Source organism: Oratosquilla oratoria, chromosome 25, assembly GCF_046742065.1.
Source record: "Oratosquilla oratoria isolate Oo_2021 chromosome 25, ASM4674206v1, whole genome shotgun sequence".
Lineage (NCBI taxonomy): Eukaryota > Metazoa > Arthropoda > Malacostraca > Stomatopoda > Squillidae > Oratosquilla > Oratosquilla oratoria.
In genome coordinates, this window is record NC_134801.1 from 19,241,151 (window position 1) to 19,313,239 (window position 72,089).

Here is a 72,089-nt window from a genome sequence, read left to right on the forward strand (position 1 = left end):
TAGCCTAATGTCCACTGTGGAAATGCATTTCCTATCCTCACTAAACAATTTTCCTATACAATAATGTTTGCATACTTATCATATTGCCAAGGTACTGGGAGAAAAAAAAATACACATTATTAACCGAAGAAAGAAATTCCATATGTATAATAACAACCTATTATCCACTGCGGAAATACATCTCCTTAGCTCACTCAACAAATATTCTTACACAAGTTTGTTTGTCTACTTATATTTTATCATTTTGCCAAGGCATTTAACCAGCTGGGGAGCTGAAATAATCTTTCAGTGTTTCTCTCACGCCAAAAGCATCCTTTGTAGCATTTCCCCCTCTTCCTCTCATTGGACGTACTGTGTTTGATGGAGGCATGACAACAGTATCTGGTAATGCAACAGCATTTGGGTGTATCAGATTGTGAAGTATGCATGTTGTTGTAATGATTGCATTAGCGTTAGAAGGCATAGCTTTAAGTTTCCTTAAATATATTCTGAAGGTTTGCACTAGAATACCAAATGTGCACTCAACTATCCTCCTGGCTCTAGATAATCTATAATTAAAAATCCTCTTCTCTACCTTATGTTCAGTCTGTGAACCTGGGTAGGGCCTCATCAAATTTCTCTTCAGCGGGAAAGCCTCATCTCCCACTATAACGTATGGTGCAAGCACATCAGTGTCAGGAAGTGCAGCATCTTCTTGTACATTTCAGGTCATCCTCAATTTTGGATAGTATTTTCTCAAATGTTCCTTTGTTCATTCTGAAATAGCTGTGGAATTTACTCTCATCATCAATAAGACGAGGATACAGAGTATGAAATTCTCCTTCAGTCTTCCTATCTTGCAACATAGGATGAACCCACAATTTCTTTCTTTTTCTATATTGTTTTCCTTCTTCTTCTTCATCAAGTGTAATAGCAATTATTGCCAACTCGGCGTCAGAAAAGTCATACATCCTTCGTAACTGATGGTAAGACTTCTACTGGTGTCGAGGGAGGGGGGATGACGGGGAACGAGAGGGGACCGATAGTGTGAATACCTCAGAACCGAGAGCGGAGCGCGACCGGACCGATAGTGTGAATCAACCCTGAATACCTCAGAACCGGAGCGGAACGAGAGCGGAGCGCGACCGAACCGATAGTGTGAATCAACCCTTATCCTTCTCCTATCCCACAACCACACCCTTCTACAACTGTTCCCGGCACCCCCCAATATCCTCCCCACCCCACGCCCCCGCTCGACCATGCAATGCAACAATTCTCACCCAACCTTATGTCTCCACAGCTCCATAATCAACCGACCTCCCATCACCAGGCCTCCGACCTCGACAACACCACCCTGCACTCGAGCCCCCCTCCATCAAGGCCCTCCTCGCCAGACATGCACCCTGACGGCATGACCACTCGTTCGGGGCGATTGATCCGAAGGCCAGACCGGTTCAAGTACGTCGCGCGCATCGCTCCCTATCCTCCTCGACGCCCGCTTTCGAGGAGCGGGGGGAGTGGTGTAGTGACGTGATGCATCCTACGACCCGTCACACACTGATCAAAGAAATCTTCGGAACTAGCCTTTCCAAGTTCCTGTAGTTGGCAAGCGTAGTTCGCAAGAGTGTCCCTGCCAGCCAGCGGTCAGCCAATCAGGAACTTGGAAAGCTCCTCACGTTCCCGCCAGCCTCCCTTAAAAGGTCGGCGTTTCGCCGAGATGGGCAGAACAGCACCTGACCAACGCACAAACTACATCTCCTCGTCCAGTCTTCTAGCCGTCCCATCGAGCCTCGCCGTCATCATCTGCTACCGCCTCGCTGACGTTAGGCTCCACGTCCAGCTACAACCATAAGCTCCACTAAGCTGTGGCCTTAGTCCGAGCTTCACCTATATTTCTCATGTGACACTTCTAGTGTCGCACCTTGTGGCTAATTACCAAAAGAAAGAGATTAGATATTTTGTGTTGATTTTCATTTGTCCTGCCGTTGTTCCGAACTAAAACTACTACAAACACATTAAGTTTGTGACGCCTGATCGTCCTTGTCTAAATCCAAGTTGCCTTGGATTTAGTACTTTGTTTTTTCCAGATGCCTTACCCATCTAGTTTTGATGATTCTTTCACAAATTTTAACTATTGTACTTGTAAGAGAGACCGGTCTATAGTTAGTGGGGTCTTCCTTGTTTCCCCCCTTATATATTGGTACTATATTTGTTCTTTTCCAATCTTCTGGAACTTTTCCTTCTTTCAATGAACTACTTATTAGACTATGTATTTTGTCTGTTAGTTCATTCCTGCATTCTCTCAAAATCCAGTTTTTCCATTTCATCTGGTCCATGCAATTTTCTGACATCGAGATTACTCAAGTGATTCATTATTCCATTCCTTGTCACTTCTATCTCTTTCATAGGGTGGGGGGGCTTTCTCCTCCCACTCGATATCTTTGGGTTGTATGTTCTCCCTCGTAAAGACCGATTTAAAATGCTTGTTCATAATTTCTGCCATTTCTATTTCCTCTGTGTATTCAACTCTTCCTTGCCGTAGGTTATCTAATTCTTGTTTGTTTTTCAGTTTGTTGTTTACAAATCTGTAAAATAGTTTTTGTTGATCTTTACAATTTTCTATGACGTCTTTTTCATACTTTCTCTTTTCTGCTCTGCACATTTGTACATATTCATTTCTATAACTAGTATATATTTTCCATTTTTCAGGTCATTTGTCTTTTTCTCCATTTTATCCAAGCTTTATCCCTTTTGTCTTTTAACTCCCTACATCTTTTGTTGTACCAACACTTTACATATCCTTTTTCTTGTTTTTGTCTTGGAACATACTTTTCCACTCCTTCTTTATAATTTTTTGTCAAAATATTCCATTTCTCTTCTACTGTTGTTTCCTCCTTGTGTATCCTTTCCCAGTCTGTTTTTTTAAAGAATTCTCTTATTTTATCAAAATTTGTTTTTCCATACATCAATCTTCCCTTTCTATATTGTTCGTTTTTTTTTTTTTTTTTTTTAATGTAATTTTCCTCAGTTCCAGTTCAACCAATATGTGGTCACTTTTACTTATTGGCGCCTTATATTCAATCTTGTCCACTATTTCGGGTTCTGATGTGATTATTAGGTCCAGTCTCGATGGTTCTTCCTCATTTGTATACCTAATATTCTCTTGTATCCATTGCGTCATTGTATGTTCTATAATCATATCAAGTAGTACATTTCCCCATAGGTTGTCTCCACCCTTCACTGTCATCTCTTCCCAGCAGATTTCTTTACAATTAAAGTCACCCATTATAACTATTCTTCCTCCATCTTCCATTATCTTATTTAGTGTTATCCTTGTGTCTTCTAACATATTTTTGTGTTTTTTCTCTTCCCATGAAGCAGTTTTAGGAGGCACATAATTTACTACAAACCTCCTGCTCTTCCCCTCCCTGTCCTCCACTTCCATCATAAACATCTCTACATACTCTATTCTTTCCATGTGAGACATTCCTCACATTTATATCTTTCTTAGTCAGGAAAATAACTCCGCCCCCTTGTTTTACCTCTCTGTTTCTAATCCAATAATTATATGCACCATGTCCTACACTGTTGGGTGGTATTGAACCTTTCAATTTTGTCTCTCTGTTTCTAATCCAATAATTATATGCACCATGTTCTACACTGTTGGGTGGTAGTGAACCTTTCAATTTTGTCTCTACAATTCCCATTATGTCCGGTTCTTTTTCCTCTCTATAATCATTCAGTTCGTTCAATCCTGTTATTAAGCCATCTATATTTGTGTAAGATACTTTCAATTTACTGCTACTTCCATTGTGTTTTCCGTTTCCCTTCTGTTTTCCACTGCTATGAACCCTTTCCTCACTTTCATATTCACTACTCTCCAATAGAATTCCTCTTTTTCTCTGTTCTTTCCATAACATCTAGTGTTCTTGTTTTCTCATCCTCTCTTTCCTCTTTATTCATTTCTCTTTTTATTCACACCTGTTTATATTGCTCACTGTCTGCTAGTTTCCCTGTTTTTGCTAAGATATTCTCTGCTGTCGTTTGTGACCTGAATTTAACCTTAATTGGTCTGGTCTTATCTGTATTGTATTTCCCTAGTCTATATATTTCTTCTATTTGTTTCCCTATTTCTTGTTCATCTTCTTGAACTACTTCTAATATCTTATTTACTTTTTCTTTTTCCTCCTTTATTCTTGTAGTCCTATTTAGATTATACTTCTCTTCCATCCCTAATATAATTTTACATTTCTTTTTAACTGCTAAGTCTCTTACTATATTCTCCTTCTCCCTCATCACTTTAATAACTGTGTCTTTAGTTTGTTCTTTCATCTGCTGTTCCATTATACCTCTAAATTCAATTTTATTGTTCGCTTGTACTTTTTTCCAACCACTTACCTCTTTTGCTATGGACTCTATATTTCCTCATTCTCTTCCTTTACTTCTCTTAACTGTCTTTTTAATTCTTCTATTTCTTTAGTTAGATTTTTATTCTCTTTCTTTAGTTCTTCCAGTTTATCAACTCTTTCGGTAACCTGTGATAATTGGTCAAACCTAACCTCCCATTCTTCGTTCATTTTTTTAGTTTCTCCTCTAGATTTACTAGTCAGGGAAGGTTGTCACCTCCTCCCTCATTAAATCCATTGAGCTGTTATTATCTATATTTCTGCTCTTGACACCTCTACTTCCTTGCTGTTCCTCATCTGTTTTCTGCCCACCCGATTGTTTACACCTCTCCTAAGATCCAGGGCCCGTTCATCCCCTTCCCCATTTCCTTCCATTTTCCTCAGTAATCCCTCTCTTTCTCCTTTTTCTTCACCTTCCTACTACACCATGGGCTTTCCCCCTTCCCTACCAATACAACAAGGTACTCCCTCATCGTTGAGATCCATGAAAGTTGCACTTCTTTTCCGGAGTTCCAATCTTCGCTGTGTATCTGACGTACATGTGTGCGTGTGTGTGCGCGAGAGAGAGATTCACCATGGTCTTGGATCACGTGTCGGACTCATGATCAACAGTTTTTACCCTCCTGGAAGAGGGCTCAGAGCTCATATATAACCAATCTATGGATAATGCTGTCACCTTACATGCACACACACCCAACTCCCCGTCTAGAGATATAGCCGAAGTTGGAACCATAAATAAATTAATTTTGAGCTAGGTATGATAATTAGACACTATACTTACTTGATGTGACAATTCGATGCTGAGCTCCGTCTTGCATGACGCTCTGCTTAGATGGCACAACACCCCCACAAGTGCTGCTCCTTTCCTGTATATCATAATTAAGAAAAGACATTACTATGAATGAATGGATAGAGAGATGAATGCACTCCAACTACAGGTAGTAAATACTCAGAATTTCAGAAAATCAAAGCAGAGCTAAGAGAGCACAATGACACCCACATTTTGTACAAAATCTTTTTCACCTTGAAATTAAAAAATCTGAAGTTCAAATTAAGACATCTGAACTTCTTAAAATGTAAATATAAAAAATCTTAACAAAGAATTAAGGTTCAAATTAAAACCACTGAAATGTGATTTATTGTATATATGAATGTAACTTTAAAAATTATTTTCATCATGATAGAATATAGAAAAAAGTGTGAAGTTTATATAAAGACAGCAGACTATTAGGTTAAAAAAGCCAAAGTTTGCTTTAAAACACTATAATTTATTTGAAGTAAACATATATCCAGATGCAGATATGAAATTCTTAACACATATTAACATAATGGTCAAAGACAAAATAAGTCAGTGCATCATTATTTTATGTATTAGCATACAATACAAGGAATGATGTGATTATGAAACTGTACATGATATATGAAATATATATACATATGTAGAGATTCAGATATGACATTGTTAACACATATTAACATAATGGTCACAGACAAAATAAGTCGGTGCTTTATTATTTCATGTATTAGCATACAGTACAACAAATGATGTGATAATGAAACTGTACATCATAGATGAAACATTTGTACATATGTAGAGATTCAGATACAACATTGTTAACACATTAACATAATGGTCAAAGACAAAAAAGGTCAGTGCTTTATTATTTTATGTATTAGCATACAGTACAAAAAATTATGTGATTTTGAAACTGTACATCATAGATGAAATATATATACATACATACATATACTAAAAGGCCCTTTCTCCCATACAAGACGATGGCCTAGTCAAGGCATACACCCACCCTTCATCCATCCAAACCCCATCTGTTGTCTCAACCATCTTAGCTGCTTGCGAATGAAGGGTCATCCCTATTCACTGCACATTGTTTAGGTCAAGAGACACTACATCTCCATAGCAAAGTGTAGTAGGTGTCCAAATCTAAAGTTCAAATTATCTACCCTCCTTCATTTTCTAGTGACACTTCCCCCTTATCTACTCAAGAATTTACGGAACAGAGAAGAAATTCATCTGGGCCTCACCAGTTTCTCATCTGTTCACAACTACTCTCATCTCACATTTGCATCTGTATATATATATAAATATATATATAAATATATATATATATATATATATATATATATATATATATATATATATATATATATATATATATATATATATATATATATATATATATATATATATATATATATATATATTTTGGTGAAGCATGGTAGGAGATTCTCTTAAAAATGATAGCATAAGAATTATTATCTTTTTCCATAAGCTATCAAGCTTGTGAAAAGTAGATTTCTGGTAGGGGTAAAAGGAGTAATTCAAATCTCCATAACTCATAGGAAACACAAAAGTTATAATATATATATATATATATATATATATATATATATATATATATATATATATAATATATATATATACTATATATATATATAATCATATATATATATATATGTATATATATATATATACATATTAACAACCACATCAATTTATCTTTCATTCACAACCACTTTCCACTCACACCTGTCTTTAGCCCTCTCCCTTTGCCAATCAATTGACACATCTTGTCCCCAAAGCCCCCATCCACCCCATCCACCATATTCTTGGTTTTCCCATCAAATCAACTCCATCCTCTTCAGCCTTCCACACTCTTTTTTACCAGTCTTTCTTCACTCATTGAATTCATACACCCAAGCCATCCTTTAATTGACCCTATCTTTTATGTAAAAAAAAGTTGTCAGGCAGAGCACCTCGAAGAGTGCTGACATGATTTGGTCATAGAGAAAGAATAAGTGAGAAGAGACAAGCAAAAGGAGTATAGTGGTATATGAATTTCAATTTAAAACAGATGAATGTATATTTATTATGACTGAATATAAAATATATATATGGAATTTATATAAAGATAACAGACTGTGAAGTTAAAAATCCAAAGTTTGCTTTTGAACATTATATTTCAAGTAAACAGATATCTAGATTCAAATATGACATTGTTAATGCATATTAACATAATGATCAAAGACAAAATAAGTCAATGTTTCAATATTTTATACATTAGTTTACAAAGAATGATGTGATTATGAAAATGTACATACATGAAATATATATACATATACCAAAAGGCCCTTTCCCCCACACAAGGGGATGGCCAATTCAAGGCATATAACTACTCTTCACTCATCCCACAGCTTTCCAAAACTCCCTTTTTTGTTCATCCATCTTAGCTGTTTGTGGATGATGGGTCATCCCTATTCCCTGTACATTTACCCTTCACCCCATCCATTCATCTTATTCTTGTTCTTCTCATCAAGCTGACTCCATCAACTTCTACCTTCCATACTCTTTCCTAGTCTTCCTTCACTCATTCTTTCCGTACACCCAAACCATCCCAGTATTCTTTAATTGACCCTATCTTTAATGAGCTGTTGAGTAGAGTTGCTCAAAGAGTACTGAGATCATTTGGTCATATAGAAAGAATAAGTGAGGAAAGACTAGCAAAAAAAAAAAGTAGAAGGTGGAAGTGGGTGAGGGTAACTTAGGTAGAGCAAGAATGAGGTGGACAGATGAGGTAAAGGGTGTGCTGGATGCAGAAGTTTTATCTGCGGATCAGGGTAGAGAGAATGCAAAAGATAGGAGTGAGTAGAGGAAGATTGTGAATGGATGATAGATATAGCTTGAAGGGATGTTCTCATGATGATGATGATATGGTTTAACGTCACAAACTCCCCCCTACTGGAAGGCTAGGACGGTGCCCCTCACAGAGAACTTTGTAATGTGAAATTTAATGAACCATGCCCTTGGTTCAACTTCGCCAGTGACAGGATTCAAACCGCCATCACCTCAACCTTCACCACAAGTAACGACGCCCTAACCCACTCAGCCAGCGAGCTTCCTAAAACATTCACCCGAACAGGGACTAATCTCTGTAAATTATGTTGAATGAATGAGGGAAATCACCATATACTGAAGTGGTGAGGGTAAACCAGCTCTGGCTTATGGGTCCTACGGTGGAAGCACTGCCTCACTGCATTGTGGCAGGGAACTGGGATGACCAAGGACTGTGAAGATAGATCCTTGATATGCTATGATCATATAGTGGGGGACTGGAATTTATTCTGAGTCACTGAATTTAGTCTGTGGCCTTCAAAATCTCTTAAACAAGGGTCCATTAAACTGAGTACTTTGACCTCTTTTATGCTGTAAAGCTGTACAAACTGGGATACTGTAGAAATGAAAGATAAAAAATAACTCATCTTAATACCCCCAGAAATTGCTCATTAAAATGACATTAGTATATACACAATGTAACAGCTGTTAGCAAAGTTCATGACCATTGACCATAAAGTGTATAGATGTACTATCTCATGGAGAGGGGGGCCAGAGGCTCACCAAATTGCATCACTATACTATGAGCACTATGAAATGACAATCAGAGTTCAATCGCACTCTTACTGCATGGCAGGTTATGGAGCAAAATCCAAAGCTCTTGTTATGGTCAAGTGGTTTGGCTTATTTCAGTATAAAATAATTACACTAGCAATTCAAGCCAATACCAATACATATGAAGTAATCAACAGATGTAAATAATATAGACTGAATCACAGGTAAGAATGTCTTAATATACAACTCAAAAAAGGCTTAATGAGGGGCTTAATTCCCTGTACAAGTGGCTGAAAAATTATAATAAAGTCCAAGACAAAACTATATTTGCAGTTATGACAACCCATCTTGTTCATAAGAAAGCAATTGCTAAGAAATATGGAGAAGAGCTTTAAAAGAGGTGGACAAGTGTGTTGTAAACTGATACAGAAGGTATGCAGGTGTGGGAGCGGAAGGAGACTGAGGTGTTACCCAAAGTACATAACACTATAAAACAACCCCCCTTATCTAATGATTTAAGGTCCTTTTGCATATGGTAATAAGGGTGAGTTGGTGATGTTGCCAGACAGTAAACCAAGATGATTAGGTCAATATCCTTGACACAAATTTGGTTTAGTGTTTTACTCATAAAACCAAATTGAAAGGAATAAGCTTTGTTTAAGACTTCTTACTGAGAACTTAAGGACAAGAGCTGAGGCACGGGTAAATCAATAACATGAAAGTTGGAGGTGGAGTTCAGACATGTCTAGCATAACATCCAACCTGAAATCCTCCAGCACCTTGAAGATGCTTTCCCCAAGAGGGTAAAGGTCTTCTTAAAGAAAGGCTTCCTTATGACAAAAGTGGCCAATTATGGACAATTGTTTAAGACAATTTTCAAGTTTCTCCATGAGGTAGGGAGTTTGTGTGTCAGTGTTATTTGTTATGATCTGCTGCTGGCAGTTGTAGATAAAACAATATGCAATGCCTGGTATGTTGGTTTGGTGAGTGGTGTGAGGCTCAATTCTTTACAGAAATAATCTTTCCTATCAGTTTGGACTTGGTATGGGGGAGAGATGAACCTAAGATCCTGGATGTTTTGGTGGTTTATTCAGAATTCATTAGTCATTCAATTTGGGCCTCTTCAGTCCTTTTGATATTCTTTTCAAATCTGGCTTCTTAACCTGAAAAACAAAGTGTTCATTTTGGTTGCAGCTAGTTTCAAAAAGGTGCATTCTGTAAATGCAAATAACTAGTTTCCATCCCATATTTTTCCATATATGTTGACATACATATACTCCACAAAAATTGCTTTAATAGAAATTTATTGATAACAGCCTATAGACCAATAATCTTAAATTATATAATTAAGGACAAAGAACGAGACATAAATTCCATGTCCAAACTTACCTTCTTACTGATGGTGGACAAATACGTCAGTTCAACCAAAGGAACAACTGCTGGTCTACCATGAGCACATTGGAAGGGTAACTGACACTGTTCTAATTCAGATATCAATTTTCTGCATTCCTCCAGGCTCATTGCATCTCCAAATTTGATTGCACCTAGCAAACAATTAAATAAATTTAAGATTTCTTCTTCTAATGACAAAGAATGTAAAATCTTTTTCCCATGTACAGCTTATATATATATGCAACTCAGATGATTGTAGTGGAGTACTATATTTATTGATTAAATAATATGATAAACTGACTGACAATGTCAGCTAATCAAAAAACTCAAATCAGGCATATTTTCCAAAGAGCATACTAACCTCTACATGCCTGTGAGTTTAGAACACTGGACAAAACTCTGGGCATTATTGGTGCTGTCCCTTTTGTTTGCTTCAATGTATAGCAAACTTCCCTTATAAGACTTTCTACAATGGCAGTCACTGTTTGACATCTTTTATGTCGTAGTTCACTTGCTTCTCGAGCTACAAGACAATTTGGCATTGCATTTATCAGGACCTTGGTTGGGCTTTTCTGTGTAAGAAGGGAGAAAGATGTAAGTATATATGTATGTATGTATATATATATATATATATATATATATATATATATATATATATATATATATATATATATATATATATATATATCCCTGTGGTGGGGGAAAAGAATGCTGCCACCAAGTCTTCCCACTTGAGTTGTACGAGGTGACAAAAATGGGACAGGGATAGGACTAGCAATCCTGCTACCTGTAGCCCCAAAGGGATTCCTAAAAAAAGTAAAAGCATAAGAGGGTCTAGGAGTTTTCCAACCAGTACCCTAAGGTTTGGGTCTTTTAATATGCGTGGATGTAGTACAGATGAGAGTAAAAGAGAAGAGATAGGGAGTATGTTTGTGAGGAGAAAGATGGATGCGTTGGCATTGAATGAAAATAAGTTGAAAGTGAGGGGCAAGTGTGAGTTTGGGAGTGTAGTTGAGAGGTTCTCAGGAGTGAAGAGAGGACGAGGGAGAAAAGGGGTGGCTATACTAGTAAGTGAAGAGATAGGTAAGTGTGTAGTGGAGTGGAAGGAGGTTTCTTCAAGGTTAAGGTAGATGAAGGTGAAGCTGGGAAGGGAGTTGTGGGTTTTTGTAAGTGCATAAGGGCCTGAAAGTGAGCAGAGTGTAGAGGAAAGGGAGGCTATTTGAATGGATTTAACCAAGTGCATAGGGGGATTAGAGAGAAATGTCAATGTAGTTGTAATGGGAGATCTTAATGCTAGGGTAGGAAATTAACCAATAGACGGAGTGATTGGGAAGTGTGGAGTTCCAGGAAAAAATCATAGTGGAGAGTTGATGGTGGAGATGTGTCTCAAAAGAGAGATGATGATAGCAAATACAGTGTCTCAGGAAAGTCAAGCATAAGTACACATGGGAGAGGGTGGTGGGTGGAATGGTGGTAGGTAGAGTGTTAATAGACTATATTGTGGTAACCAGGAGTATAGTAAGAAGAGTTAAGGATGTACATGTTCTAGGGGGAGAGAGTGGGGGAATATCAGATCATTTTCTGGTGGAAGGTAAGTTGAGAGTGGAGGATAGGTGGAGAAAGAGGAAAAGGGCAGAAGGTAGGGAGGTGCTTAGAGTGAACTGCTTAAATGAGAAAGAAATGGAGAAGGAATATAAGAAGCTGAGAGAGGAATGGTAGGGAGTGAAGGATAGAGTAGAACTAGGAGTGGAGGAGGAATGGGGATGGTTCAAGGAGGGAGTCATAAGGTGTGCAAAGATGGTGTGTGGAACAAGGAGGATGGGAGAAAATAAAAGGAAGGGTGGTGAGTGGTGGGATGAGGAAGCAAAGAAGGGTGTAGAAGAGAAGAACCAAGCTTTCATAGATTGGTTACAAATTAGGATGAGGGAATCATATGAGAGGTACAAAGAGAAGAGAAGAGAAGTAAAGCATAAGATAAAGGAGGCAAAGAGGAGAGCAGATGTGAAATGGGGTAAGAGTATGACAGAAAATTTTGAAAGTAATAAAAAATGTTTTGAAGAGAAATTAAGAGAGGAAGAGGAGGCAAATCAAGTAGAGAAGAAAAGGTAAAAGGTGCAAATGGAGAGATGACTATGGAAGAGAAGGCAATGAGAGGAAGGTTAGCAGAGTATTTTAGGGAATTGCTAAATGTGAAGGAGGAAAGGGAGGGAAAGGTAATTGCAGTGAGAATCACTAAGAAAAGACCATGACGAGTGAGGAAAATGGTGGAGAAATAATGAAAGATGAAGTGAAAGCAACTGTTAAGATGATGACAGCAGGTAAATCACCTGGGTTGGATGGATGCCATGCAAAATGTCTGAAGAAAGGAGGTACAGTTATGGTGGACTGGTTGGTGAAGTTATTTAATGTTTGTTTAAAAGAGGGTAGAGTGCCGGAGGACTGGAGGAGTGCCTGTATAGTTCCGCTTTACAAGGGAAAGGGGGACAAGTGTGAGTGTAGTAGTTTCAGAGGGATCAGCTTGTTAAGTGTAGTTGGGAAGGCTTATGGGAGGGTCTTGACTGAGAGGATTAGGAGAGGAACAGAGGGAGTAATTGGTGAGGAACAGTGTGGGTTTAGGACAGGTAGGGGTTCTGTAGATCAGATTTTTGTGGTAAGACAGATATGTGAGTAAACTATAGGAAAAGGTAAGGATGTTTTTTTGGGCTTTTATGGATTTGGAAAAGGCTTACGACAGGGTAGACAGGAGGGCATTGTGAGAGGCATTACAGATATATGGGATAGGAGGAAAGCTATTAAGAGCAGTCAAGAGTTTTTACGAGAGTAGTGGAGCTTGTGTTAGGATTAGAAATGGAGAGAGTGAATGGTTTGAGGTAAAGGTGGGACTTTGTCAGGGATGTGTTATGTCGCCCTGGCTGTTCAATCTATACATGGATGGGGTGATGCGAGAGGTGAATGCAAGGGTAGTGGGTCAGGGGTTGAAGATGGTTAAAGAAAATGGAGAAAAGTGAGAAATAAGCCAGTTGTTGTTTGCTGATGACACTGTGCTTATAGCAGGATCAGAGGAGGGATTGAGGAAGTTAGTGACAGAGTTTGAGGTGTGTGAAAGAAGGAACCTGAAGATAAATGGGCTTTTATGGATTTGGAAAAGGCTTACGACAGGGTAGACAGGAAGGCATTGTGAGAGGCATTGCAGATATATGGGACAGGAGGAAAGCTGTTAAGGGCAGCCGAGAGTTTTTATGAGAGTAGTGGAGCTTGTGTTAGGATTAGAAATGGAGAGAGTGAATGGTCTGAGGCAAAGGTGGGACTTTGTCAGGGATGTGTTATGTCGCCCTGGCTGTTCAATCTATATATGGGATGATGCGAGAGGTGAATGCAAGGGAAGTAGGTCAGGGGTTGGAGATGGTTAAAGAAAATGGATAAAAGTGGGAGATAAGCCAGTTGTTGTTTGCTGATGACGCTGCACTTGTAGCAGGCTCAGAGGAGGGATTGAGGAAGTTAGTGAGAGTTTGAGAAGGTGTGTGAAAGAAGGAAGCTGAAGATAAATTAGGGCAAAAGTAAGGTGATGAGATGTACAAGGGGAGAGAGTGACAGTAGGCTGGAAGTGAGCATCAAGGGAGACTGGAGGAAGTGGATAGTTTTAGATACTTGTGTGTGAATGTGGCAGGAAAGGGAGGAATGGGGGTGGAGGTAAAATGTAGATTGAGAGAAGTGAGTAAATGCCTTGGTGGATTAAAAAGTGTAATGAGAAATAGACATCTGGGAATGGATGCTAAGAGGAGGTTATATGAAGGAGTGATTGTGCTGACAGCAATGTATGGGGCAGAAACATGGAACATAAGAGAGGAAGAGAGAAGGAGTTTGAATGTGTTTGAGATGAAATGTCTGAGAATAATAATAGGAGTTACTAGGCTAGATAGAGTGAGAAATGAGGAGATGAGGATGAGGGGGTGGAAAGGGAGTTGGGAGATAGGGTTGATGAGAGAGTATTAGGATGGTTTGGACACAGAAAGAATGAGTGAAGAAAGATTAGTAAAAGAGGTGTGGAAGGCAGAGGTGGAAGGAGTGAATATGAGGGGGCATCCTAGGATGAGATGGATGGATGGGGTAAAAGGGGCATTACAAAAGAGAGGAATGTCTGTTGAGGAAGGATGGGAGAGGACAGAAGATAGGGGTGAATGGAGAAGGGTTGTGTATGGATGATGCTGTGATGCATGAGGGGGAGTGGGTGGGGGATGGGGGGTGAGGAAGTATGTATGAGAAATAATTTGACACAACCTGAAGGGATTTCTCCCCGTCTTCTCCTTTTCTGCATGAGGGGATGGAGAGGGGGGGGGGGTCGCCGAATTAATGAAGTGGCCTTGCTGTGGATGTGCTGTGTCTTGCGACACTGCTTCTGACCCAGGGCAGTGGACAGGATGCAGGGATGACCCATCATCCAGGAGGTGCCAAGATGAGAGGGAGGGAGGAGGGTGGAGGGGAGTGGAATATGTAGGGGATAGAATGGGTGGGAGTGGTTTTCTATGCCTTTTTCTTTTTGGCTACCCCCATGTAAGGGGGAAAAAGCCTTTGGTGTATGTATGTATGTATGTACAGCATGAAGATTAACACAAGGTCAGAGTAGAAAACTGGAAAAGTAAGACTTAGGAAATACACCTTTCCACACAGATGCACAGATTTTTTGAGTAAGTTGAAAATAAATGTAATCCAGGCAACCAAAAATTCATTTACGGCAAAATTTGATAAGTGAAAACAAAAAGACAGGACCCTATGAGCACAGCTCTAATCCTATATACAACTAGGTAAATACACAAAGTTCTGTATTGGCTCCAATAATGTTTGCCGTATACCGTATTTTCCGGCTTAAAATGCGCATCGGGTTATAATGCGCACCCATGCACTTCGTTATCTCAGTACACAGATAGCGCGCACCGACGTATAACACGCATGCCAGGAAAAGTCACTGGTGGCTAAAGCTCGTGAACTGCATGTATGCGACTCCTGCTTGCGTTGGTCCATTGTTTTGTGGGAAATTTGAGCCATGAAAAGTTTATTGAATACAAAATGTACATGAAAATTTTTGGATTTTTACAGAAAAATTGTAATTTACTATCCTGAGGGAATAATTCATCTTACAAGTTTTTATCACCGTGTACAAGTTTTTATCACCGTGTACAAGTTTTTATCGCCATGCAGCAACTATGTTTCGGTTCATAAGTGTCTTTACTGAAGTGACGTTTAGTTTAACAAACTCTCGCAATAGGGTGTTTAGTGTAGGCTAGATTGGCAATAGAACTGTCAATCTCGGCCCTGATCTCGCGTATTCCGGGTAAGCTAAAAAGCCAATGTTCATGATGTTGGTACCAGTGCTGTTTTACGGATCTCAAATATTTGCATAGACTACGATAATTAATGTTAGTAAAAATAAACCAATGAAATAACGGCAATTAATTACTTAGTATCATGTGAACGAGGTTACATGGAGAAGTATTTTTCATTGGCTAGAGCCACCGCTGGGAAATCTGTTGATTTGTCACTAAATTAAGTGTCAGTTTAGGCATCAATCAGCACACAACTAAGAAAAATTCGGAACTACATGTACCAGTATATGACTCATGTTGTGCGTTGGTCCCTTATTACTTTGTAGCTTAAATAGTTTGTAGGAAATATGATCTAAAAAAAGTTTATTGGAAGTAAAATATACAGAAAAATTTCGGGATTTTTACAGAAAAATTTCATGGTATATCTTGAGGAAATAATTCGTCTTTACCATTTTTTATTTAATACTGAAACAAACTACAGACTGTTTCGTTTTAGCTTTGAACCTACAATGACAGTGGTGAAATAGGAGTCTCTCATCGAGGTGACGTTTAGTTAATATAACTCCAGAAAGAGGGTGTTGTAGTCAGGTGTTTGACACGAGTTTATGAACGGCCACAACGGAATTTGTACCGTACCTAAAGTGAAGCAACAAAGCCAACATAAAAGTTCAAACTAGGATGCTGTGAACATGGGTAAATATCATGAATATTGATCATGTTTCATGGTGTTTAGGATTTAAACATGAAAAATAAGATTCGATAGATACCTACCTATACCAAATATTTATATAGCCCATGCTGGCATATTCTTTCATGTCACCATGGCTGTTCTTCTTGTTCTCACGGAACGTCACAGAAAAGTGTGCCGTCCTGACTTTGTGACGGCCAACATCGTCAAGTTGTTGTGAAAAAAATTACACACACAGCCGCAGAATTTTTATCGTAGGCCGTAGATAACGCGAACCACCGGATAACGCGCACCCCCCATTTTTAGGCCCTTCCAACGGAAAAAAGTCGCGCACTATACGCCGGAAAATACGGTACATAAATAACATGGATGAAGGTGTGGAATGTTATATGAACTTCTTTGCAGATGATGCAAAACTACTAAAGAAAGTAAGTACAGAGGAAGACTGTGAATCACTACAGAAATACCTGGATAAAGTCTGGGAATGAAGTCAAAAGTGGGAAGTGAACTTCAACATCAAGAATTGTAGTATAATGGAGTTTAGAAAAAGTAAAAATAGAATATCAGGCCAATATAAAACTGGTACAAAGGAAGTTAAAAAAGTTAGCTTGGAAAGGGACCTAGGAGTAATTATCAGCAAAGACATGTCACCAGACTAGTATATCAGCAAAATAGTCTGAGAAACCTTCAATTTACTAAGATCAATGAAAGTGACTTTTGACTACTTGGATGAGGAAAAGGTAAAGAAAATATTATTCACACTGACAAGACCAAGATTGGAGTATGCTGCAACACTATGGACACCCAGTACTAAAAGGAATATAAAGAATTTAGAAAGAATTCAAAGAGCATCAACAAAGATGGCACCAACACTCTCTAAATTGACATATGAACAAAGATTGTCCAAACTGGAACTACCAACCCTGGAACAAAGAAGAGAAAGAGGAGATCTACTGACCATTTACAGAATTATGAAAGGGATGGAAGTCCTTGATTTATTAAAGGTGGATAAAAGAAAAACAGGGGACATAAAAAGAAACTCAAAAAGGATAGTTATAGAAGAGATCTAAAAAAGAATAGTTTCCCACACAGTGGTGGATATTTGGAACAAATTGGATGAGGTAACGGTAAGTGCTAAAACTATACCAGAATTTAATAACAGACTTGATGCTGAAAGATATAAACATGGGTCGCTACGAGCATAGCTCTCTTCCCATATAATAAAACTAGGTAAATACAACTATGTAAATACACGGAAAGATATATTCAGAGAGAGACAGAGAGAGAGAGAGAGAGAGAGAGAGAGAGAGAGAGAGAGAGAGAGAGAGAGAGAGAGAGAGAGAGCACATGCACTGGGGAGAGGTATAGAACTTACTTTAGTTAGTTATGGGCATTATACAGTTACATATTTCCCTTCCTACAACACAAAAACAAAAGGTGTATTAATGCTTACCTCTTCAAAATGTATACCTATATCTTGAAAGACTGTTTGAAAGGCTGACATAATTTGCACTTCATCTTTCTGTATGGTCAGCTCTATAGCAGGTGAAGAAATAGCACTGCGAATAACACGTCTACCCGAAGGCAGAGTTGTATGATTTTCTTCTGTAATTTTCTCCAAACGAATTCTTTCATGTACAGCATGTTGGTCAAACACAATGATTACATCTTGTCCTTTTTCAATACTTTCTGTTCTCTTACCATCGTAATTTATCCTACAAACAATGAACTTCTTATCCAGCTGTCCGATTACCTATAAAAAGTTCAAAATAACCTTAATAAGATATTCATTTGACCCCTTCAATACTATGATGCATTTTTTTTTTTTGGGTTAATACCATCAGGGATGTATCATGCTGCTATGGCTGTTCAATATATACATGGATGGGGTGGTGCGGGAGGTAAAGACGAGGGTAATAGGCAAGGGACTGGAGATGGTTAAAGAAAATAGAGAGAAGTGGGAGGTGAGCCAGTTGTTGTTTGCTGACGACATTGTGCTTGTGGCAGGGTCAGAGGAGGTTTAGGGAGTTGGTGACAGATTTTGGGAAGGTATGCAATAGGAGAAAGCATAAACACGGCAAAGGAAACATGGACTGGAAGTGAAGCGTTTATTCCTGACGCTTTATCTATTGACTTTCTCAAAGGAATGAGCATACTGAGAAAGTCAATAGATGAAACGTCAGGAATAGATTCTTCTCTTGCAGTTCATGTTTCCTTTGCCGTGTTTATGCAATTGTTCACATGGATTTTCAATAGCAGAAAGTTGAAGGTAAATGTGGGTAAAAACAAGATGATGAGATGTACAAAGGGAGAGGATGGCAATAAGTTGGAAGTCTTAACCTCTTCCATACAATGACGCCTATGTAAGCATCATGAGGCACAAGTGGGTTAACAAGGATGGCAGTATCAGTGTCCTGATTATAATTATTAGTAGTTATAGCTAAGTGACCCCCAAATTCTGTGAACTGGTTTGATCATGTTTTCTGTGTTTATTATTATTCAGAGTGAAAGAGAATGAGTATTACAGCAATGACTTTATATTCTATAATGTAAGTACTGAAGTATGATGCATTGTACATTAGGCATCTGATGCTGCGTACGAGAATTTGACTCGTATTGAAGAGGTTAAAGGAGAGAGGCTGGAGTAGAAAAGAAGATGACATATAGGGCTGATGAAAGAGTACTGGGATGGTTTGGACACAAGAAAAGAATGAGTGAAGAAATATCAATAAATGAGGTGTGGAAGGCAGAGATAGAGGGAGTGAACTTGAGGGGACAACAGAGGATGAGATGGATGGATGGGGTGAAAGGGGCATTGAGAAAGAGGGGAATGTCTGTCAAGCAAGGGAGATGGGAGGAGATAGGGATGAAAGAAGTTGCTCTGTATAGATGATAGTGTTATGCAGAAAAGGGAGGGGTGCTTGTGTGTGAACGATATTTTGACGCAGCCCAAAGGGATTTCTCCCTGTCTTTTTCTGCATGAGGGGACAGAGAGGGGGGTTGCTAATTAAATGAAGTGGCCTTTCTGTGGATGTACTGTGTCTTGCTACATTGTTTCTAACCCAGGGCAGTGGGTGGGATACAGGGATGACCCTTCATCCATAAGGAGCTAAGATGAGAGGGAGGAAGGGCTGGTGGAGGAGAGTGGAATGGGTGGGAGTAGGTTTGTGCATTTGACTTGGCTACCTCCCTTGTAAGGGGGAAAAAAGCTCTTGGTATGTAGATAGTATAGATAGACCATTAGATTTTATTCAATTGAGGGAATAAGTAGCCAATAAAGACCTTGACCAACCGAGACCCCAGTTCAGTCCGGAGTTCGCTATTTGTGTTAATATAATCAGGTGGGGATAGCCTGAATAAACATATTTAAACTCAGTCACTGTATTGAGGGGGTTAATCACAGCATTTCAGTTACCTTAACATGAATTATATACAGTTCTGATATCTGTGCAATCTGCCCCAGGTCAGGTTAATACAAAGGTTTGGATGCTAGGAATGGAGTACGTTATGTGGCCAATAGTACATTCAAAGACCATTTTGCATTCATTATTTGATAATTGTAAAGTTATTCCAGCTGGTGTCACAAAAGAATCTATAGTTTTCACATCTCAATAACATCCAAACCTCTGTGTCAGCAGAGCTAGAGTTAACTATACAAGAAAATTCAATGAACAAACTTTTTACGCACCTCACATGAAGACAGCATTTCTTTTGTAAATTTGTATTGGTGCACTAAATTGTATACTTGCACAGAACTTCCATTTTTTTCATTTTCCAACATATTTGCTTCCATACCAAATATGCTTGGTTCCATTTCAAAATCAGGGTTTTCCCATAACTGACACAAATGGGATATTTGTGATGATTTCTTGGGGACAGCAAGACACTCCTTATCTCTCCACTTGGTGGCATGATCCTGCAAGTTTTCTTCAAAGAATGATGTTAAAGAATCCTGTGAATTGTCTTCAGTGATTGACTTCATGGTTTCTTGAATATTTGGAGCAATGCTCTTCTGCATTTGATTTTGTTTAGAAATACTGCTCACAGACACTTTTTCTAAAGTGTCACATACACTTGGGTCTCTCCTGCCCTCGGAGGTCATAAGTTGAAAAAAATTGTGACTCAGTATAAAGTGTTCTTGATCTTTAATGCTTCTCCATAGTTTACTAGAGGTTGGATTTTCCAACAGGGGAGCTTCAAATGGCTGATTGCTATTAGATGGAGAAGAGTCACCATGATAAGGAGGGTAGAAGGCTGAATTACCAGTCTGAGGATTTATATATACATTACGACCAGTGTCATCTTTTGCTTCTTGCCAAATTTGTAAAGATTCTGTATCACAATTTTCTGATTTTAAGCATTCCACTTCCATATTACTGGAATTTAATACAATACCATTCTGTGTAAATAAAGATTTAGAGCTTTCTTTTACCAAAGATGGACTGTAACAAGAATTTTCCCCTATTAATATAGAGTTGTCACAACTATCAAGCTGGTACTTCATCCTCTTCAAGAACATATGCAAAGATTTACATCCTGCAGACCAGCAATTGGCAATACTATCATCTCCAATATATCCAAAAGAATTTTTTTCATGTAATGTTCCATCAACATTTCTTCTTTTTCCTAAACAAAGTTGTTGATGGTTTGATGATGTCCATTTTCCTTTCCTAACAATAGATGTTTTAATATTTTTGGGAACTGTCTCAGCACAATTTTCATGCACACTGGGATCAAAACAGTAAGATATCAAATTCATATTATGGCTATTTTCTTTCAGTAAGCACCCTTCTGGGCTTTGATATATTATGCCTATGTTTGTCCTAATTTCTAGGCTTTTTTTGGTTAAAAACCTATGCAAATATACAAGACAATGAAAATCATTGATACTTGGATAGGATTTATAGAAGAAATCTATGGTCTTTTGATCTAAAAGTTTCAAAATATTTTCACTTTCCCTGATTTGTATGTCATTAATGACAGTGCTAGAATGCATATCTATCTGAAAATTACTCTTTTTCCTGTGCTGTTGATCCCTACTTTTACTGACTAGGTACTGTTTAATTTTATTAACTGAGAACATATTACCATTCAAATTCATTATGGTCTTGGGGATCACAAGATTACCTTGTATTCTGGTATTTGTACAATCATCAGCAATGGCATTTTCCTTTTTGGCATTTAACTCCGAGTCATCATTCAGTAAACTTGTGGATTCTCTCTGATCATCTCTTGATATACCCCTATGTATCCCACTCTGTTCTATAGACTGACTACAACTGCTATATGATATATGTGGGTCAATATCATTTTTCCTTTTATAGTCCACATTCACACCTGATATATTACTCTGTAATTTTCCTTTATTGTTTGAAAGATATTGTCTGTCTCCTTCAAAAATGTGCAAATAATCTGTGCTAGGGTACATGCTGCATCTGACCACACTATGGTTATCTGAACACGTCAATAGATCATCATGCAAATCTGATCCCGAGTCACTTTGGTCAATAGCACTTACACTGTTGTTTTTCTTAAAAGACTTGACAAACTTATTTTGGTCTGTAATTTCATTGATATTGAGTGAAGAATTATCTTTTACTGTGTAATCCTTCACTTTCTCAATGAATTGATTCTCCTCAATTTCGTTTTTACTATCTGGTATGTCAGCACATGCAACTGAACTAAATTCAGTCAATTTTGAGTCTTGTAACTTTGTCAGTTCAAACTTTTGTAGACCCTTGAGCCCCATTTTTAACTTTTTATATTTTTTAAAACTCTGACCAAGAGTACTGCTTATGGATTTACCAGGTCTCACATTTTTTGTATGAAATTGTACATCTGGTCTAGAGCTAACAATACCAGGAACTCTCGAAGGTGGAGATTTCTGTGAAGTAGCATTATCACATATTGGTGTTTCTGAGAAGGCACTGATTAAATGGTCCTTTTCTTCATGATAGAATTTTTTAAATTCACTTAATGAGCTACTAGGTTCTGTGACAACAGATGCATCCTCTTCCACTGGTGATGGAAGAGGTTTTGTAACAACAGATGCATCCTCTTCCACTGATGATATAAGAGGTTCTTCAGCAAAACATGGTAATGGATTACTATTCTTATTGTCATTCATTATAGAAACAACTTCCTTATCCACATTCTCAGCTCTGGCCTTGATAGTTCCTCTTTCATTGACAACTTCATCAGGATTTCCTTGGATAAGCACAGTTTCTATTTTTGTGCAGAACTGTAATACATCAAGTGAGCCTTCTGCCTCCTGTGTATTCTTGATGAGAGATGTCTTTTCTTCCATTGTATCACCTTCATTCTCCTTTTCATTTTCTTCATTATTCATCAAAGTTTCATCATCATAATTGTTACTATCTATTACATTTTCAATTTTCTCTTCATTTGTAGAATCACAAAACTGTAACCGTTTTATAGGAATGCTGTGAACTGATGCATGCAAACTTCTCGTACAAACTGACCTCCCATATTTCTTGTTAACATTATTTTGTTTTTCTAAATCATCTACTCTGAATGCTTCCCATGTATTTTCAACAGAAACTTCATCTGTAAGCAAATTCTTCACTTTGGCTTCATTATGCTCAGATTTTTGGAATCTTCCGTCTAAGGATATGACTACATTCTCTTCTTCAGCAAATCTTAAAACTAGTTCTTCAATACCTTGCAGAACCCTATCCCATAATCTGAACTCAATTAATGTTTTTGCAGGATCCAGGCATATATCATACTCTTTCCTTGGACACTCAATATTAATAATAAATATCCCATACAATGGAAGATTTTTAGGTGGACTGGAAGAAGCTTTGTTTGGCCCTTTGCACTTCATAATGCTTGCAGGATGAAGTCTATTACTTACAATGGAGCTTCGTGACAGCAGATAATTGAGAAACTTGTGAATTTTGGTTTTCAGAACCAGTCTTTTATTTACATATAGAAACTGAAGAGCTTTTGTTATGTGAGGCTGATTGCTTATGTATCCAGAGAATTCAAACTGATCTAAACTATGATGCACTTCTACAAGACCTTCAGCTACATCACTGCCATAAAGGTCAGCAAATCTTGATAACATAGATTGGTTTCTGTGAACTTGGATCATTTTAGATCCAGTTCTATCATTGCGTAAACTAAAAGAAATGCCTGAATGTATTAAGGCTATGGTCTCTATTTTGTTTCTAATGCTCTCAATATCAACAGATTCCCTTATCAGCTTTCTTCGTACAGGCATATTATATAAGAAATCTTGAATGGTAACAGTAGTTCCCACAGAGGATCTTCTTGTCTCATCTATCTTAATAGATTTGGGGTTACCATACAAGAAAAGCAATGAGTAAGAGGAGTCAGATGTAGCAGGCCAAGTATTAATATCAACAATGGCTGAAACCTCAATGATGCTTGCCATCCCTTCACCTCTGAAGCCATAGTGAGAAATATTTTCATTGAGATCTTCAATGTTGTAACATTTACTTGTTGCATGTCTGAAAAAAGAAAGATAATATAAGAAATGTTTCACAATAGTTTTTATCATTACAGCAGCCTCGGTAGAAAGTACACAACAAGGCTGAAGAACAAGAACAAGCTATACCAAAAGAACCCAAATTAGTCATATACACTTAGAAACAAAAATTCTTTCCCATAGAGCACTTAACAATGATTAAGACACAATCTTATGTAAGAACCTTTGAAGCCAGACTGATGGTGATATTACCACATTATGTTTGTACTATCAGGAAACACATTCCTTGAAATTGTAAGCATGTATACAGACCAAAGCTCCTAAACTCGGCACCCTCAGGACCAGAGCCGAGCTGAGCAATAGAATTTTTCGACTTTTAGAAAATTAGTTTGTCATTTCCACCAGTAGATGTTTCTTGATGTTTGGGAGGCATAATAGCAATAACAGGGCTATAGAGGTACTGTGAATACATGAAATAACAATGGACTCCACACCACAATACTATCACAACAAACCACAACACCTAAACTGGTGGCAGGAAACAATCATGACAGCATCAAACAGCCATACCAGGAACTATGATGCTGCATTTTGGGTGTTCTACCAGATCGCAAGACACAGCACATCCACAGCAAGGCCGCTTCATTAAATCGGCTACCCCCCCTCTCCGTCCCCCCCATGCATAAAGGAGGAGACAGGAAGAAATCCCTTCGGGCTGCGTCAAAAATTGCTCACACATACTACCTCACCCCCCATCCCCCCGCCCATTCCACCTCATGCATCACAACATCATCCATATACAACCATTCTCCAATAATACATTTTAATAACATATATTCATGCAAGGCATGCCTTAAAATTTATGAACAGGAGACTTTATTCACACAAGGGCATGGCAAAATAACCACAGGACTCTACTCACATCAAGGTTGTGACAACTTACCATACTTTCCATTATGTCATTTACATACATACATATACTGTACCAAGGCTTTTTCCCCCTTCCAAGGGAGGTAGCCAAAAAGGGAAAGGCATAAAAACACTCCCACCCATTTCATCCCTAAATACACTCCACACCCCTCCCACCCTCCCTCTCATCTGAGCACCTCCTGGATGACGGGTCATCCCTGCACCCTGCCCACCGCCCTGGGTCAGAAGCAGTGTCGCAAGACACAGCACATCCACAGCATGGCCGCTTCATTTAATCGGCGACCCCCTCTCTCCGTCCCCCCATTGCATAAAAGGAGAGGGCGGGAAGAAATCCCTTCGGGCTGCGTCAAAATTTACTCACACATACTACCCCACCCCCCACCCCCCGCCCATTCCTCCTCATGCAATCACAACATCATCCATATACAACCATTCTCCATTCACCTCTGTCTTCCGTCCTCTCCCTTCCTTCCTCAACAGACATTCCCCTCTTCCCCAAAGCCCCCTTCACCCCATCCATCCACCTCATTCTAGGACGTCCCCTCATGTTCACTCCCTCCACATCTGCCTTCCATACCTCTTTTACTAGTCTTTCTTCACTCATTCTTTCCATGTGTCCAAACCATCCTAATATTCTTTCATCAACCCTATCTCCCAAATCCTTTTTCACCCCTGTTCTCCTCCTCACCTCCTCATTTCTCACTCTATCCAGCCTAGTAACCCCCACCATACTTCTCAGACACCTCATCTCAAACACATTCAAACTCCTTCTCTCTTCTTCTCTTATGTTCCACGTTTCTGCCCCATATAGTGCTGTTGGCACAATCACTCCTTCATACAGTCTCCTCTTCGCATCCATTCCCAAATGTCTATTCCTCATTACACTCTTTAATCCACCAAGGCATTTACTCGCTTCCCTCAATCTACATTCTACCTCCACCTTCACTCCACCTTTTCCTGCTACACTTGCACCCAAGTATCTAAAACTATCCACTTCCTCCAGTCGCTCTCCCTTAATGTTCACTTCCAGTCTACTGCCCCTTTCACCCCTTGTACATCTCATCACCTTACTTTTACCCACATTTAGCTTTAGCTTTCTTCTATCACATACTCTCCCAAACTCTGCCACCAGCTTCCTCAATCCCTCCTCTGACCCTGCCACAAGCGCAGTGTCGTCCGCAAACAACAGCTGGCTCACCTCCCACTTTTCTCCATTTTCTTTAACCATCTCCTATCCCTGACCCACTACCCTTGCATTCACCTCTCGCACCACCCCATCCATGTATAAGTTGAACAGCCAGGGCGACATAACGCATCCTTGACGAAGTCCCACCTTTACTTCAAACCACTCACTCTCTCCATTTCTAATCCTGACACAAGCTCTACTACTCTCATAAAAACTCTTGACAGCTCCCAAAAGCTTTCCTCCTATCCCATAAATCTGCATAACCTCCCACAGTGCCTTTCTGTCTACCCTATCATAAGCCTTTTCCAGATCCATAAAAGCCCAAAAAACATCCTTCCCCTTTCCTATAGCTTTCTCACATATCTGTCTTACCACAAAGATCTGATCTACACAACCTCCCACTTACCTCCACTATCTCTAACCATTTCCAATCCCCTGCCCATCACCCTTGCATCTACCTTCTGCACCATCCCATCCATGTACACAATGAACTGCCATGGTGACATGAAACAGTCTTTATGTAGCCCCACTTTCACTTCAAACTACTACTCTTTCCATTCCCAATCCTAACACAAGCTATACTAATCATACTGATTGCCCTTAATAGCTTTCCTCTAATCCCATATGTCTGCAATACCTAGTGCTTTCCTGTTTACCCTATTACAAACTTTTTCTAAATCCAAAAATGCCCAAAAATCATCCTTACCTTTTGCCAAAAACTTCTTGCAAATCAGCCTTACCACAAAAATTTGATCCATGTATCCTCTACTTTTTCTAAACCCAAACTGCTTCTCATCAATTATTCCCTCTTCCTCTTTAAATCCTCTCAAAACCCTCCCATAAGCCTTTCCAACTACACTCGGGACTGCTTGGACAGACACTCTAGGGAACGACAACAACAACAACTACACTCAACAAATTAATCACTCTAAAACTACTATATTTACATTTTTACAATTTCCTTTGTAAAGTGGAACTATACAGGCACTCCTCTATTCCTCCAGCACATTTTCCTCCCTTAGACACACATTAAACAACCTTACTAGTCAATCCACTATAGCCTTTTAACTTAGTTTCAATTAACACTAACACATCCATCTTCCTATTCACAAATGTACTACCTATACCTTCCCTTTTACTCTCATCTATACCCTAGCTATCCCCATTTAATGACCCAAACTTTTAGGGTTCTGTAGGGTAAGTATAAAAAGAGCAGGATACCTAATCTTATCACTTCATTCTACTTTGTCACCTTTTACAACTCACAAAGAAATCAGAGGCAGAATTCTTTCCCCTTCCTACCACAAGGGACACACGGGAAAAGCTACGCACAAAGAAGTGTTGAATGACAGTTTCATGGACACAGCATAAAGGAGGAATAGTCATAGTACAAAAGTAGCGTCATTCCTGTAGTAATAGAGATTTTATTCTTACATAAACAAATGTGGCTCTAGTCCATACAGGTGTCCTTAGTCCTTAAAGCATTTCCTGTACTCTACTATACAACTGATATTGCATGATAACATGCAGTCAATACCCCAGTATGGTTTTACATTTATATATATATATATATATATATATGTATATTATATATATTTATATATGTATGTATACATATGTATATATATATCAGAGGCCTCTGTTAAAAAATACACGAACTGATGTCATAAAGCAAAATGTACTTTATTTAGAAGTTACAGATCTGGATCTCCTTTACAGTACTCTCCTTCCCAGCGCACGCACTTATCCCAACATTGTTTCCACTTGTTGAAACAGTCCTGGTATGCTTCTTTTGCAATGTCCTTCAGCTCTTTTGTTGTATTTGCCTTATTCCCAGGAATCGTCTCAAATCTTCTTCCTTTCAAGGGTCTTTTGAGTTTGGGGAACAAGAAAAAATTGCAAGGAGCAAGGTCAGGTGAGTGTGTATTTACCTAGTTGTATTTTATGGGAAGGGGAGCTATGCTCGTGGTGTCCCGTCTTCATATCTCATTTTATCTAAACTATTTTTAAATTCATGTATTGTTTTTGTACACACCACTTTCTCATCTAACTTGTTCCAACTGTCTATTACTCTGTGAGGAAAGCTGTTCTTTTTCAGATCTCTTCTATAGCTGTCTTTCTTGATTTTCTTTCCGTGTCCTCTTGTATTTCTATCATCCCATTTTATCAGATTCTCTCTATCAATAATTTCTATGCTTTTCATGATTCTGTAAATAGCTATCAAATCTCCTCTCTCTCTTCTTTGCTCTAGTGTCTGTAGTTCAAGATTTGCTAGTCTCTCTTCATATGATAGTTTTGAGAGTGTTGGTGCCAATTTTGTAATTGCTCTTTGTATTCTTTCAAGTTTTTTTATACATTTTTTGTACTTGGTGACCACATCGTTGCTGCATATTCCAATCTTGGTCTTATCAGAGTGATTAGAATTTTCTTCACCATTTCTTCATCCAGGTATGTAAATGCCACTTTGATTGTTCTTATTAAATTATAAGTTTCTCCAAAAATCTTATTTATATGTTTCTCAGGTGACATATTATTCATAACAATGACTCCCAGGTCCTTCTCATTTTCTACTTTTTTTATTCCTTCTTCTCCCAATTTATATGATCCTGTTATTCTGTTTTTGCTTTTTCCAAATTCCATTATACTACACTTTTTAGTGTTGAGCTCCATCTCCCACTTCCTACTCCATTCCCATACTTTATTTAGATCACTCTGTAGTGACTCACAATCTTCTTCCATGTTCACTTTTTTTAATAGTTTTGCATCATCTGCAAAGAAGCTCATATAACTTTCAATTTCTTCATCCATATCATTAATATATATAGCAAACATTATTGGGGCCAGAACTGTTCCTTGTGGAACACCGCTTATTACGTCATCCCATTTTGAGTGTTTGTCTCTTATCACTACTCTCATTTTCCTTTCTTGCAAAAAGTCTTCCATCCAATTAAGCAGTTTGCCCTGTATTCCTCCTTCAGTTTCTAATTTCTTAAGCAACTTCTTATGTGGTACTTTGTCAAAAGCTTTTTTTTAGGTCTAGAAATGCACAATCAGCCCATCCATCTTTTTCTTGTATTATATCTATTAGCCTTGAATAGAAACATATTAAATTAGTGACGCATGATCGTCCTTGTCTGAATCCAAATTGCCTTGGATTTAACACGCTGTTTTTTTCTAAATATTTTACCCATCTACTTTTGATAATTCTTTCACAAATTTTTGCTATTGTACTTGTTAGAGAGACCGGTCTATAGTTGTTAGGGTCTTCTTTATTTCCCCCTTTATATATAGGTACTATATTTGTTTTTTTCCAATCTTCTGGAATTTTCCTTCTTTCAAGGAACTATTTATTATGCTATGTATTTTGTCTGCCAGTTCATTCCTGCATTCTTTCAAAATCCAGTTTGCTATTTCATCTGGTCCATGCGATTTTCTGACATCAAGATTACTCAAGTGTTTCATTATTTCATTCTTTGTTACTTCTATTTCTTTCATAGAAGGGACTTTCTCTTTCCATTCAATCTCTTCTGGTTGTATGTTCTCCCTTGTAAACACTGATTTAAAATGTTTGATCATAATTTCCGCCATTTCTATTTCTTCTGTGTATTCAACTCCTCCTTGTCTTAATTTCTCCAAGTCTTGTTTGTTTTTCCGTTTGTTGTTTACAAATCTGTAATATAGTTTTGGTTGATCTTTACATTTTTCTATGACATCTTTTTCATATTTTCTCTTTTCGTCTCTGCACACTTGTACATATTCATTTCTATAACAAGTATATATTTTCCATTTTTCAGGTCTTTTGTCTTTCTTCCATTTGGTCCAAGCTTTGTCTCTTTTGTCTTTTAACTCCCTACAACTTTTGTTGTACCAGCACTTTACATATTCTTTTTCTTGTTTTTGTCTTGGGACATACTTTTCCACTCCTTTTTTATAAATTTTTGTCAAAATATTCCATTTCTCTTCTACTGTTGTATCTTCTTTGTGTATTCTTTCCCAGTTTTCATTTTGAAAGAATTCTCTTATTTTATCAAAATTTGTTTTTTCATACATCAATCTTCCTTTTCTATATTGTTCATTTCTTTTCATGTATTTTTTCTCATTTAGTTCTAGTTCTATCAATATATGGTCACTTTTACTTATTGGTGCCTGGTATTCTATCTTTTCCACTATTTCAGGTTCTGATGTGATTATTAGGTCTAGTCTCGATGGTTCTTCTTCATTTCTATACCTAGTGTTCTCCTGAATCCATTGTGTCATTGTGTGGTCAATAATCATCTCAAGTAGAACATTTCCCCATGAGTCTTCTCCACCCTTTACGGTCATCTCTTCCCAGCAGACTTCTTTGCAATTAAAGTCGCCCATCATAACTATTCTTCCTCCATCTTCCATTATCTTGTTTAATGTTATTCTTGTGTCTTCTAACATACTTTTATGTTCACTCTCTTCCCACGAGGCTGTTTTTGGGGGCACGTAGTTTATTACAAACTTTCTGCTCTTCTTATCTCTGTCTTCTACTTCTATCATAATCATCTCTATTCTTTCCATATGTGACACTCTTCACGTTTATATCCTTCTTAGCCAGGAACATAACTCCACCCCCTTGTTTTATCTCTCTGTTTCTAATCCAATAATTATATGCATTGTGTCCTATGCTGTTGGGTGGTAGTGGACCTTTTAATTTTGTCTCTACAATTCCCATTATGTCCGGTTCTTTTTCCTTCAGATACTCATTCAGTTCATTCAGTCCTGTTATTAATCCATCTATATTTGTGTAGGACACTCTTAACTTTCTGTTATTTCCATTGTATTTTCTGTTTCTTTTTTGTTTCTCTCTGTTATGGTCCATTTCCTCACTTTCATATTCACTACTCTCCAGTAGAATTCTTCTTTTTCTGACTCCGTTCTGTTCTTGTTTTTTTTCTTTAGCTTCTTGCCTTTTCATTTTTTCTTCCTCTCTTTCCTCTTTATTCATTTCTCTTTTTATCCATACCTTTTTATATTGTTCACTTGCTGCTAGCTTCCCTGTTTTTGCTAAGATATTCTCTGCTGTTGTTTGTGACCTGAATTTAATCTTGATTGGTCTGGTCTTATCTGTACTATATTTTCCGAGCCTAAACATCTCTTCAATTTGTTTCATGATTTCAGGTTCATCTTCCTGAACTAATTCTAGTAAACTGTTTACTTTTTCTTTTTCCTCTTTAATTCTTGTGGTTCTATTTTGGTTAAATTTCTCTTCCATTCCTAATATAATTATACATTTCTTTTTGTCTGCTAAGTCTCTTACTATATTCTCCTTCTGTCTCATCACTTTAATAACTGAGTCTTCAGTTTGTTCTTTCATTTGTTGTTTAATTATGTCAGTAAATGCAACTTTACTGTTTTCTTGGATTTTTTTCCAGCCCTGTGCTTCCTTTGCTATGGCCTCTTTATTATCTGGGGTATTGGCTGCTTGTTACTGTGGCAAAGTAGCATGCAGTCGATACTTTAGGGTCTATATGGGGCGCCCCTATGGACCAGAGCCACACATCATTTTGTCTATGATAGAGGAAAACTCTGTTCATAGAAAAATGATGATACTTTTATACTACGACTGTCCCTCCGTTATGCTGTCCCCCAACCCTTGTTGCTATACTGTACCATTTCTCTGAGTATTTTATTTTTCTATGGTGGGGGAATTCCCTGTGGTGGGGGAAAAGAATACTGCCACCAAGTATTCCCACTTGGATCGTAAGAGGCGAGAAAAAAGGGACGGGGATTGGGACTAGGCATCCCTCTCCTTGTAGCCCTACAGGGCACATTCCTAGAAAAATAGGCAGAGGCATAAGAGGGGCTGGAGGGCCTCGGTCCAGCACCCTAAGGTTTGGGTCTTTTAATGTGCGTGGATGTGGTACAGATGAGAGTAAAAGGGAAGAGATAGGTAGTATGTTTGTGAGAAGAAAGATGGATGTGTTGGCTTTGAGTGAAACTAAGCTGAAAGGGAAGGGCGATTGTAAGTTTGGGAGTGTAAGTGGGAGGTTATCAGGAGTGAAGAGAGGGCGAGGGAGGGAAGGGGTGGCTATACTACTAAGTGAAGAGATAGGTAAACGTGTAGTGGAGTGGAAGGAGGTTTCCTCAAGGATAATGTGGATGAAGGTGAAACTGGGAAAGGAGATGTGGGTTTTTGTAAGTGCATATGGGCCTGGCAGTGAGAAGAATGTAGAAGAAAGGGAGGCCTTTTGGATAGATTTAAATGAGTGCATAGAGGGTTTAGGAAGAAATGTCAATGTAATAGTACTGGGAGACCTTAATGCTAGGGTAGGAAAGGAGCCAATTGATGGAGTGGTTGGGAAATGTGGTGTTCCAGGAAAGAATCGTAGTGGAGAGTTGATGGTGGAAATGTGTCTAGAAAGAGAGTTGATGATAGCAAATACAGTGTTTCGGAAGAAAGTCAAGCATAAGTACACATGGGAGAGGGTGGTGGAGGGAAAGGTGGTAGATAGAGCTTTAATGGACTATGTAGTGGTAAATAGGATTATGATAGGAAGAGTTAGGGATGTACATGTGCTAAGGGGAGAGGGTGGGGGAATATCAGATCATTTTCTGGTGGAAGGTAAGTTGAGAGTGGAGGATAGATGGAGGAAGAGGAAAGGGACAAAAGGTAGGGAGGTGCTTAGAGTGAACTCTCTAAACGAAGAGGAAAAGGAGAAGGAGTACAAGAGGAAGCTGAAGGAGGAGTGGGAGGGAGTGAAGGATAGAGTGGAGGTAGGTGTGGAGGAGGAATGGGGATGGTTCAAGGAGGGAGTCACAAAGTGTGCAAGGATGGTGTGTGGAACAAGAAGGTCAGGAGGAAATAGAAGGAAGGGTAGTGAATGGTGGGATGAGGAAACAAAGAAGGTTGTAGAAGAGAAGAAGCGAGCTTTCACAGATTGGTTACAAAGTAGGACGAGGGAGTCATATGAGAAGTACAGGGAAAAGAAAAGAGAAGTAAAGAAAAAGGTAAAGGAGGCAAAGAGGAGAGCAGATGTGAAATGGGGTAAGAGTATGACAGAAAATTTTGAAAGTAATAAAAAGATGTTTTGGAAAGAAATTAAGAGAGGAAGAGGAGGCGAATCAAGTAGAGAAGAAAAGGTAAAAGGTGCAGATGGAGAGATGATAATGGAGGAGAAGGCAGTAAGGGGAAGATGGGCAGAATATTTTAGGGAGTTGCTTAATGTGAAGGAGGATAGGGAGGGAAAGATAGCTGCAGTGGGAAATGCTAAGAAAATGAGAGTGATGAGTGAGGAAAATGGAGGAGAAATAAGGAAGGATGAAGTGAAGGCAGCAGTTAAGATGATGAAAGCAGGTAAGGCACCTGGTCTGGATGGATGCCATGCAGAATGTCTTAAAAAAGGAGGTATAGTGATGGTGGACTGGTTGGTGAGGTTATTTAATGTTTGCTGGAGAGAAGGTAGAGTGCCGGAGGACTGGAGGAGTGCGTGTATAGTTCCACTTTACAAGGGAAAGGGGGACAAGTGTGAATGTAGTAGTTTCAGAGGGATTAGCTTGTTAAGTGTAGTTGGGAAGGCTTATGGGAGGATCTTGATTGAGAGGATTAGGAGAGGAACAGAGGGAGTAATTGGTGAGGAACAGTGTGGGTTTAGGACAGGTAGAGGTTGTGTAGATCAGATTTTTGTGGTAAGACAGATATGTGGGAAAGCTATAGGAAAGGGGAAGGATGTTTTCTGGGCCTTTATGGATCTGGAAAAGGCTTACGACAGGGTAGACAGAAAGGCACTGTGGGAGGTTATGCGGATATACGGGATAGGAGGAAAGCTTCTAGGAGCTGTCAAGAGTTTTTATAAGAGTAGTAGAGCTTGTGTCAGGATTAGAAATGGAGAGAGTGAGTGGTTTGAGGTAAAGGTGGGACTTCGTCAAGGATGCGTTATGTAGCCCTGGCTGTTTCAACTTATACATGGATGGGGTGGTGCGAGAGGTGAATGCAAGGGTAGTGGGTCAGGGATTGGAGATGGTTAAGGAAAATGGAGAAAAGTGGGAGGTGAGCCAGCTGTTGTTTGCGGACGACACTGCGCTTGTGGCAGGATCGGAGGAGGGATTGAGGAAGTTGGTGGCAGAGTTTGGGAGAGTGTGTGATAGAAGAAAGCTGAAGATAAATGTGGGTAAAAGTAAGGTGATGAGATGTACAAGGGGTGAAAGTGGCAGTAATCTGGAAATGAGCATTAAGGGAGAGCAACTGGAGGAAGTGGATAGTTTTAGATATTTGGGTGCAAATGTGGCAGGAAAGGGTGGAGTGAAGGTGGAGGTAGAATGTAGATTGAGAGAAGCGAGTAAATGCCTTGGTGGTTTAAAAGTGTAATGAGGAATAGGAATCTGGGAATGGATGCTAAGAGGAGACTGTATGAAGGAGTGATTGTGCCAACAGCACTGTATGGAGCAGAAACATGGAACATGAGAGAGGAAGAGAGAAGGAACTTGAATGTGTTTGAGATGAAGTGTCTGAGAAGTATGATGGGGGTTACTAGGCTAGATAGAGTGAGAAATGAGGAGGTGAGGAGGAGAACAGGGGTGGAAAGGGAGCTGGGAGATAGGGTGGATGAAAGAGTAGTAGGATGGTTTGGACACATGGAAAGAATGAGTGAAGAAAGACTAGTAAAGGAGGTATGGAAGGCAGATGTGGAGGGAGTGAACATGAGGGGACGTCCTAGGATGAGATGGATGGATGGGGTGAAGGGGGCTTTGGGGAAGAGGGGAATGTCGGTTGAGGAAGGATGGGAGAGGACAGAAGACAGGGGTGAATGGAGAATGGTTGTATATGGAAAATGTTGTGATGCATGAGGTGGATTGGACGGGGGAATGGGGGTGAGGTAGTGTGTGTGAGCAAAAATTTTGACGCAGCCCGAAAGGGATTTCTCCCCGTCCTCTCCTTTATATGGGGGGACGGAGAGGGGGGGTCGCCGATTTAATGAAGCGGCCTTGCTGTGGATGTGCTGTGTCCTGCGTCACTGCTTCTGACCCAGGGCAGTGGACAGGGTGCAGGGATGACCCGTCATCTAGGAGGTGCTAAGATGGGAGGGAGGGTGGAGGGGTGTGGAGTGTTTTCGGGGATGAAATGGGTGGGAATGTTTTTGTGCCTTGTCCTTTTTGGCTACCCCCCTGGTAAGGGGGAAAAAAGCCTTGGTATATGTATGTATGTATTCCTCTTTAATTCCTCATTCTCTTCTTTAACTTCTTTTAACTGTCTTTTCTTCTTTTACTTCTTTTAACTGTCTTTTTAATTCTTCTATTTCTAAAATTAAGTTTTTGTTCGCCTTCTCTAGTTCTTCCAATCTTTCAACTCATTGTGCAATTTTGGCTACGTTACCGAACCTGTTTTCCCAATGCTCGGTCATCTTATCAAATTTCTCCTCTAGTTTTTCTAATCGGGGGAGGTTGGTATCCCCCCCACCCTCTTTAAATCCCTGGAAACTATTATCATCACCTTCCACTGTGCTGCTCTTATCTATACTTCTAATCTTTACATTTTTGTTGATCCCGTCATCACCAAAGTCAACGTCATCAGTCCGCCTTTTGTTTACAAGATGCCTGGCCTCCTGGACCATGTCCCCCTCTTCCTCATTTCCTTTCATTTCCCTCAATAATCCCTACCTTTCTCCTTCCCTATCACCCCCCCACTATACCACGAGCTCTCCCCTTCCCTATAAATACAATAAGGCACTTCCTGGACGTTGAGATCCACGTAGATTTTCCTTTTTCTTCGGAACTCTAGTTCTCGCCGTCCATTCGACGAAAGGGTGTGTGTGTGTGGGGGGGTGGGTTGTTAAGACCAGTGATCAAATGTTTGGCCAAAACTCATGAGTTCCGAGGGCTGAATGTGCTGGAGTATTGTCATGATGGAAAAATCAATTGCCACTCCACATTTCTGGCCTTTTGCGACAGATGGCATCCCTCAGAAACTTCAGAACTTCAGTGTAGTAAGTCTGGTTCACTGTGGAGCCTTTGAGGAGGTACTCGTGGTGAACAACATCCTTAGCATCAAAGAAAACTGTCAGCATCTCCTTGACCTTTTTTGGGTCTGGGGGATGTTTCACTCATCCACTGGGACGATTGAACCTTCGTTTCAATGTCAAAACCATAAACCTACAATTCATCACCTGTTATGATCCTGGACAAGAAGTTTTCATCTTCAGAACGATCAAGCAGTTCCTGACAAACCCAGAGGTGATGGGCTTTTGGTTCTTCTGTCATCAAGCATGGCACAAATTTTGCAGCAACGCAGTGCATCTCCAATCTTTTTGTCAAAATCTCGTAACAAAATCCAACTGATATCCCACACTCTTCAGCAAGCTCCCTGACAGTCAGATGTCGATTTGCCCCCACCAGGGTGTTGATTTTGTCGACGTGTGGGTCATTGGTTGATGTGGAAGGACACCAGAACTCTCATCATCTTCAATGGACTGTCGACCATCCTTAAAACGCTCATACCACTTGAAACATGCCATATGCTTCATAGCAACATCCCCGTAAGCCATGTTAAGCATAGCAAAAGTTTCAGTCACAGATTTTCCAAGTTTAACACAAAATTTCACAGCAAGTCATTGCTCCTTCATGTCATTCATTCTGAAATCCGCCAAATGAAAAAATAGCACTTCACTAAAAAACCACGTAGCTAATACACAAATAAAGATATCTGCAATTGGGAAATGGCATCGTTATCAGCTGATCTGTGCAAACCTAGCGACACCAAGCGGATTCCCCTGGAACCAACAACTGGAGCCGCACAATTCAAACAGTCCTCATATTCAACAGACCTTGTGTGTGTGTATATGTATATATATATATATATATATATATATATATATATATATATATATATATATATATATATATACAGTCGTACCTCGGTACTCGACCATAATCCGTTCTGAGGTGGTGGTCGAGCACCGATTTGTTCGAACACCGAAACCAATGCCTTCCCCTTATCACTGTCTTTCTTTGGACCCATTATTAAGGGCTAGAGCAACACGAAAAAGTTTAAATCTGGGAAGAAATACTCGAACAAACTGCGTACGTCTTACTCCGCTGGCGGTCTGAGTCAAACTGACGCTTACCCGCTGTTCGAGCTAGTCGAGTACCGAAAATCTGTTCGAGGTCCGATGCATTTTCTACTCGAATTTTTTGGTCGAGCACCGATTTGGTCGAGTATAGAGGCGGTCGAGTACCGAGGTACGACTGTATATATATATATATATATATATATATATATATATATATATATATATATATAAATAAATATATACATATATATATGTATATATATATATATATAAAGGTCTACTATCAATATTTCATACTAATATCTTCCATACCTGATGATATTTGATGGTCTATTCCAATTCCCATTCCTGCTCTGTGGTGCCCTTTTGGTAGGTATGGAATTATAAAGAATATAAAAATATAAAATGAATTATAGGACAATACCTGACACCAATAAAGTCCAAGTTCCCTCTTGATATTCCATGACCATTGTCAACTACTTGTAACTTGAAGATTTCTAAATCTACTCGTACAGCAATAGATGTCGCTCCAGCATCGATGGAATTCAGAACCTGATTTCAAGAAGTAAAGTCTCATTAGTAATGTTCATATTACAGCTCTAAATATATGACATTATGAGCAAAAAATAATATCTACTTTAGACTTATACATACAAATCCACACAAACGGTGGAAAAGCTTCCCTGAAGAAACTGTGAGAATGAAACCTAAGTTGTTTCATAAAATCTACAATGGACTATAATTTATAATATATGTATATCCATACTCCATCAATCAACTTGTTGCCCTAGTTCTTTTGCAAAGACCCACAGACCTTAAGCTATGGCCAATGGTTTAATCCATAAATTACTCTGTAAAGAGATTTTGTGTTGCTGTCTAGAAAGAGTAGGTGCAGGTTAGTGTGGTATTTACCTAAATGTACTGAACAGGAAAAGAAGAAACTTCTTGGGATCCTGTCTTTTCTCCAACTATCATACCTAGATTTATATTTCCTTCTAATTTTAGCATGGACTACATCATCTTCTGAGCAATCCAGGGGTTGATGCACCTATAGAGAAAAATGTTTTTTGACATCCTTCAGTCATGTGAACTTCTTCAAATTTTTGCCACAATGTTATGATGATTTCCCACTCCAAAACAAAATATCCTCAGTCAATTTTATCTATTTCCTTTAATGATCTAAACATTGAACAGAACCACTGTGTTTGCTGACACTGAATGTTTATGTACATGAACATGATTCACTAAATCTCTTTCTCTTGTTTCTTTCAATGATAGCAGGTACAGTTCTAATATTTCTTCATAAAATTAATCCACAAGCCTGGAAACCTATTTGGTTGCTGCTCTCTAGTCCCTCAACATTTTGTATGTCTTTTACTTTGTGCAAATACCATTCCACTGCTGCATATTCTCATCTCAGTCAGAACAGGCATGCTATGATTTTTTTCAGTCATCTCTAGCACAAAGCCACTTTTAAGTTCATAGTCTGTTTATTTCACCAAAAATTCTGCTATGTTTTGTCAAATGACAAGTTACCTGTGACATGACCAAGACTTTTAGCTATTTTTCTTCTTTTGTTAAATGGACTACTTTAGCATTGAATAATTCAATGAGGACCTTTTTAACTAACAGAATCGAATTTAACCTGAACAGTATGCTGTAACTTAATTTGTACTGTCCCTCTCTTTTCCTGTCCTTATATCTCTCCTTTACTATGTTTATGACTCCTCTTCAGTATGATACTGTCGTGACGAAGTACCGGTACCATCAACACAATATTACATCATACCCATTTCCAATACTTTGCATATTTCATCATAAAAGTTCACTCTCCATATTTTGGCTCATTCTTTTTTCTAATCTGTAGCCTAATCTATTATGTGTTGATATTGTCTTAAAGACAAATGGTGTCCTAAGCACAGTCATGCCAGTGTGATTCTCGTCTGGTGTGTGTGTGTGTGGGGGGGGTCTGTGTGATTTAGATATGGAGGTTGTTATTGCAGTATTAAGTTTGGTGGTCTTTCTTGAAGGGCTTGATTAATTATCTGGGTGTGAATATGTTTTTGTGTGGTTTGGATGGTAGGTTGTAATAGATGTTTGAATAATATGCTGCTGGTGTATTTTTTTTTTTATTCTGTTGGTGGTGGTACTTGTAAAATGTAGTATGAAGGGTGTGTTCATAGTTTTGAAGTAGAATTGTGTTCCTGTCATGGCCATATGATGTTCTATTGGAAGGGCTTTGGTTTCTGTATGCATGTGTCCTAATGGGGTGGTTTTGGTGCATCCTGTTATTACATTCTGCTACATTCTGTAGTGTTTGTAAATTGTTTATGTTTGATTCACTGATTGTTAGGAACCATATTGTGGAGGCATATTCTTATGAGCTGTTAATACATACATACAAATACCAAAGGCTTTTTCCCCCTACATGGGAGGTAGCCAAAAAGAAAGAGGCATAGAAACCACGTTTATAGATGGTTATAATTTTTTTTCCCAAAATCTGTGCTTATGAAGATTTTCAATAGGTTTGTTTCTTGTTGATCTTTACTGACAGATATTTGATAAATGGGCTGAATATCATGTAGGTATCAAATGTTAGGCCTAGAACTTTTGGGTTCCTTCCAACAGTATTATCTGGCCATTCAGCTTCCCTATAGGATGGTTTTTTGATTCATAGTTGCCTGGGATGAGCAGTGTTACTGTTGATTTCTGAGGTGAATTTCCATTCTGCTATTTCTGAACCAATGCTCTAGTTTGTTTAGGAACAATTAGTGGATCAAGTACATCAACTGATAACATGTTCACCGGAACAGGTGAAGGTGACACTGGACTTGAAATCTACAAATGTGGTACCAATATTCAAAGGAGGAAACAGGAAAGTACAACTAAATTATAGTCCTGTGTACTTGACCAGGAAAACTTATGATTCCACTCTCACATAGTGGGAAAGGATCCCAATGTTGGGTTGCCTCACCACCTAGCCAGGGCTGTCAGGAACCAATTCAGCAGGTCCCAGGAATCAAACTCACTCCACCTGCTTATGAGTTCAACACAAAATCCACTGAGCTACTGTGCAACCCTCCCTGACCAGTACAATTGCCAAAATGTGTGAAAAAATGTATTAAAAAAAAAAAAAAAAAAAAAAAAAAGCAGATGGATGAAGTCATTGAAGCAGAAAGAAATCTTGGCTGACAACCAATATCAATTTAGAAAAAGAAAGTCTTGTGTAATCAAACTGCAAAGTCGTTGTTATTGTTGTCATTCCCTAGACTGTCTGGCCAAGCAGTCCTGTTTCCCTAAGGAATGCCACAGCTGGAATGGTGTTTTCCCACAAATCCTTTATAGAGTGTATATTGTCTTGTTGGTGTGCATAATTATGTACAATGCAGTTTTCCATAATGTGTTGTATAGTATGGGAAAAGTATTACATCCTAGACAGTTATCTGTGATGTAGTTATCCAGCCTCTTCTGGTAGCTTAGAATTGATGGATGGTAGCTGCATCGTAGTCTAGCCAAGTGGACTCTGTCCTTTCGGAGTAGAGAGGATTCAGAGGGATGGATATCAGGGGGTCTGGCATGGAGCAATGTACTGCCTTTCTGTTTGTTCATGGAGCAGTGAGTGATATGATTATGGATATGCTTCTGGAGGCAGTTGTCTGGTGGTTGTGGAGGAGAGGAGAGTATTTGTGTGTGATATACTGTAGGTATTTGGGTGCTGTTTTGATGTTTCTTGGTGTGTGTAGGTGTTCTGCTATATAGTGGGTGTGCTGTGTTTGTGAAGGTCACAGCAAGAGTTTGTGTGCCTCTTATGTCAAGATGATTCTTGTCTTTGAGGACTTTCATTCGATAATGTAGATGGTCTGTAAGTGTTGTATTTGTGCAGCCTGTAATTGTCTTTAGGGCTTTGTTTTGTATGGTCTGAAGGGTGTTGTGATGTGTTTTAGTGAGATTAGGGGCCCATGCAGGGCTTGCATAATTCATCATTGAGCATATGCATTGTTTGTATACTGTATTATTAATTTCTTTGTTTTGTCCAAATGTTGTCCCTGCAACTGATTTAAGCACCTTATGTCTAGGTGTGCTTTTAGTCCTTATGTTTGTGATACACTGTTTGAATGACATATTGTATCATATGTTATGCCAAGAATCTTGGGTGTGTGTGTGGTATGCGTATTACTGATATAGAGGCATGGTGTGTATTTGTGTTCTGCTATTAAATTGGTGCAATGTGGGGCTGTAGATATGGTTGGGGTTATTTTGAGTCTATTTGTAGTGAACAGTATTGGGTGTATTGAGGTATGGTTGTAATATTTCTGCAGCTTTGTCTGCATTATGGTGTGTGCAATATAATTGTTATTTGTATTTATGAGGTGTCAGGAGTGGGTATATCATGCAGATTAAAGAGCATGGGGGATGGAATTGAGCCCTGTGGTACTCCACTCTAAAGGTTTCTGGTGTGCAATGGTTTGTCATTATATGACACCGGCATTTCTACCTGCTGGATAATTGACCAGCCATCTTTTGCTATCATTGTGCATGTCTGTGTTATATATTTTGTTTGTGAGATTGGGATAGGGATGGCATTGAAAGCTTTACTAATGTCTACTGTTATGAGAAATGTTCTGCATGGGGTCTTATCTGAATTGACGCCATCAAAAACTCTTTGTGTGAGGTTTATCACAATTGTGTTTGTGAAGTGTAGTGGTCTAAAACCATGATGTGATTCAACAATGGGGGTGTGTGGTGTGATAAATTGTAGTATGAAGCATTCTATGACTTTGGAGGGGTTGCAGAGAAATGTGATTGGATGGTGTGATGCTGGAACAGTTGGGTTTTTGTTGGGTTTGGGTATGGTGATGATTTTTCCCATGCTTCCAGATGTTGGGTATAGTGTTGCACGAATAGCTGTAGTTTGCAATGTGGGTGAGTGCGTGTATGTCATGTGGTCCAATGTATTTTAGGTGGATGTTACCTATATTGTCTGGTCCGCAGGCAGATAACAGCTTGAGGTTATGGATCATATGTTTCATCTGGCTGTCTATGAAGAGTGTATAGTCTGGGTCTATGGGGAAGTCTTTCTTACATCAAATGATGCATTGGTTGTCAGGGTGAGGGGTGAGATGGCTTGTCTGTGCAAAATGATTTATGACTGTGTATGTTTGTTGTCTGTTTGAAGGTAAATCGAACCACTTAGTAGGTTAGAGAGAGAGAGAGAGAGAGAGAGAGAGAGAAAGAGAAAAAGAGAGGAGACAGAGAGAGAGAGAGAGAGAGAAGGAGATAGACAGAGAGAGAGAGAGAGAGAGAGAGAGAGAGAGAGAGAGAGAGAGAGAGAGAGAGAGAGAGAGAGAGAGAGAGAGAGAGAGAGAGAAAAGAAGAGAAGATACAAAATCAGAAATGACAAAGAAGGAAAAAAGGTTTTCATTTGATAAAGAGATCAGGGATGATCTTGTTCTGGTCATATCAAGAAGATAACTTATACAATGCTGAAAAATATCTATATAACAATAAGATTTTCCACCCTAATATGGGGTGGGTAACCAGCCAAGGCATTCACGAACACTCACCCATCCCATCCCCAACCATCAATCATTTCCCTTTTATCTTAGCTCCTCATGGATGACAGGTCATCCCTGTCTCCTGCCCGCTGTCCTGGGTCAGAAGCAATGCAGCAAGACACAGCACATCTACAGCAGGGCCAACCACTTCATTTACATGTTGATCCTCCCTCCTCATCCCCTCATGCAAAAACCGAGAAGACGAGGAGAGATCTTTTCAGGCTGCATCAATCTATATTCCGTTTATATCCACTCTCCACTCACACCTATTTCTTGCCTTCTCCCTTCACTGCTCAACAGACATTCCCCTTGTATTCAAAGCCACCTTCACTTCATCCATCCATTTCATTTTTGATCTTCCCCACAAGAAAAAACATAAGAGTGGCATTTCACTACATGGAAGAGAACATGATAAAGAATATACAGTAAGTCCTCATTATACGGTACATATGCGTTCCTGGAAACCCTACCGCAAATTGAAATTACCGTATACTGAACCCATTATACCATGTAATAATAAGATATGTCTCCCTGCTCTTTCCTCTTCAAAACATGAGCGGATACCGTATCTGTGAATTTTTCTTACCGTAAATAGAATCAAGGGTAGTAATTACCAAATACCGTAACTGTGAATTTACCAGATAAAGATTTACTGTATAAGGAGGACTCACTGTACTTGAAAGTCTGATTCATCCCAGACTGGAATATACAGCAGTGATGAAAATATAAACCAGGCCAATAACATAAACAAATTTAAGGAAAAGTTTGGTGAGTGAAAACAAAGAGACAAGACTAATGAGGACAGCTTGAACCCAATATACTACAAATATATAAATACATGCATGCACGAGTTGGAATATATATATCTGTTACAACATGTAATGGTAACTCACCAGTTCCTCTATACATTGTGCACTTGAAATTACTGTTATTCCAGAACGCAGCTTTGACCTTACACTTTCCGGCAGAGGTAAAATCTTACTGGTCATGATCCCTGAAATGTATTCCTAAGATAAGAACCATAACATTGTCCAACATATGCACAATTCATTTTTATTTTTATTTTATTTCTTGAAATCAATATATTTTCATTGGTCAGTACTATATATACATATATATATATATATATATATATATATTATATATATATTTATATATATATATATATATATTTTTTTTTTTTTTTTTTTTTTTTTTTTTTTTTTTTTTTTTAGGAAATGAAGCAATAGATGGAGTGGTTGAGAAATGTGGAGTTCCAAGAAAAAAATCATAGTGGATAGTTGATGGTGGAGAAGTGTCTAAAAGAGAGCTGATGATAGCAAATGCAGTATTTAGGAAGAAAGTCAAACATAAAGTGTATATGGGAAAGGGTAGTAGATAGGGCATTTATGGACTACATAGTGGTAACCAGGCGAATAGTAGGAATAGTTTTGGATGTACATATTTTAAGGGGAGAGAGTGGGGGAATATCAGATCATTTTTTGGTGGAAAGTTGAGAGTGGAGGATAGATAGGAGAAAGAGGAAAAGAACAGAAGGTAGGGAGGTGCTTAGAGTAAACTGCTTAAATGAGAATGAAAAGGAGGAGTACAAGAAGAAGCTGAGAGAGGAGTGGAAGCAGGTGAAGGATAGAGTAGAACTAGGAGTGGAGGAGGAATGGGGATAGTTCAAGGAGGGAGTCATAAGGTGTGCAAACTTGGTATGTGGAACAAGGAGGATGGGAGGAAATAGAAGGAAGGGTACTGAGTGGTGGGATGAGGAAGCAAAGAAGGTTGCAGATGAGAAGAAGCAAGTGTTCACAGATTGGTTACAAAATAGGATGAATCATATGAGAGATACAAAGAGAAGAGAAGTAAAGCATAAGATAAAGGAGGCACAGAGGGGAGCAGATGTGAAATGGGGTAACAGCATGACAAAAAAAATTAAGTAATAAAAAGATGTTTTGGAAAGAAATTAAGAGAAGAAGAGGAGATGAATAAAGTAGAGAAGAAAAGGTAAAAGGTGTAGATGGAGAGATGATAATGGAAGAAATGGCAGTAAGAGGATGATGAGCAGAGTATTTTGGGGAGTTGCTCCATGTGAGGAAGGATAGAGAGGGAAAGGTAGTTGTAGTGGTAAGCGTTAAGAATAGGACAATGATGGGCCAGGAAAATGGAGGAGAAATAAGGAAAGATGAAGTGAAAGCAGTTGTTAAGATGATGCGAGCAGGTAAGGCACCTGGGTTGGATGGGTATCATGTGAAATGTCTAATAAAGGGAGGTACAGTGATAGTGGACTGGCTGGTGAGGTTGTTTAATGTTTGTTTTAAAGAGGGTAGAATGCCAGAGGACTGGATGAATGCACATTTAGTTCCACTTTACAAGGGAAAAGTGTGAGTGTAGTAGTTCCAGAGGGATCAGTTTGTTGAGTGTAGCTGGGAAGGCTTATGTTTTGATTGAGAAGATTAGGAGATAAACAGAGATAGTAATTGGTGAGGAGCAGTATGAGTTTAGGACATGTAAGGGTTGTGTGGATCAGATTTTTGTGGTAAGGCAGATATGTGAGAAAGCTTTAGGAAAAGGTAAGGATATTTATGGGGCATTTATGGATTTGAAAATGGATTATGACAGGGTAGACAGGCAGGCACTGTGGGAGGTATTACAGATATATGGGATAGGAGGAAAGCTGTTAAGAGCAGTTATGAGTTTTTACAAGAGTAGTAGAGCCTGTGTTAGAATCAGAAGTGAAGATAGTGAGTGGTTTGAGGTAAAGGTGGGAATTTGCCAGAGATGTGTTATGTCACTTTGGCTGTTCAATTTATACATGGATTGGGTGGTGCAAGAGGCAAATGCAATGGTAATGGGTCGGGGATTAGAGATGCTTAAAGGAAATGGAGAAAAGTGAGAAATAAGCCAGTTGTTGTTTGCTGACAACACTGTGCTTGTGGCAGGATTAGAGAAGGGATTAAGGAAGCTAGTGACAAAGTTTGGGAAGGTGTGATAAAGAAGGAAGTTGAAGATAAATGTTGGTAAAAGTAAGGTGATGAGATGTACAAGGGGAGAAAGTGGCAGCAAATTGGAGGTGAGTATTAAGAGAGAGAGACTGGAGGAGGTGGATAGTTTTAGATACTTGGGTGAAAATGTGGTAGGGAAGGGAGGAGTGGAAGTGGAGGTAGAATGTAGATTGAGAGGGGTGAGTAAATGCCTTAGGGGATTAAAAAGTTTAATGAGAAATAAACATTTGGGAATGGATGCTAAGTGAAGATTGTATGAAGGAGTGATTGTGCCAACAGCACTGTAAGGGGGAGAAACATGGAACATAAGACAAGAAGAGAGAAGTTTGAGTATGTTTGAGATAAGGTGCCTGAGAAGTATGAGAGGGGTTACTAGGCTGGATAGGGTGAGAAATGAGGAGGTGAGGAGGTGAGCTGGGATGGAAAGGGAGTTGGGAGATGGGGTTGATGAAAGAGTATTGGGATGGTTTGGAAACATGGAAAGAATGAGCGAAGACAGATTAGTCAAAGAGGTGTGGGAAGCAGAGGAGGAAGGAGTGAATACGAGGGACAACCAAGGATGAGATGGATGGATGAGGTAAAAGGGGCACTGGGAAAGAGGGGAATGTCTGTTGATGAAGGACAAGAGAAGACAGAAGAATGTTTGTGTATGGATAATGCTATGATGCATGGAAGGGAGTGAGGGAGGGATGGGGTGAAGGAGTATGTGTGAATGATATTTTGATGGAGCCCAAAGGGATTTCTCCCCATGTTCTCTTTTTCTGGGGGGTTGCTGGTTAAATAAAGTGGCTTTGCTGTGGATGTGCTGTGTCTTGCTACAATGGTTCTGTTCCAGGGCAGTGAACAAAATGCAGGGAGGAGCCAAGAAGGAGGGAGGGAGGTGAATAGAAGTGGAGTATGTGGGGATGGAATGGTTGGGAGTGGATTTCATGCCTTTGTTTTTTGGCTACCTCTCTTGTAAGGGGGAAATAGCCATTGGTATATTTATGTAGTATTATATAGAGTTGAGAGGGCAATGATCTCCTTATAGAATTCAAACCCAGTGAAAAGCAATTATGTAGTGAGAAATATAGGTATATGGTCGATTAATAGCACAAGAATACAGACTATTAGCAAGCACAAAAGTGTAAAAAGATCTTACATTAAGTTGATAGCTGATGACAAATTTGAGCATGAGTGAATAATGTGGTTTAAATCATTCCATATCATGCATTATTGGGCTACCAACTTTCCCTTATAATTGCACCCTTCATATTTAATCAATATATAGTATAAGTCTGGTCCCATACACACTGTTCTCCATTTACTTCTACCAAGGTTCCAGCACATCAGGGCACCTTGTATCCATTTGGTGTCAGAGGCAGAGCTTGGATAACTGCTTTGTTTATTGACAATGCCATCCTATCTTCATCATCTAGACACACAGTGCAGCTGTATCATGTGTCTAGATGCTGGACACTGCAGCACCCCATAATCCCTATAGGCTATAATAAAATCATATAATCCCTATTTTGAAACCAAGCAAACCCCCTGAAAAACTTTGCATCATACAAACTAATCTTACTACTTTCCATAATTTCTAAATTATTGGAAAGGCTGGTAACAGCAAGAATCAAATAAAAAATACCTACCTTCCCCAATATAAGGAAGGCCACTCCACCTGTATATTGCTAACAAACATCACACAATAAGTGCTGGAAGGATTCAATGAAATATAAGAATTCTAGAGATAATATTTATAGTAACCATTGATATACATAAAGCTTTTGACAAGGTCCTTAGACATATACTACCAAAAAAAATCATTGGGACAGATAGACATAATAAGTGGTTAACCAGTTTCATAGCAGGAAGACAGTGTAGAATATTCCAATACAACCAAATCTCATGAACAAAAATGCTATACAATGGAGTCCCTCAGGGTGCGGCACTCTCTCCTTTACTATTCAATCTCTCCATGAGTGGCTTCCTAACTCAAGAACCAGAACTAAACACCAATCTTTACTCATAAGTAGATGACCTGACAATAATAACCCAGCACAATAAGTACAAAATAATGGCAAAGAACACCCAAGCCTACTTTAATGAATTAGAGCAATAACTCAAAAGTAACGGAATGAATTTGGTAAAATAAAAATTTGAGAATCACACAAATGTAAATAAAACTTATGTTGTCCAATAGCTCCTAACATAACCATTCCATAGAAAACATAGATCTTTCAAATGCAAATAAGAAAGAAGTGAGAAAGGGTCGCGTGATACTGGAATTCAACCCAGAAATCAAGTGACTTTCACTTTGGGGTTTGGCTTTGTTCACATCAGACTACCATAAATAAAAAATAATTCCAGAGTTGAACAAAAAGGCCAAATCCTTCCAAAAGAAAAGAATGTAGTGAGATTGATCAATATGATGCAGAGTTTTCACGAGGTATCAATATCAAATTATAGAAAACATTATGTGAATTATGCATCCATGAACCTGCCCATATGATGATCACTGGTGACTGGTGTCCCAACAAAGAAAGTGCAAATTTACGAAATCACTATAATAAAAACACAATTATTGTTCATATCACTATAATTACTACAATGTAACACAAAAATTTTCACTCCCAAAGGAATTTTGTCTTATTCTTACCTAGACAAGGTAGTCTTGGAAGCAAACGTTTTCTAAAATCACCGTACGGTGAAAATACAAAAATGTTTTGTTTACATCGGTGGACATGCACACAACCGAGCCCCAAATCGTGTTCGAGTGAACGTGAAAAAGTCCAAACATCAGCCAACTGGTGAAGACTGATCAATGGTACCCAGCATAATCATATAGTCATTAATGAAAATATATAAAAGACCTTCAACAACCTTATATCAAAGATATAGATATAGTAATTTCAAAAAGGGACCATCTATATATAAAGGTCTCCTGTCGGCATGCCCCGCTTTTGTACTCCTTTGTAATATAAATATATATAAATATATATATCTATATATATATATGTATATATGTATATAAAAACAGAAGTATATATATATATATCTATATATATATATATATATATATATATATATATATATATATATTATATATATATATTTATATATACTGTATATATATAAGTATATATACATATATATATATATATATATATATATATACATATATATATATTATATATACATATATATATATAATATATACATATATATATATATATATATATAATTTATATACATATATATATATATTTTATATACATATATATACATATATATAAATATATACATATATATACATATATATATATATATATATATATATATCTATATATATTGACGAGATAAACACCATATGAGGACGGAGCCTTTATTTGTATATATAATTCAGGATCCGTGTATGACAACCAAAGGCAAGAATTGAGAATAAGACATAACTGGAAAATTCGAGAACAAACAAAACAACCCTATATTAAAAATGTAATAACATTAAAAAGATTGAAAATGCAGGACATGTTAGATGGCCAAAGACTGCTCTATATTGGAGTGCGTGGAAGACGACCACTTGGACGACCTAGAAAATACTGGAGGAGACGCGTTGAAGATGTGCAGATGTTCAGAATAGAACCAAGAGAATGGAAGGAGGTGGCACAAGACAGAAAGACAAGGCAAGACGTTTCAGAAGCGGTTATGGATCACCAAGTGGCCCGAAGACCATATATATATATATATATATATATATATATATATATATATATATATATATATATATATATATATATATATATATATATATATATATATATAAATTCTGGCAAATAAAACTAAAAATTAAAGAAGTAAAGCGTATAAAGGCAAGGATAACTTTTCCGACTTGCGACTTGCAAGGTAAGACCACCCGCTTGCGCGGGATCGGTTTTTGTGGGAGGGGAAGAATGTCTGTAAGAAAATTAAAAGATAGTAGTGTATAAAAGAGGGCTATTGCCACCGGGCGATTAAGCGAGCGATCAGGGGCTGTTGGTGGTCGTGGCTCGGGAGAAATGGACAGGGAACTCGGACGGCGGCGCCGACGGCCGGGATTAGAATCACCAAAAGTTCAGAAAATGGTAGGAGGTGTAGTAGTAGAGAAAGGTGGAAAACAAAAAAATCTTTAGTGGGAGGTAAACTGAAATGAGAAGATGTAGTATAAGAGAAAGTTCGAAAGGAAGCGAATTTTAGTCGAAGAAAAATAAGTGTAGATGTTTGTGCGTGGGTCGTGGCTATGTTCATGAGAGGTGTGTGTATATATCTTACGGGAAGTGAGTAGAGTTCATTTCCCGCGTGTAGAGAGCGCGTTCCTGTTTAGCCCCAAGTAAGGCCTGAGCTTTTCCTGCTTTTCCCCGGGTTGAGTTTGAGAGTCGGTAGAGTCGATCCAGTGGTGGTGCGAGGGGGGCAGGCGGGCAGGTGTTGTATTATATTTCTCCTTCTAAGCACAACTCTGAAAGCAGAGAATTACGTGACTGGAAATTGTGTGTAAATGTCAGAAGTGTAAACCCGCTCGCCAGCGTCAGCGAAAAGGCCAGCGCGTGGGTGCGGGCCGGTCGGATAGAGAGGCTCCCCAATTCCTCTCTGTCGACCAGCCGCCGATCAGTTAAGGGTACTGAATAAGAGTTGGGTTGGGCCTATGCTAAACCAGCGAGCAAGTGTGCGTGTGCCTCTTTTCTTCCAAGCACTACTCTGAAAACAGAGAATTGCGTGACTTGGGAAATGTGTGTATTTGTCTTAGGTGTAAACCCGCCTGCCGACGTCAACGAAGAGGTCGGTCTGTGCCAGACCGGCAGCAGCAAATGAGATATATCTCCTCGCCACCACCGGCCGGCGAAGATTGCTGGGCGCTTGTTGAGTGAGCTGGAGTGGAGAGACGTCCGACCTCTAGGAGCGCTGTGTTGATTCTTTGTAACTCGGAGCGGGGTGTTACATGGATTCGCTATATTGGATTCTGGCGACGATTCCAAGTGGACCTGTACCCACCATAAGAACATAACATATGAACATAAGAATAAAGGAGACTGCAAGAGACCATAAGGCCTACATTAGGCAGATCCGTATCCATCACCACCTGTCATCCCCATCCATAAAGTTGTCTAATCGTTTTTTAAAACAACTGATAGTTTCAGCGCTTACTACATGGTTACTAAATTTATTCCATTCATCGACCACCCTATTAGTAAACCAATTCTTGCCTATTTCCTTCTTAAATCTAAATTTGTCCAGTTTATACCCATTACTGCGAGTCCTGCCCTGTTGTTTTATTATGATGACCTTATTTGCATCACCCTTGTTATAGCCTTTGATCCACTTGAACACTTCTATTAGATCACCCCGCACTCTGCGTCTTTCCAGAGAGTGTAAGTTTAGGTGCCTAAGCCTCTCTTCGTAAGGCAAATTTCCGAATCCATGTATCATTTTGGTCATTCTTCTCTGTACTGATTCTAGTGAATTTATGTCCATTCTGTAGGACGGAGACCAAAACTGTACCGCATAGTCAAGGATGGGTCTAACTATCGCTAGATAGAGTTTAATAATTACCTCTGCACTTCTATTCGTTACCGTCCTAGCAATGAAGCCTAATGCTCTATTAGCTTTATTTCTGGCGCTAATGCACTGCTTCCTGGTTTTAAGGTCCGGACTCACCAGAACTCCCAAGTCCCTCTCGCACTCAGATTTTTCTAAAAACGTGTTATCTAAGATGTATCTATTTTTGGGGTTGTGTAGCCCTACGTTTAACACGCTACACTTAGAGATATTGAAGTTCATTTGCCATTTCTCCGACCATGTTAACAATTTATCAAGATCATCCTGCAGAATCTCTGCGTCGTCTCCTGACTCAATTAGACGTCCTATTTTAGTGTCGTCCGCAAACTTACTAACATCACTATTTATCCCATCGTCTAAGTCATTTATGTACATAATGAACAACAAGGGACCCAAAACCGAGCCCTGGGGGACCCCGCTAGTAACATTGCCCCACCTAGATTTTATTCCATTTATGGTGACCCGCTGTTTTCTGTTACTAATCCAAGCTCTAATCCATTCTAACACTTTTCGTCCTATGCCATGGGCTTTGATTTTATTTAGTAGTCTCTGGTGAGGCACCTTGTCGAACGCTTTGCTAAATTCAAGGTAAATAACATCACCATGCCTTGTGGTTAACGAGTAAATGCCTTGGCTACCAGAATCACCCTTGCCGGGGGCACCCTACTTTTGTATAACATATATCGTCTTCAAGATGGTGACCTGTCACCTGGGGAGATGCTCTCCCTAGCCGCCCACGAATCCACATTCATTGCTGGAGACTTTAATGCACACACCCCTATCTTCCGCTCCCTCCAACGACCCAGTACTACTAAGCACATCCTAGCAGCGCTTCTGGGAGAGGTACCTGAGATCACCTCATTGAACTCAGGGAAAGTGTGGTGTCCACATTCACCGGTATGGTAGGTGCAAGTTGATGCACAAGGAGTTGGGTGGTAGTCTGACCTGACTCGCCGCTCGAAGGTTAAGATGGGTCAACCGAATTAGGTCGCGTCTGGTCAAGGCGTCAGATCGGCCCTGGGTTTATATACCGCCTGCCCCGAGCGAGCAAGCCACTCAGCCTACTCACTCAGTACCGTTCTGATATTCCATTCAGTCAGCCGTCTGTTCAGTAGCTCGCCGCTAGGCCTTCGCGGTCGGTTCCCCATGTGAGGGGGACCCGCGCCATTCCAGTCTTATGCCACTGCACAAGGATCCATCAATAAAACACCAAGCCACACCGAGTTTCAATTATTCCCTACATCACCAGTCCAGTAACCTTATGTTACAAAAGCTACTCGCATCTTGGGAGGGCGCCAGGACCTCACTATGCTCTCCACGTGCATGACTTATCGTGCTCACTGGATGGTGGACCCGCAGTTCATTAACGACCATTTTGCTCTAGTCACGACTTTACCCGTGGACTTTCTCCCTCTCCACCCCACCCCCACCACCATCACCTCGACGCTGGAATACAAGGAAAGTCAATTGGACCCTTTTTTCTTAGGAGGAACTAGACCGCTGGTACCAGTCCTACATCCCCGCACAGGACATAGACGATCTATAGTGGGACTTTGTCGCCGCCGTCCAGGCCGCTACGGAACGAACTGTTCCCAAAACGAAGCCAAACATAAACCGGCATGCTGACCGGTGGTACTACAACGATATCATACGGGAGCAAAATCACTGAATCACTGTTTCCGTAGATTTCTGTGGCGCCACCCATCACTCGAGGTATGAGCCCTCCTACGCTCTGCCATCAGGAGTGCGAGGGCGGTCACCCACATGGTCCGGATAAAAAAGTGGCTGGAATGGTGTGCCACTTTCTCTGTCCAAACTACTGCTAGCACCCTCTGGAGGAAGCTGCGGTTGGCAACAGATGCAGTCCCCCTCCCACACTCACCCGCAGCCCAAGCAATAGGCGGAGCTCTTGGCGCAGCAATTTGCGGACAGCTCCTCTTATGCCCGACTCCCCCTACCTGTCAGGCAGGAACAGCACCTCCTCCGACAGAGTTTAGAATATGTGGTCCACGCTGTCATAGCCACGATTACCCCGACGGACTGTCCCTTTATACTCGAGGAATTTTGACGGGCTCGTAATGCGAGCAAGGATGTTGCTTCGGATAGCGACGGATATCTTACTCCTTCGTGAGGCAACTGGGGCCACCTGGAGAGCTGGCAGCACTGGTACTCATCAATGTCTCCTGGAAGGTGGGGTGACTCCCTGTGGAGTGGAAAAGGACGAATCCTCAAGGCAGACTCCTGACTATGCAGGGGGGGGGGGCACAGTGAAAGAGTAGGTTACTAAGTAACTACTTTATTCAGTAACTGACACACAGTGGCGCGTGCTGAGCGTGGGAAGGCTTAAGGGAAGCTGTCGGCGTGGGCGCCGACAGGGCGTGTGTCTTTCGCCTCGCAGGGCGAAGAAGTCACCAAGTGTTAACCTAAGTTATCTACAAATCTACCTAGCAACTCCGCGCTCTGGGCGCGGTTACGTGCGTGTGACATCGGCATGTTTCCGAATGTCTGCACTTCTACATACAAATCTCATTCTCCTACTAGGTGTGTGTTTAAGTAGTTACTCGTGTCTATGTGTCACCAAGGTCACGCTTGGTATGGATGACCCTCTTACGTAGTTGGCCGTCTGAAAGGGTGTCTGGTCGTTTCGCTACATTGCCAGTTCGCTACCAACCAGTTCGCTACATTCTTTGGTCGTTTCGCTACATTTCTTCGGTCGTTTCGCTACATTCTTTGGTCGTTTCGCTACATCCTTTCGGTCGTTTCGCTACATTCTTCGGTCGCTTCGCTACATTTCGCTACACTGTTTTTATTCGCATTTGAGATACGAATATGATAGAAAATACAATGTGTGTAGGTTTATAAAGTACCTGTAACCCCTTTGACGTTTCGCTACATGGCCAGTTTGCTACTAACGATTTGCTACATTCTTCGGTCGTTTCGCTACATTCTTCGGTCGTTTCGCTACATTGCCAGTTCGCTACCAACCAGTTCGCTACATTCTTTGGTCGTTTCGCTACATTTCTTCGGTCGTTTCGCTACATTCTTCGGTCGTTTCGCTACATTGCCAGTTCGCTACCAACCAGTTCGCTACATTCTTTGGTCGTTTCGCTACATTTCTTCGGTCGTTTCGCTACATTCTTTGGTCGTTTCGCTACATCCTTTCGGTCGTTTCGCTACATTCTTCGGTCCTTTCGCTACATTTCACTACACTGTTTTTATTCGCATTTGAGATACGAATATGATAGAAAATACAATGTGTGTAGGGTTATAAAGTACCTGTAACCCCTTTGACGTTTCGCTACATGGCCAGTTTGCTACTAACGATTTGCTACATTCTTCGGTCGTTTCGCTACATTGCCAGTTCGCTACCAACCAGTTCGCTACATTCTTTGGTCGTTTCGCTACATTTCTTCGGTCGTTTCGCTACATTCTTCGGTCGTTTCGCTACATTGCCAGTTCGCTACCAACCAGTTCGCTACATTCTTTGGTCGTTTCGCTATATTTCTTCGGTCGTTTCGCTACATTCTTCGGTCGTTTCGCTACATCCTTTCGGTCGTTTCGCTACATTCTTCGGTCGTTTCGCTACATTTCACTACACTTTTTTTATTCGCATTTGAGATACGAATGTGATAAAAAAAATACAATGTAGGTTTATGAAGTACCTGTAACCCATTGGACGTTTCGCTACATGGCCAGTTTGCTACAAACGATTTGCTACATTCTTCGGTCGTTTCGCTACATTTGGTTACGTTGTTCGGTCGTTTCGCTACATTCTTTTGGTCGTTTCGCTACATTCCTTGGTTGATTCGCTACATTTCGCTACACTGTTTTTTTTTTTTTTTTTTTTTATCGCATTTGAGATATGAATGTGATAGAAAATACGATGTGTGCAAATTCATAAAGTAATTTAGTAGGCTACGGAAGCACAATTTGTAAAGTGGCCATGTAGCGAAACGACCTGTAACCGCTACAATCTTCGGTCGTTTCGCTACATTTGGCTACATTCTTCGGCCGTTTCGCTACATTCTTTCGGTCGTTTTGCTACATTCTTTGGTCGTTTCGCTACATTTCGCTGTATTTTTTTTTATCGCATTTGAGATACGAATATGATAAAAAATACGATGTTTGCAAATTCATAAAGTAATTTTGTAGGCCACGGAAGCAGAATTTGACTAATGAGGCGATTTGGCGATAGATAAAATTGTTTTTAATCGGTCCTTGTTTTATGCAATCGTCAGGCAGATAATTATAAAACAGTGACTTATCATGCACATTACCAGATCTGGGCGCGTTCCTCGGTGCGTTCCGCTTTAGTTTGGCCGCGGTTAGGGCTCCCAAAATATTAAAGCAATATAGGTGCCGGTATAGTATGTGGCCTACGAAAATTTCATTTGGTATAGTATGTGGCCTACCGGACTTTTATTTCGTTATGAACCTGTCTCTTAAGCTTCAATAGTTTGGGAGCGCTAACCGCGGCCAAACTAAAGCGGAATGCACCCAGCTCTGGTAATGTGCATGATAAGTCACTGTTTTATGATTATCTACCGGATAATCTGCCTGACGATTGAATAAAACAAGGGCCGATAAATATAATTTCATCTATCGCCAAATTGCCTCATTAGGCAAATTCTGCTTCCGTAGCCTACAAAATTACTTTATAAATTTGCACACATCGCGTTTTTTTTTATCGTATCCGCATCTCAAATGTGAAAAAACAGTGTAGCGAAACGACCAAAGAATGTAGCGAAACGACCAAAGAATGTAGCGAAACGACCGAAAGAATGTAGCGAAACGACCAAAGAATGTAGCCAAATGTAGCGAAGCGACCGAAGAATGTAGCGAAACGACCGAAACAGTGTAGCGAAACGACCAAAGAATGTAGCGAAACGACCGAAATAATGTAGCGAAACGACCGAAGAATGTAGCGAAACGACCGAAGAATGTAGCGAACTGGCCATGTAGCGAAACGACCGAAGAATGTAGCGAAATGGTTGGTAGCGAACTGGTCATGTAGCGAAACGCCCAAAGGGATACAGGTACTTTATAAACCTGCACACATCGTATTTTTTATCATATTCGTATTTCAAATGCGAAAAAACAGTGTAGCGAAACGACCGAAAAAAATAGCCAAATGTAGCGAAACGACCGAACAATGTAGTGAACTGGCCGTGTAGCGAAATGGTTGGTAGCGAACTGGCCATGTAGCGAACTGGCCATGTAGCGAAACGACCAGATACGTGGTCGTTTCGCTACATTGTTTCGGTCGTTTCGCTACATTTCGCTACACTGTTTTATTCGCATTTGAAATCCAAATATGATAAAAAATACTTTGTGGGAGACAGAAGAATTTGCCTAATGATACGATTTGGCGATAGATAAGGTTAACAAATTAACTTAGAAATGAAAATTAATAGCTTACACTTCAAACGGGTTGAAACAACTTTCATTGCAAAGAAAAGAAATTGGTCTGTTGCAAAGAAAAGAAACTGATTTGTCATCGCAAAGAAAAGAAATATTTATGCTCTAGTTTGGACGGACAAGCACCCGTTAAAGTACAATATGCCTGTTTGGACACTACTACAAATTTTTAAGGGCCTATACCGGTATCAAAACAAATCCTACGGAATAAAACTAAGATGGGCCTAAGCGAACATAGGCCTAGCGGGCGGACAGCTTGATTGGCCTACCGTGAGTTCAAGCAGGAAAATATGTCCTTTCTAGACAGGCTGAGGTATCTACTTCAGGCTCTCAGACTCGTTGTCAGCAACGATATAGGAAGGGATGGGAAACAGACCCTGCTTTCAAGCCGTGGCTACAGGAAACACCTGAACAGTATAAATCTGGGTGTAAAATTTGTAACGTTACTATGACTACAGAGATAACAGTGCTAAAAAGTCATGCCAAAGGCAAAAAAAAAACCACTTCATATTTCAAGGGTACAACGGACAAGCAGGTACCAGTATCAACCTTCTTTAAGAAAAAACAAACCACAAAAGATCCTGTGGATATGGCAGAAACAAAGCTGGCAAGTATTCTAGCTGCACATAATGGGCCTTTTAAAGGTAATGGATCACTTGTCAGAGGTCTTGAGAGATATTTTGAGTGACTCCAAGATAGCACAGGAATTTGCTATTGAAAAAAATTGAGAAACATGAAATCTCAGTTACACAAATGATAGGTTTTAGGGCTGATGGGTGTAGTGTAATGATGGGAGCTCACAGTTCAGTTGCAAGTCGCTTCCGTAATGAATGCATTGGTCTTTTTGTAATCAAATCTTTGATATCTTTGGGTCGTGATTGAATTGCAATAGAACTAATCATGGAAGGTAGAGTCTATTAGCGAGATGTTCTATAAGTTTTAAACAAAATATGGTTGAAAGGAAGTATACCAGAAGATTGGGAAAATCATTAATAATGCCTACACATTAAAGAAAAGAAGATAAATCAGATTGTCAGAATTATAGAGGAATTTCTTTGACAAATCTTTAACAAAAATATATGAGAGAATTCTTGAAAAGAGAACAAGACACATCATCTAAGGGAAAATAGGAGAAGAACAACGATGACTATCTGTCCACGATGTATGGTCTATTGTCTGATGATACTACATATACTAAACTGAAAACCAAGCCCCTCAATAATGTAAGTATCCATTTATCAAAAAGATGAAGTCATTAATGAAAGGGGAAGATGATTTGATTACGCAATTTTCATCCATCACTACTTTTCCGTATATGTATGGACTCAATAAAACACGCAAGCCAAGCAATCTAGTAAGACCTATCATTAGCTGTTTTGTGGGGGATATGATTATGCCACCATGAAGTCTCCTCTATTCTGATCTTAAGTTCTGATTTTCATGTAGATTACCCTTCCACCTAATTCATCTTCTCTTTCTCTTCTCCATGTGTACCTATTGTTTCCCAACTGTAGATCAACATTTTCTAGGAGTTTGGTTTCCAATAAAAAACAAAATATCAGGCTCGCTTTTCCTGTGTGTGTGTGTGCGTGCGTGCGTGTGTGTGTGGGGGGGTAAAGATTGACAGAATATGGAGGTGAGGTGGTAGTAGAATTTTAAGGCTCGAGTATGGAGTTTCATTCATAATCAGGCGTTTCGTGCTCTTGAGCCTTCTCTACTCCACTGAAGAAAGCCCAAGAAGTCGAAATTCCCGGCTTTGAATAAAACTCCATACTGCCTTAAATGGTAACCAACAAGCCAAGGTATAACTTTGTATGTTTTCTTTTGTTATGTTATCCTGAAAATCATGTTTAAAACAAATATCTCATCTCAAAAGTACCGTACTGTTTAAATCTCATCTCAAAAATATTGTTTGAGGGACTTTTTGACTAATTTGCATTCTATAACACAGCTTACAGTGCCGTCCCTTGATATCATTTCTGATGACGTCATAATGTATATCAACCCAAGCGTCCTGTAGCGAAACAGACAATTCCTTCAGCGATATTGAGAGTTTTTCATCGTCTTTTGAGAGTAGTCTCGACTCCCTAAATATCTCTGACAACAGCCAAGATGTGTGGATAGACGGCATAGTTATGGGCTATCAATTTGAACCGAAATATCTCTGAAGAATTTACATATTGGTGCATCATTAGTGCTTACCTGTGTGCATGCTGTTCTGCAATGTCATTGGTCATTCAGAAATGCAAGGGTAATACACGTGACGCATTCAATATTTTTGAAGTGTGTTTCTACACAAAATGCTATCTTACATCACGTCCACACTACATCTCCTGGATGCCACAAAGGTTTTTGTAAACAATTATTTCTACAACGTAATACAGATATTTTTTCATCTCGTCCCAATTGTGCTAGTAAAAAGGCTAATTATGGTGATTTGTTACTACTAGATAAAACCAATTATTCTTTACACGACAAGTTAGATACATTATTTTGAATTGTTTATACATTGTATAAAAACTAAAACTTCACAAGTATCGCTAAAAACATATAATTCCGTTCCAGTAAATGAATTTTTTTTGCATTTATTTCTATACTAGAGCCCTATTTTCTGTCTTGTTTGGTTTTATTTTCCGTTTTGTTATATTCGTTCTATGTAATTTATTTGTTATTTACATACTATTTCTCCTAGTTTTATTTTCTGTGTTTATTCATCTTACAACTTCAGTAAAATTTCCAAAAAAATATATCTTATTTGTTTTACATAATGCTTAAAAAAGCGATTGGTATTATTGTACTCGTAAAAGAATCTAGTCCCATTATTTTGCTCCCCACGTATGTTCTGTGCGTCAATGACATCACTGTTGCTGGTCGGATATTATAAGCTTTCTTCTCCTGCCTTTCTTTCTGAGTTCTGTAACTTATTAATATATTGTTATCTTCCGCCTCTTTTCTCCTATTCTTTTCTTCCCAATCGTGTATTTTTCTCAGCAGTTCCTTCTCCATTTTCATAATTCCTAGATTTGATATCACTCGGCGTGATCACTATTCGTCAAACACATGACGATGCATGAAGAATGAACATCGTCTTTGACATCACTACGAAGCAAATGGCGCCACGGGGTAGGTTTTACGAGAATGGTTGAAGCAGACGTTTTGGTGATAAGATCAGTTATTTCAAATTGCAATAAATAAAAAACGAAAGAGTTTTTGTATAATTTCTTTATATATCATTGACTTTGGTAAGTACTAAAACAGTTCCGGTAAAATTAGACACCTTTGATTTTCAAAGTGGTAACACTTTAAATTCAAATTTTGAGATGGTATTCACCTCCACCTCCACCCACACCTCCCCACACTGGAAAGATTCCACATAGAAGCCTTTCATTAGCATGCGATGCCTTGGAAAAAAAACATAGAGAAGTTTTCCAGGTTCGGTTGCTATATTAATAATCTGATAATGAAATAAGAGATAATTGCATATCATGTAATCAATTAGCACATGGCACACATAATATTCTCCACTTATTTCCATCCTCAACGAGAGCGGATAGTGTATCCACTACTAAAACCACTAGCACGTGCATACCGCAAAAAATGCTCATAATGTACAAACTGAGGACATACGAAAAAACAATTATAGCAAAAAATAAATAAGTGAATATGTATGTATATATATATATATATATATATATATATATATATATATATATATATATATATATATATATACATACATATTCACTAAATGGTTCCCAGTGATCAGTTAATATCTTTTTTCAACCACAAATCACTTTTAATTCCATGCCACCGCAGTCGAGACAGAAAAATCGCTCGATGGAGGCATCGGTTGGAAATTGAAACGTAGATGAGCCGAGGATTCAAACCCAGCTAACCCGTAACAAAGTTACAATGACTTAAACCAATACGCTATCAAGATATATATATATATATATATATATATATATATATATATATATATATGTATGTATGTATGTATGTATGTATGTGCAAAGTAGGCCATTTGGAAAAAGAAACTAACAAAGCAGAACGCTTTCGTATATTACATCTTCAGTGCAAAAAGTACTTTTTGCACTGGATGTAATATACGAAAGCGTTCTACTTCGTTAGTTTCATTTTTCCAAGTGGTCTACTTTGTATAAGTAAACACACGTACCCGTGTTCTTGTTAGCATATATATGTATGTATATATATATATATATATATATATATATATATATATATATATATATATATATATTTACATATATGCTAATGAAATTGCTCTCACAAATACGTATGCAAGTACAATTACAAACATGAAAGAAATGTTTCAGATAAATGTTGTCCAAATATGCAACTATGCACATACACATCGCCTACTTACCATTATATAATCGAGTTGTTCAAATCGAAGCTTGCACACTCAGCATGGAGATTCAGATAATCCCCCTTCTCACAATTAGGATACTTTCTCAAGAAACGTTACAAACAAATAAATCAAATTGACCCCTTCTGGAAAAGGTGGAGTCAGAAGAGACCAGTATTTCTAACTCTCCTATAGCCGTAAATACACTATTCCATTGAAGACAAAATACTTTAAAGGAGAAGAAGAAGAAAAGGGAACAAACGCAGGTACTTTCTTATAGCTCATGGTTATCCGACAAATATTTTTCATCAAAGGAGGCAAACATATATATATTAAAGAATCACAGTATTATTTTCCATGAAATGTGGATATATGTATATATATATATATATATATATATATATATATATATGTTGCAGTTGTTAAAATGTATCACTAGGACCCATTCAGTGTTGTACATATATATATATATATATATATATATATATATATATATATATATATATATATATATATATATATATATATATATATATATATGTTGCGGTTGTTAAAATGTATCACTGGGACCCATTCAGTGTTGTACATATATATATATATATATATATATATATATATATATATATATATATATATACTGTATATATATATATATATATATATATATATATATATATATATATATATATATATATATATGAGCACAGAGAACAGGGAGACATTTATTCAGCTTAGATGTTAGACCAGAATATTAACTAATATTTAGAGTTTCCATTATCGACAGAACTTTCTGAAACATTTACAGGACCATACTGATGATCATTTGTCTGTTTGATTCTCATTTATTATTAGTTATATGTCAATTTATTATTATCTACTATTTACCTGTTTGTTTATTATTTAACTATACCTATACCTTTACTTATGTACTTTATTTGTTATTCATACTATTATAGTTTTTCTTTATTAATTTATTATTATTATGATTTTTTTCGCATCCGACCTAGATATGGACCAAAAGGTCTCCTGTCGGCATGCTCCGTCTTTGTAATCCTTTGTAAAACCAAGTCTTATTAGATTGATGAGTGTTTCACACACCAAAACATTATCATCGTAAAAGAGAACAGACTTCTGGAGTAATGATTATGACGATAAAGGAGTGAGGGGCGTTCGCCAGGAAGCGAGTAGCTGCGGCCAGAGCAGTCACTGTTAGTGCAGGTGACAGCCATTGATGGGAATCGGAGTGAAATGTGGGATTCAAACCCATGAATCGATAGCGAAACCATCACGTTTACGATTACACCTACAGTGTACCTGAAGATATGTCTCCGGTATATTTGAAACTACAGGTTCGAATGTACCCAAGGGAACTATGAACCCTCCCTTCCACCTATATTGGCATGACGACTATGATGTTATCCCGTCACCTTTCATACCATTTTCCATCAGAACACCCTAAAACCACTTAAAAGATGAACATGGAATAGACCTGACAAGAAACATAATAGTAGAAAGCACAGAGATTTTGGATATATGTACTCGTATAAACGATAGACGCCTCCCTATCTCAGAGGCATTATATATCAGAAAGTTGAGCACAGACCTAAGATACAAGTAGAAGAGCTCAAGGCCCCCCAAGCATGTGACAAACCGCCACAAACCCAAGCATGCAACAAACCGCCGCAAACTCAAGTATGGGACAAGACCATAAGAACATAAGAAATAAAGGAGACTGCAAAAGACCATAAGGCCTACACTAGGCAGCTCCGTATCCATCACCACCTGTCGTCCCCATCCATAAAGTTGTCTAATCGTTTTTTAAAACAACTGATAGTTTCAGCGCTTACTACGTGGTTACTAAGTTTATTCCATTCATCGACCACCCTATTTGTAAACCAATTCTTGCCTATTACCTTCTTAAATCTAAATTTGTCCAGTTTATACCCATTACTGCGAGTCCTGCCCTGTTGTTTTATTATGATGACCTTGTTTGCATCACCCTTGTTATAGCCTTTGATCCACTTGAACACTTCTATTAGATCACCCCGCACTCTGCGTCTTTCCAGAGAGTGTAAGTTTAGGTGCCTAAGCCTCTCTTCGTAAGGCAAATTTCCGAGTCCTTGTATCATTTTGGTCATTCTTCTCTGTACTGATTCTAGTGAATTTATGTCCATTTTGTAGGACGGAGACCAAAACTGTACCGCATAGTCCAGGATGGGTCTAACTATTGCTAGATAGAGTTTAATAATTACCTCTGCACTTCTATTTGTTACCGTCCTAGCAATGAAGCCTAATGCCCTGTTTGCTTTATTTCTGGCGCTAATGCACTGCTTCCTGGTTTTAAGGTCCGGACTCACCAGAACTCCCAAGTCCCTCTCGCACTCAGATTTTTCTAAAAACGTGTCATCTAAGTTGTATCTATTTTCGGGGTTGTGTAGCCCTACGTTTAACACGCTACACTTAGAGATATTGAAGTTCATTTGCCATTTCACCGACCATGTTAACAGTTTATCAAGATCATCCTGCAGAATCTGGGCGTCTTCTCCTGACCTAATTAGGCGTCCTATTTTAGTGTCGTCCGCAAACTTACTAACATCACTATTTAACCCATCGTCTAAGTCGTTTATATACATAATGAACAATAAGGGACCCAAAACCGAGCCCTGGGGGACCCCGCTAGTAACATTGCCCCACCTAGATTTTATTCCATTTATGGTGACCCGCTGTTTTCTGTTACTAATCCAAGCTCTAATCCATTCTAACACTTTTCCTCCTATGCCATGGGCTTTGATTTTATTTAGTAGTCTCTGGTGTGGCACTTTGTCGAACGCTTTGCTAAAGTCAAGGTAAATAACATCGTAATTTTCATTGTTGTCTGACGCCTTATATACCTTAGTGTAAAAGGATAGAAGATTAGTCACGCATGACTTACCTTTGGAGAAACCATGCTGTGAATCACGAATTAAATTATGCCCTTCAATGTGTTCTCTGAGTCTATTTACTATTATTGATTCAAGCATCTTTCCTATAACCGACGTCAAACTGATTGGCCTGTAGTTGCCTATGGTCGATCTATCTCCCTTCTTAAAAACAGGAACAACGTTTGCCTGCCTCCAAGCAGTTGGAACAGAACCAGTGTCTACCGATTTATTGAATATTTCAGTTAACCGGTCGCAGATTTCAAATCTACACTCCTTAAGCATTCTTGGAAAAATTTCGTCCGGACCCGGAGATTTTGTAGCTTTAAGTCTGTCAATCTGCTTGATAACTTCTTCTTTACTAATGCTGATATTAGTTAGGCTATTTTCTTCATCCCCTCTGAAAATCGGATCACAGTCAGGTACTTTATCTAACCTCTCATTAGTAAACACCGATAGAAAATAATTGTTAAACTCCTCACTCATTTTTTCTTCCGATTCTATCATGACATTTTCATCGTTTTTAATTGGTCCTATTCTTTCTTTATTTTTTGTTCTATAGAGGTGAAAGAAACCCTTTGGGTTGGATTTTGCTTGACTGGCAACCTTGATTTCATAATTACGTTTCGCTGAACGTGTATTCCTTTTAACCAGCTTTGCCATTTCGTTATATCTTGATCTAAGGTGTGATTCCCCGTTTTTTATTTTTACGTAAAGTCCTCTTTTAATTCCGATCTCATGTTTCAATCTGTCCGTCATCCATTTGGGAGTATTACTATTTTTTCGTATTGACTTTAGGGGGATAAATGTGTTTTGTGCATTAATAATTAGATCTGCCAGATTGCTATACATCTCATCCAAAGTACTGACCTGATTTTTGGGCCGTCGCCCCGAATCGACCTGACCCAAGGCACGCGCATCACTATCTTTGACCCAGACCTGACTTAAGGTATGCGTAGTTCTCTCTTTGACCCAGACCTGACCCAAGGTACGCGTATCCTCCTTGACCCACTTCTGATTATCAGCCCCGCAACGACAAAACACCACAAAACCAAGTATATATATATATATATATATATATATTACAAAGGCAAAGCATGCCGACAGGAGACCTTTTGATCCATATCTAGGTCGGATGCACAAAAAAAAAAAAAAAAAAAAAAAAAAAAAAAAAAAAAAAAAAATCATATTAATAATCAATTAAAACTATAACAATGTAAATAACAATTAAAATACGTAAATAAATGCATTGGTATAGTTGAATAACAAACAAACAGGTAAATAGTAAATTATAGTAAATTGACATATAACTGATAATAAATGAAAATCAGACAGACAAATTATAACAAAACAAAAACAAATAATATAACATAAATTATAATAATTACAGCATCTTACTTAGGTATTTATCTAAATGATTCTTAAAGCTTCGAACTGAACTACATTGCACTACCTGTGCAGGAAGTTTATTCCATTCATTAACTACACGGTTGGCAAAGTTGTTTCTACCTACTTCCAAATTGAATCTATTTCCGGACAGTTTGAGACCATTGTTTCTTGTCTGATTCTCATTCAATGTGAAAATTTGGTCACTTTTGATGTTGTCAATTCCCTTTAAAATCTTAAAGACCTGTATCAAGTCACCTCTGAGTCTACGCTTTTTTAGGGAAAACAGATTCATGTGCTTAAGTCGATTTTCGTATGATTTATTTTTGATATTTGGAATCAGTTTTGTGGCTCGCCGTTGTACTTTTTCCAGTCTGTCAATGTCTTTAATGAGATTCGGTGACCATACGGAAACAGCATATTCCAAATGTGGACGAACTAACGATTTATATAGCTTGTTAATGAGTGATGGACTTTTGAAATCAAAAGATCACGCAATCAATCCCAGAATCTTATTTGCTTTCTCAGAGGCTGAAATACACTGCTTGGATGATTTGAGGTCGTTACTGATAATTACGCCGAGATCTTTTTCACTATCCACTTTTGTTAACGAATTTCCAAATAACTTGTAATCGTACTTGCTGTTATTTTTACCTATGTGCATTACCTTGCATTTACTTGTGTTAAATTTCATTAGCCACTTTTCAGACCATTGCTGTAATTTATCTAAATCTTCTTGAATATCTAATTGGTTTGAGTGATCATTTGCCACTCCGCACAGTTTTGTATCATCAGCAAATTTGGAAACAGTAGATTTTAGTCCATGGTCTATATCATTTATATATACTATGAATAGAAGTGGCCCAAGAACGGAACCCTGAGGAACTCCACTTGCAACACTTTTCCATCCAGAAGTTTTTCCATTTAAAACAACTCTCTGTTTTCGACCTTTCAACCAATTACTAGTCCAACCTAATAGGCTACCACTTATTCCATGCAAAGCTAATTTAGTAAGAAGTCTTTCGTGTGGGACGGTATCAAAAGCTTTTGCAAAGTCTAGATATATTAAATCTATATTGTTTCTTTTGTCAAAATTCGAGACAACTGTGTTGTAGAATTCGAGTAAGTTAGTCACGCAAGAACGTTTCCGTCTGAAACCATGTTGGCTATCATTTATCAAACGGTTACTTTCTAAATGATATTCGATAGCATCTCTGATGATAGTTTCCATTATTTTTCCTACGATCGAAGTCAAACTAATAGGCCTATAGTTATTTGGTTTCTTTTTGTCACCTTTTTTGAATATGGGAGTAACGTTAGCTAGCTTCCATTCTCTTGGGACATCTCCGGATATGATGGATTTCTTGAAAATAATTTCTAATGGAACAACAATATCATTTTTCATTTCCTTTAAGATTCTTGGATGCCAACCGTCAGGCCCTGGTGTTTTATTAACTTTGAGTTTGTCTATACACCTTTTAATTGTTTCTTTTGTTATATTTACCGTAGTGAGTAAGTTTACCCCAGACTTTTCACAGGTTTCAGTTTGGAATTCACTTTGAGGTGTTTCGTTTACGAATACCGAGCTAAAATAATTGTTTAAGAGATTACACATTCCTTCATTTGGAATATTCAAGTTGACCGTCAGCAGATAATAGTGGACCAATGTGATTCCTAACAACCTTTTTATCTCTAATGTAACTATAGAATTCTTTGGGATTCTCTTTGGATTTCTCAGCGATGTTCATTTCGTATTGTCGTTTTCTTTTTCTTATTGTCTTTTTTAAATCTCTCTGTATTGATACATAACTTTCATAGTCATTAGATGCACCCGAGCACTTATATTTCTTATAAGCCTGTCTCTTTTTAGCAATACTTTTTTCAGTTTCTTTGTCGAGCCACTTTGGGCGAGCCTGATTTGGGGGACGTCTGTCCTTAAAAGGAATGTAAGTTTGAATCATCTTAGTGAGCGTATTTTGAAATATTTCCCACATCTGATCTACAGGCCTTTCGTTTAATTTTGCCTCCCAATCTGTAAGCTGAAGCTCCTGACGTAGTTCTATGAACTGAGCTTTACTGAAATCGGGTATTTTAGAAGCACAAGTATCTATTCTAAAATTGTTTAGGAGTTTGAATCTGACTAAGTTGTGATCGCTATTTGCAACAGATTCACCGACTTCTACATCAGTTGCCATGCTTTCGCGGCTAGTGATCAATAAATCGAGTAAGTTTCCATATCTTGTGGGCTCTTTTACATGCTGAATTAAGTAATTGTCACCAAGAAAATCAATCAAGCGACTACCTATATGGCCATGTTCAAGGGTCATCCAATCAATGTCAGTAAAATTGAAATCACCCATTATCAATAAATCCCGGTTGCAGAAACTAGACAGTTCTTGAAATATATATATATATAAATTATTTCTTTGTCGCGGCTCGTGCCGCTTAAATTCTTCTTATCGGCTTAAGAAACCTGCACAGCGAAGCTATAGCGATAATCCCATACCACACTCCTGGTCATATGGCCATTTCCCGAAGGTTGAGTGTGGTTTGAATTTTCCGCCAAAATCATCGGAAATTTAAAATTCCCGGCTCTGTGCAGGCATGCGCATTGTCGACCCCACCTCCCCCTCCCTATTCCCTCCCTTCTTACCCGGCTAGCTCGAGCCGGACGTCGCGTCACTTCAATGAGAAATGAAGGCTTCGCCTGTGGGAGGAGGGAGGGACCCTAAATCTGTGCAGGTTTCTTAAGCCGATAAGAAGAATTTAAGCGGCACGAGCCGCGACAAAGAAATATTATCGGCTGAAAGAAACCTGCACAGCGAAGCTATGCATGAGACGAGGACAGGTGGGAGGAGAGGTGAAGCCTGAATCAAACCGTTATTACGTGTGTCTTTCCTATGGGAGACTTATTCATTTTATCACTCAGTAGAGGGGAGACAGAAACGTCAAGTACCCACGCCGAAGAATGTGACATGCACAACATTGCACTGTTCACACAATGCGTAAATTATACGAAATTTGTATCCTGTTCAACGGTTCCTGGCCCCTCCCCACTCCTCGGTCGCCCTTTGCCCCCTCCACTTTTTTGAGATGAGAGGGGTGGAGCCGTTTCCATGGCGACACATGGGACAGGGGCGACTGAGTGGTAGAGACACCGTGTCCCCAAGGGAGTCGTCGATGTCCAGTCCCTAGGTCCCGCACCCGCTCCACAGAGTGGGTGCGGAGAAACTCCAGCGACCGGCGTAGGGCCCCCGACCGAAGCCAGGGACGCAACAACCTGTGGAGTGCTGAGGGTATCGGCCCGGGCAGGTCACGCGGGAGAAGCAGTATGCTCCTGTCGACCTCCCGTACCAGCCGTCGGCGCCCCAAGCGGCTCAGTGGAAGGGCCGGGGTCGCGAAGTTGAGGCCCCCCCCCCCCGCCACCGAAGGAGGGAGGACGTGTGAGAGAAGCACGCTCTTTTGGCGCAGGGGAGCACCCGAAGGACGCTGACTGTGTCCCACTCAATCCCGAGCCAATAAAGTCTGTGTGGGAGCAAGGGCAGACCCGTCCCAGTCCACCCCGAACTCCACGTCCGCCAACACACTCAGAGCCATTGAGATGTCGGCCGATGCACCCTCCCCGGTGGGCAAATGCATCCACTAGCCGTCTAGGAACATGAGTGTGGAGACGCTTGCTTCCGTCCAACGTACGCCTACCACTCTCACTAGTTTCGTGAAGATCCTCGGGGTAAGCGAGAAACCGAAAGGGAGTATGCGAGGCCAAGTTCGTTTCCGAGCGACCTCGTCCGTGGGCGTTAGTCAAGAGGCTTCGTCCTGGGTGAAGACGTTCCCTGAGCGTCTCCCACGAAGACGGGCCTGGACCCTCGGTATGTATCCAACTCACCCCAAGTCTTCCCGCGGGAAGTTCTCGAAGCCCGTGGCGAGCGTCTTCATCCAATAGTGTGCTATGGCAATTTGTGACGTCTCGTCACCCACAAGCGGACTTCTATATGTTTAATACCTACTGACATCATGTGATTGTACTGTGACGTCACCGGATTGATCATGGCGCCATAGGATCGTCTCGTGACGTCACAGGGACACAAATTGACGTCATAGGACTACATGGTGACGTCAATTTATCACAATGACGTCATCATACCGTGACATCACTGAGTCACAGTGAGCGTTGAAATAAATTTTGACATGGTAAAATTCTGGACCATCATGACTGTAGATTAAATTAAGTTGAATAGGAAAAGTCATGTTCATTTCGACCTAAGTCACAGTGAGCGTCGAAATTAATTTTAACATGGTAAAATTCTCGACCATCATGACTGTAGATTAAATTAAGTTGAATAGGAAAAGTCATGTTCATGTTGACCTGAGTCACAGTGGGCGTTGAATTAGTTTAACATGGTAAAATTCTTGACCATCATGACTACAGATTAGCTTAAGTTGAATAGGAAAAGTCATGGTCATTTCGACCTAAGTCACAGTGAGCGTCGAAATTAATTTTAACATGGTAAAATTCTCGACCATCATGACTGTAGATTAAATTAAGTTGAATAGAAAAAGTCATGTTCATGTCGACCTGAGTCACAGTGGGCGTTGAATTAGTTTAACATGGTAAAATTCTTGACCATCATGACTACAGATTAGCTTAAGTTGAATAGGAAAAGTCATGGTCATTTCGACCTAAGTCACAGTGAGCGTCGAAATTAATTTTAACATGGTAAAATTCTCGACCATCATGACTGTAGATTAAATTAAGTTGAATAGGAAAAGTCATGTTCATGTCGACCTGAGTCACAGTGGGCGTTGAATTAGTTTAACATGGTAAAATTCTTGACCATCATGACTACAGATTAGCTTAAGTTGAATAGGAAAAGTCATGGTCATTTCGACCTAAGTCACAGTGAGCGTCGAAATTAATTTTAACATGGTAAAATTCTCGACCATCATGACTGTAGATTAAATTAAGTTGAATAGGAAAAGTCATGGTCATTTCGACCTAAGTCACAGTGAGCGTCGAAATCAATTTTAACATGGTAAAATTCTCGACCATCATGACTGTAGATTAGCTCAAGTTGAATAGGAAAAGTCATGTCCATTTCCACCTGAGTCACGGTGAGCGTCGAAATTAATTTCAACATGGTAAAGTTCTTGACCATCATGACTATAGATTAGCTTAAGTTGAATAGGAGAAGTCATGTCCATTTCGACCTGTTTTTTTTTTTTTTTTTTTTACTTATATCGATATCAATATCAATATATATATATATTCATTTATTTATTTATTTTTTATAAAAATAATATTGTACAATTCACATAGTGCATAAATTCTATGTAGAATATTGTATCTTGCTCAGCGGTTCCTGGGCCTTCCCCTACCCCTCGGTCGCCCTTTGCCCCCCCTTCTTTTGCGAAGAGGGGTGGAGCCGTTCCCATGGCGACACATGGGACAGGGGTGATCGAGTGGTAGAGATACCGTGTCCTGAAGGAAGTTGCTGATGCCCAGCCCCCGAGGTCCTGCACCCGTTCCACAGAGTGGGTGCGGAGAAACGCCAGCGATGCCGCGAGGCCTCTGATGTTGTGGGCGTGGGGGGCATGGCCCGGGTCGGCCTTCCGGTGCCCTGTTGGTGGTGTCAGCTAGCCAAGACAGGAAGTCCAGAACTGTGCTAGCGGAGATGGTCACTATCGCGTGTCTCCGAAGGAAGTCCTGGAATCTCCGGTTGGGAGGGTTGTTGGATCTGGATGACGGTCGGGACCGTAGCGAAGACGCGGTCTGTCGCTTCCTGGTCGAACAGACCACGGGAAAGGGGAGCTGCTCTCACCACGCCCCGGCGAGCTATCTCCGGGGCCGACCGCGCTGCAGACTGACGAGCTGCCAGACGAGCCGCGGTGAAGGCCCTCGCTGCTGGGGGTAGGGCTGATGACGCCATGTTGGCTGTACCCTCTGCCACGGTAGAGAGTGCCGCCAGGGTGTCTCTGCATACAGAAAACACGCAAATCAAATTAGTAGGGCGAGAAGGATCCCGATCCCCGGAGGGTGTAATAAAGTCACATCGCTCAATTGTAGAACGTATAACATATGCGAAGCCGAGGTCGTTTCCGAACGACCTCGTCCTCGGGCGCTAGTCAAGAGGCTCCGTCCTGGGTGAAGACGCTACCCGAGCGTCTCTCGCCAGGACAGGTCTGGACCCTCTATAGATTGAAATATCCCACTCACCTCAATTCTTCCCGCGGGAAGTCCTCAAAGCTCGTGGCGAGCGTCGTCAGCCAGTTCCTCATCATCGCCATTGCCGTGACGGTCGAGATGGTAGAGGCAAGGTCTTGTCTGGTCGAGGCCTCCGTCGTCAGCAACTTAGCCTCCGGTTCACTAAGTTGCTGGGGGAGGGCGGGGTCCCTGCCCGAGTGCCACAAGCAATCGCGCAGGCCCTCCGGCGCGAAGGGTGGTGGCAGGACGACGGGGAATGATGAAGGGATATGCCGTCGAGGAGGAACCGTCTTGGGTTGGTCTTGGGCCCGCTCGAGAGCAGGGATGTCTAAGGCTTTCTCCCCTTTCTCCTGCGGGAACCAGGCGTTTGGGGAGAGTGCTACCGCCGGTGAGTCCCCCGACCTGTCGACAAACATATGCCCATCAGGGTTTAAACGAGGGTTCTCCAGGAGAGCACCTAATGCGTCCAGAGTGTTAGAGGTGGAAATCCTGGAGGGCGTGGAGGCCGGGGCGGAGAGGGGTCGAATCTTATATAGAACCTTAGCCCCCTCCGCGTCGTTGGCCCACTTTAGGATAACGTCATCTCTCCTCCTCCAGCCCTCCAGTAGCGAGTAGTCGGGAGACCAGGCCACTAGCTTGTGATCTTCTCCAAACGAGTACTCCCAGGACCGGGGAAGGTCACACCATGAGAAGGGGTGAACTCAAGAGTCCGTCATGGTAGGAGGATAAGGTAAAGAAGAACTGTAGTGGTCCTCCACCCCGTCCAACCCGACGGACGTCTGATTGGGGGGTTCCTCCTGAGAGGGGCCTTCTAGTCCTATACCTGTCGCCGGCACGGAGGGGCGGAGGGAAGGACCAGGAGGGAGAGTGGG

The 72,089-nt window shown here is 39.6% G+C and overlaps 2 protein-coding genes across 4 annotated transcripts in view; both read right to left on the bottom strand.

The window, feature by feature from the left end:
* Positions 1-6,894: 6,894 nt before the first annotated feature.
* Positions 6,895-48,198, bottom strand: LOC143038840 (DNA mismatch repair protein Mlh3-like). Of its 3 annotated transcripts, none has more exons than XM_076208456.1 (9): positions 47,995-48,027; positions 43,260-43,360; positions 37,789-37,859; positions 37,236-37,363; positions 19,880-23,687; positions 17,645-17,944; positions 10,544-10,754; positions 10,180-10,334; positions 6,895-9,953 (listed from the first exon to the last, which is right to left on the bottom strand). In XM_076208456.1, exons 5-9 carry the CDS (start codon positions 23,609-23,611, stop codon positions 9,891-9,893), a joined length of 4,461 nt encoding a protein of 1,486 aa, XP_076064571.1. In that variant the 5' UTR covers positions 23,612-23,687; positions 37,236-37,363; positions 37,789-37,859; positions 43,260-43,360; positions 47,995-48,027; the 3' UTR covers positions 6,895-9,890. The 3 variants fall into 3 exon arrangements, with proteins under 3 accessions (XP_076064571.1, XP_076064570.1, XP_076064569.1); XM_076208455.1 differs by having other exon boundaries at positions 37,724-37,859; XM_076208454.1 differs by lacking the exon at positions 37,789-37,859 and having other exon boundaries at positions 47,995-48,198.
* Positions 48,199-58,018: 9,820 nt separating this feature from the next.
* The window catches only part of LOC143039037 (uncharacterized), a 15,106-nt gene continuing 1,035 nt past the window's right edge, over positions 58,019-72,089 (bottom strand). Inside the window, exons 2-3 of the mRNA XM_076208887.1 lie at positions 72,041-72,089; positions 58,019-58,119 (exon numbers count right to left, since the gene is read on the bottom strand). The exon at positions 72,041-72,089 is cut by the window's right edge and continues 864 nt beyond it. Coding sequence (XP_076065002.1) covers positions 58,019-58,119; positions 72,041-72,089 — 150 coding nt within the window. The remainder of the gene's footprint in view (positions 58,120-72,040) is intronic.

Excerpts from the sequence above, each read along its gene's own strand:
- LOC143038840 (XM_076208454.1), bottom strand. The coding sequence starts at position 43,355 with ATGACCAGTAAGATTTTACCTCTGCCGGAAAGTGTAAGGTCAAAGCTG. Across the intron at positions 37,364-43,259 it reads CACAATGTATAGAGGAACTG|GTTCTGAATTCCATCGATGC; the intron begins GTGAGTTACCAT and ends TCTTGAAATCAG. Across the intron at positions 9,954-10,179 it reads TGTCCACCATCAGTAAGAAG|GTTAAGAAGCCAGATTTGAA; the intron begins GTAAGTTTGGAC and ends TTTGTTTTTCAG.